The sequence below is a fragment of the Phocoena phocoena genome, chromosome 3 (assembly GCF_963924675.1).
Source record: "Phocoena phocoena chromosome 3, mPhoPho1.1, whole genome shotgun sequence".
In the NCBI taxonomy this organism is placed as follows: domain Eukaryota; kingdom Metazoa; phylum Chordata; class Mammalia; order Artiodactyla; family Phocoenidae; genus Phocoena; species Phocoena phocoena.
Window position 1 is genome coordinate 113,959,630 of NC_089221.1, and position 70,775 is coordinate 114,030,404.

Consider the following 70,775-nt stretch of genomic DNA (forward strand, 5'->3'; position numbering starts at 1 on the left):
AATTTAATGGAACATATTGGCAAGTCAGATAATCCCCAGCGGTGGTGGAGATGGTCTGTAGCGCTACAGGGGCTCTCAGGCCCTGCCTGAATTTTCCAGGCTCTGGAGTTGTCCTGGGCCTGCCCTCTGCCTGGGGAAGGAACAGGGTAGGGGACGCAGTTGTGTATGAGTAGCTCTCGTGTGCCAAGCCGAGAGCCAGGATAAACAAGGATACGTGGGACCCTAGTCTGCCCTTGAAGCCTTCAGCCTCAGGGGGCGGCTTGGAAAGGGAAAAGAAGATGCCCAGTGTGAGTCCAAAGTAGAAAACAGGAAGGGCCATGAGAAAGTCAGATAAAACATGGCGGGGAGGTCACCACCAGGTGGAGGGGATCATATTTCACATGTGCCTCAACAGATGGGTAGGATTGGGGCGAGAAATAGTACAGAAGATAGATCGAAGGGGGTGAGCGTGTGGGAAACTTTGAGGGGTGCTTGTGGAAGAGCAAGTCTTCCAGTGTGATTGGAAAGTGGGGGAGCCTTTGGAGCCAAGTTTGGGAAGAGTATGTAGGGCTAGGTTGGGAGGATCTGGCTTAGGGAAAGGGCTGGGGGCTGCCAGAGTAGCCCCAGGGAGAGGAGGTGAGTGTGCTGCTGTGAAGGGGATGCTGAAGGCATGCCGATGCGTCCGCGACAGCGGCTGTCAGCATCGGCTGCACACGGGATCACCCTGGGAGCTGAGAAACTGCTGCTGGCCCCACAGGACCGGAGCTCTGGTTTAAATGGTCTGAGGTGTGGCCCCGGGCAACAGGATTTGTGAAAAGCTCCCCGTGAGCAGTGATTCTAAGATGCTGCCAACGTTGAGAACCTCTGGTTTGTGGCAGAGTCTGGTTCAGTAGGGTGGGGCTGAATCACAGTCTTCGAGTGGCAAAGGTCTGTAGGACTTGGCCATGCCACGCCAGCAGAGCACCTGCCTGCAACTTAACCCTTCTGCGAGGAAAAAGTGAGAAAACCTTTGGCCTCTTTCATCTGGTTTGCTCTGGGATGCTGGGCCCCTGCTGAGGGAGGGCAGCCTTGTTCACTAGTGCTCACTGACCTTCAAGGGCAAATGGAGACTTTAAACTGAAACACACATACCCCTGGGGCTCTAGGAAGCCCTGCAGGGGGTGTGTGGACAAACGAGTTTTTAGCAGAATCAGTTTTCTCAGCTTCCAGGCGTGCGCTCTTCTACAGCAGACCTGCCTGAGCGACCCCTCCTCCATACCCATGCACCCATGCGGCCTCCTCGCTCCCACTGTCCCGCACGTACTCAAAATACAGCATTCTGCATCTTTGGTAGTTACTTAAAGGTATGATAGAAAAAAGTTATATATCAAGTTTAAAATTTGGCTCCGTGATTATGCGGTCTTGGACCAATCCCACCCCTTCTGAGGTTCAGCGCCTCCCCTGTAAAAACGGGGCCAACCAGCTCCACTCAGCAGGGTTGTTGAAAGATCAAACAAGGGAGCCCCAGAAGTAGCCTGGCCTGCAGCCAGCTCTGGTGACTGGCAGATGTTAATAACGGAACCGTCTTGGCATGTGGATGAGCTCCTTGAATGTGAATGCCCTTCCCCCTTATTAATGGGTCCCAGATTTTATTCCCATGGAAGCCCAGACCTCTCATGGAGGGTGGAGTGTGATGCAGTGAGGTTCTGTGGCTCTCTTGTCTTCCCTTCTCCACCTTTCTTGAGGAAGACCTTCCAATGCACCTCCTCCAACTGGCCTTCCCTGAGTAATGAAGCCTCATGACACACGACTTTTCTCTTCTCCGATCATTTCACTGGCTCACTCTAGGTATGGCATAAATGAGTTGATGCATCAATGAATGAATGCCGGGAATAGGGTAGTGAATGAGGCAGGCATTTCCCCCGCCCTTTCCAAACTTGCGGTCTAGATGTCACCAGACAGTTACAACACTGACAGATGCCACAGTAGTAAAAAAAAAAAAAAAAAAAAAGAAAAGAAAAGAGGCCAATGCAAGCCCAGTGAAAGGGCATGAAGGAAGGGAAGGCTTCCAGGAGGAAGCATTGTCTAAACTAAAATCAAATGGGCAACTGGAAGTCAAGCAGCAGGCTTGCCTCTGACCGGTGGGTTCAAGGGCCTGGAGGTAAGAAAGAGCATACTTGGCTCTGAGAACAGAAAAGACTTAGGCAATTTGGCCATGGAGATGAAGGCTTCCCAGTGTTTTTCTTTCCTTTTGTTGGCCCTCCCAGATGGTGGTATGCTCTGGAAAACACAAAGGATCTTCTACATCTTTTATGTTTATCCCCATATTTGCTCCACTATGCAAAACCCACTACTGACACTTTAATAAATGCTCACTGGGCATTGAACTTGCTAGAAAAGGAGGCCTCCTAGAGCTTCACTGGAGCTCTTCTCATACCTCCCTGGCTCTGGACAGCAGTGCATGGAACCCAGCCTAGCCAGGGAAAGGGCTAACAGAACCCCATCTGCTGGCCCCTAAGGCATGAATCCCTGGGAAGCCATGCTCTGAAATATCTTTTCATGCAATATTCCAAAATTGGGATTATGGAGGAGCATTTCATCTCCCAGGGGTGTGCACCCCAGTGGCCCTGGGGCTGAGGCCAGGGGCCTGGGGGATGGATGAAATGTGTGGCTTGTGTCAGCCTGCCTTTCATGTCGAGACCAGAGAAGGGCAGAGAGACAGCAGCAGGGACGGGAGTGTAGGATCATTCATTTACTCTCTGGCTCTATCACTGGCCCATCAGGTCCCATCACCAGCAGACAGATTCAGCCTTGCTTGCTACCCCACGGTGGCCCTGGCAAGCCACACTCTCCCCCTTCTCCCTCACACGCTTCGGGGCTTCCTGTTCAAGTGTACACAGTTTACTCCTGCAGATGACTCGGGAACAAGCTCTGGTCCCTGACAAAACCGACTGAGATCAGATATATCTTTTGAGGCACGAAAGCGGGAATTGTCTGTGATCTTTCGGCATGGTATTTTCCTGGAAATCCACAACTAAGTGCTGCTTGTGGTCTAGAAAGCAGTGAAATTCATTCTTATGCTTGGCTCCAAGCTGGTCAATGACCGCACAAGCAGCTTACTCCCTATCTGTCTGCGGGACAAGGCCACATGTATGTCAAATCAGTTTATATGCTTCAGAGCTGATTTTCCCTGTGGTTGGATGAGCGGGTTGGCAAATAAAAATCAACAGAAGAAGGAGGCTTTCCCAAAAGGCGGAGGAGGACGGAAGCAGAATGTGAGAAGCCTGGGCTCTGTTGGCCTGGCCTCACGGCCTTGGACCTCTTGGAACCTGACTGATACCTTGACCATGGTCAGAGGTCCATGGTGAAATTCCCCATGTGCGGACACTGGCCACTTGGTCTATGCCAGAACCTGCCATTTCCTAAGAGCACCTCTTTTTGCTACTGAAAGCAGGCCCAGCTGTCCTTTATGAGTCCTTTCATGGGCATGTTCTATAGGATGTCTTTCCTGACAAATCTCATCTGGCCCCATTCACTCCTGGCTTTGTTTCATGGGTGTGTGCCCTGCCTCAGGTTGTAAGTGCCCTGAAGTCAGAAGCAAGCCTGCCTTCTCACCTCTCCTCTCGGGAACTGTAGAGGAGACATTTCATCAATGGTAAGGACAGGGTCCTGGGCTAATGACTACACATGTACCATTTCCCTGGTGATGTGATGTTTGCCCCCAATTCAGCCCCCATCTTTCTCCATCATTTAGGGCTACCGTTATAAGGATACGATTCTTTCAGGAGACGCCTTGCACTGAGGTTCTTGTGTTTGACTGGAATCAGTTCCATGGCCTGTGCCCACTAAACAGTCAGCAAGGGCCGTGCTTCCAGCCGAGCAAGTCCCCTGAAATGAAAACACAGAGAGGAGGCCATTTTGCCGGGACCATTAGCCGCCTGCTGTTAGCTGGAGAGGAAGGACTTTCATCGGTTACTGTCACCAGGGTGACACTGTACCAGACCCCACATCTGGAAACAGTTATGACCCTGCAGTCTTCCTTTCTGCTCCTCCATTTGTTAATTTACTGGTTTGGAATGATCAGCTCAGGTCCCCGGTGTAAATCATAGGAACCAAAGTTAAAAAAGAGGCCATGACTGTCACAATACTCTTTGAAAACAGACCAAGGCCTTTTTATGGGGTCTTGGATGAACTTTGTATCTAAATATGTTTTTGAAGTTGCGTATTGTGTTGGACTTTAACCACCAAGCCAAGCCTTTATAAGCTCTGCCGTGAGCCTCATACCCCTCCCCGACTCAGCACAACTCGGCCCCATCTGCCTCAAGGGCCCCATAGGACTTGCACTTCGTGGATCTGGACCCACACAGTCCGCTGTTTGCATGCACATCATACAGACACACACAGAGACGTACACTTCTTGGCCTACCCCGCCCCCTTTAAAACGTAAGCAAGTAGAAGGCTTGGAAGGAGCCTGAACGTGTTTGCACGCCAGCAGCACGACATGCCATTAGTTGCTGATGGTGCCCTGAAGATGAAATAGAGCCCAAAAGGCGTAGGGGCCTGCTTCAGTGCCTGTTGCTTTTGGAGTGGAAAGTGCTCACATAGAAGACCCGGGTCTGTTTTTGAGAGGAACCAAAAATTAAGCCTTAGGATATTTAGTAGATTTCTAAACAATGGAGGAAAAAATCCCTGGATGATCTTGGGAAGATGGCGTTTTCCTTGGCCATTAAGAGTGGACGCACAGAAAAGCAATTCTTTCAGGCTCTTTTGTCTCGGGAACTGTAAAGCCCTAACGAGAACCAGAAACGCAGACCAGCAAGTATGTCTCTGGTACTAACCCTGTCTCCGGTTTCTGGTTTGATGAGTTGCAGTCTACCTTGCTGACTTGGCCTCTGTTTCAACCAGATGATGAATCACCTTTTCTGGGAAGAATCCCGGTCCCCCGTCACCCCTCCCACCCTCTGCTACACCCCCCATCCTCCCTCTTCTTCCCCGTTACCCGCCCCGACACCACCCGCGGCAGCAACCGAGTTGTTGGGTACTTCCCTTTGGAGTTCCTTTCATATCAAGCCATGTATTCGGCACTTATTTCATCGTATGTGCGCCTGGCTCCCCAACCAGACTCAGTGCCTCGTGTTTAGAGAATGCCTGACTCATCCACGCTGGGCTTATAGCATGAGCTTAAGGAGTGTTTGTATTAGAATCCGTCCAGAACCAGTCTCTGGAGCAGAGCAATTTGGTTGTCCATACGTTGTTGGCAGCATTTTTGTAAATGATGTAGACCAGCAGGACTAACTCAAACTCTCATTCAACTGTAACTTCAGAAATGTGCCAGTTAATGTAGGCAAATCTTTTCTACAGACACTGGGGGTCATTTTAATTCTTTCATCGTCCTGGGGTTTTGTTGTATTAAATGTTAATTAAAGTGCCCATGCCGGGCTTCCCTGGTGGCGCAGTGGTTGGGAATCCGCCTGCCGATGCAGGGGACACGGGTTCGTGCCCCGGTCCAGGAAGATCCCACGTGCCGCGGAGCGGCTGGGCCTGTGAGCCATGGCCACTGAGCCTGCGCGTCCGGAGCCTGTGCTCCGCAACGGGAGAGGCCACAACAGTGAGAGGTCCGCGTACTGCATAAATAAATAAATAAATAAAAAGTGTCCATGCCATTCGTTTGAAGAAATCTTGGGCACAGATACTTAATATTTGATCAGTAATTTAAAAAGGAATAAAAGGAAAGTTTTTTTAAATGCTCCTTGCCAAGGTGTTGTCGCAGGTGGGGTCGTGCCAATTACCAGGAAAAAATTACCTTTCACTTATTTTACATCCTTTCATGGTGCTTTCAGAGAAACAATGACCACCAGGTATAGATTAGTCCATCACCAACGTGAAATACATTAGGAAAGAAAGTGACCCATCTTGCCAACCAGAGTCAGACAGAGGTCACTGTGGAAGCACAGAAGGCTGTGAGAGGCTCCTAGATAGTTAAGGAGGAATGGTGGTGCCTTGCCAGCTCCTGCTGCAGTATGTTGAAGAATCCCACGTGAGCTGCGACCGTAAATTGGCCCCTGGAGCCCAGAGGAGACCTGAATGGGGTGTGGCTCGGGGGACGTTCCCTTTAGGAGGTCCCAGGCCGCAGGGAGCCCAGGGTCAGTGATGCAGATTCCTTCGGCTATCTACCCAAACCCCAGGGAAAAGACAGGGCTGTGCTTCCCACACGTTCAAGGAAACAATTCCCCTCTTGCCCAGGCTAGCTGAGGAGCAATTTTATTTGTTTAACTCAAATTCTAGAGACTTCATCAGAGGGGGATCCTGCAACTGGATGATTTGAAGGAGCCGAAAGTCGGGGCTGCCGGAGCATCAGTGGCCCTGGGCTCATCGTCCGACCCCGGACCCTTGTGCCTGGGAGGTACTGGCCCCCACGGATTCACTGAGCAGTAGATACAGAGCACTCTATTTGCAGGCTGGAAGTGGCCACGGCAAGGTTGTTAAGGATTGCTAAATAAGTCTAGCTGATCCGTTCAAGGAATACTGATTTCCTGGTGAAGATAAATTGCGGTTCCAACAGCTCAGTTCCCCTGCCTGTCTAGGGTAGGGGGGCAGTGACTGTGCCGGCTGCTTTCCTCACCAAGCCTGCCTCATTCTCCAGAGTGGCTCCTGGGGACTTGCAGGGCTTTGCTCTCCCTTGCTGTGCGAGGGAGAGAAAGTTCCAGGGCTCTCCAAAAATGTGCAGCTACACTACCTGGAGAGGGGCGTAGAGCAGTGATACAGGTAGGGCAGGCGCTGGGAGCTGGGCTGTTTGCATTCAAACCCTGGCTTTCTGGCTTCCTCACTACTCTGGCAGGTTGCTTCACCTCTCCTGGCCTTTCCTTCCTCATCTGTAAAACAGGAAAAAAAACAATACCCAACCCACAGGATGACTTTAAGGATGGAATGACTTAATGCATGCAAAGTACTTAGAATAGCACCTGCCCGTTGGTAAGCTATAGCTCTCCTTTACTAGGCTCTGACTGTGTGTGTGCGCGTGCAGGCACACATCCGCTCTCCTCCCTGATTGCTTCCCTGCATCCCTCTCAGGCTCACAGCCTTTCCTAGACACAGCCTCACCTGGGGGAACCTCAGAGGCAGAGACCTCCCTGCTTTGGCTGTCCTTAGAAGCAGCCATCCAAGTCCCTTTAAGCGCCTCCTCTTATCGCAGCATTTACCCCATTCACGTCCAGTAAAACATCAGGAGGCCTCTGAAGGAAAGAATGAGGAGGAAGATGCAGGAAGAGGCTGGGGAAGGGGTGTTGCACTAGCTGATGCTGACAGGTGTGCCCTTGGGCCTGCCTGCTGGGTAAGGGGGAGTGGAGGGTGCAGAGAAGTTGGGGTGGGTATCATGGGGCACGCGCATGGGTTTAATTTTGCCCTCTCGTTCCAGGGTAAAGGAGAATGAGTTTGTTCCACAGTGTTAAAACCAACAGGCTAAATTTTGTGGCTCTCATCTCACAAGCTCCCCAGCCTACGCAGATTGCCTTCTATACCCTGGATTCGAATGTCCAGAGCTTTTTGGTGGAGGCAGGGTGGTGTCAGGTTAGAAGCAATTTCTTGGGCACTTTTTTTTTTTTTAATAAATGTATTTATATTTGGCTGCGTTGGGTCTTCGTTGCTGCGCGCGGGCTTTCTCTAGTTGCAGAGAGCAGGGGCTACTCTTCGTTGTGGTGTGCGGGCTTCTCATTGAGGTGGCTTCTCTTGTTGCGGAGCACAGGCTCTAGGTGTGCGGGCTTCAGTAGTTGTGGCACGCGGGCTCAGTAGTTGTGGTTCACAGGCTCTAGAGCGCAGGCTCAGTAGTTGTGGCACACGGGCTTAGTTGCTCCACGGCATGTGAGATCTTCCCAGACCAGGGCTCAAAACCCGTGTCCCCTGAATTGGCAGGTGGATTCTTAACCACTGCGCCACCAGGGAAGCTGTCTTGAGCACTTTTAATGTGGCTCTTAGAATGGCTGCTACAGAGCCAGCAGCTTCCCCTTTCTGCTCTCTGATGCTGGCACAGCTCTGCAGCTGAGGAAGTGGAGCCTTTCTTTTCAGCTAACATGGGGGAACCTTCCGTGAATTGGGGAACACCGGCCCCAGAGACACTGACGCCTTCCTGCTAGGGAACTGAACACCCGGTTAGGGAAGGTGGGGAGACGAGCCAGGACCAATGTTCCTTAATGCCCATCAGAGTCTCTGCCTGACCCGGAAGACCGCACAAGTCAGTCTAGCCCAGGGTGTAGGGTGGAGCACCCACCTAAAGCAGTGCCAGTCTCTGTCTAGAATCCACTGGAAGAGGTGTGAATTGCACCAGCAGGGATTTAGGCTAGACCTTTCAAAACACAGTCAATGAATCTGTAAATGTTAACTGGGTTCCTTGCTGAGTTATGATGAGGTTATAAAAGAAGCACAGGTATAAATACATGGGCCAACTGTGATGGCAGACCCAAGGGCTAAAGGCTAGAGCTGGTGGACATGGCAAAGGAGAATCTCCATGAAGTGGGAAGGTCATGGAAGGGAGACCAGCTGAAAGAACAGTAGCCCAGAAAGGTTAAGGAATTTGCCTGAGGACACACAGCTTCTCAGTAACAAAGCTGGGTTTAAAGGGAGAGTATTATACAGGTAAGTGGAAGCAAAGAGGTAGCCCAGGGCTCTGCACAGAAGAAGCGGAAGTGGGCTGTGTGAACTGTGTGTGGGGAGGGTAGAGGAAGCACGTACCCTGCAGGAGCCAGAGCTGACCCTGGGGCACATGGGAGAGCAGGCGAGATGGATGACAAAGAGGAATTCTACGAAGGACTTAGAAGCCAGGAGCAACAGAGGGAGGGCAACACCTTGGAAGTGTTTTGGTGTAGGAACCAAATTTGGTGTAGGGTGGATAACTTTTATGCTCTAATGTAGCCTTTTCAGTGTGTTCCAAGCTTTGTTCAGTGTGCATGTATTTCTTTTTAAATCAGTGGCGAAAAAAGATGTTCATTTAAAAAAAAGAAGAAGAAGAAAATAGGCAGAGAAGTCTGGATTTTCTCTCATAAACAATAAAAGCCATTGGTAGTGTCCTAGGAAAGCAGTGCTTTGGTGAAAGTGGTGTTTGGGGAAGATAAGACCGGCAGTGGTGGGATAGATGGATGGCTGCGGGTCAGAGGAGGGGTGTGGGCTGCTGGTGGTGAGAGGTGAGGCCTTGGGGATCTGGGGTATTTGAGTGGTCGATGGGGAAACAAACATCTAGGAGCAATTTAGAAAGAACACTTGTAGGGTCTTGGTGACCAATCGCATGTGGGGGGGGTGAGGGGCAGGGAGAGAGGCAAAACTGGAAGCAGGCTTTCCAGCCTTGGGCGGTTCCATGCAAGAATACAGAAATGGAGAGGAGCTGGACAGAGGTGGTATGAGGATTAGTGGACTTGGGAAGGCGTTGTTTCTCTGAGGCGTTTGCCCTCCATGCAGGAAAACTTGACGGGAGCAGAGGAAAGGCATGAGTAAGCTTTGCTTCTCAGGCCAACAATCGTCTGGTAAGTTCCCTACAGTGGGCATCACTCCATAGGAGTATTTGAGGTCAGGCAATTGAAGCAACCTCAAAAGTGCCTCTGGATTCTTCTCTTGTAAGATATTTTATCTGAGCCAAATCAGTGCAACTCTCTTGTGAAAAATCAGTTTCCCTGGAAAATAAAGTTGGGTTCTAGCCAACAAGTAGCATTTGGCAAGCCCTGATTAAGAAAGCCAGTGTTCAGAGAAATTGTGAAAATACAAGTCATTTAGGAAGGTAAACACTGGGTACCTAATGCCATTTTAGGGCTGTGACAGCTGTTCTGTCTCCATCGATTGTACAGCCTGAAACTACAGGTTTATTTTAAGTTCTTGCTGTTACAAACCTGTAGACCACCCACGCCCCCTTTGCGGGCTTTGAAAGGGGAGACGAATTGAAGATGACTTGGACTGAACACAATTTCCTTTCCCAGTTCAGTGAGTGGAAGCCACCAAATATCCAACAGCTGGACCTAGAGAAAAAGTCACCTGCCAGTCACCCAGGCATCTTGACTGTCATTCACAGTGTGAGCTGGGCTTCCATGAGAGCAAAGATTGCCAATGTGGTCCTTGGTACAAATTTTCAGGTGGTTTTTTTTTTTTTTTTTGGTCGATGGCTGTGTTTCTCAAAAAGTTTCATTCTAAGTGCTGTGTATTGTACAAGGAATGGAAAATTTCTCCCAAATTTGATTCAAGTACTCTTAAAAATTGGATATCTCATGCCAAAACCCACCCTTCTTTTTCCCCGGCGAGTGTAGTAGGGAACTGAATTGTAAGAGCTCTCTCATTCACTACACGGTGGCAGGTTAGAAAGCCCAAGCGTCCTCTGGGAATTATTTTGACCGTGTCATGTATCTTCACTGATGCCTGACATCGCCCAGAATACCACCCAGGGAGGATGGCAAAAGGGAGGTGGGAAGTTGGTCAAGCGGCAAATGCCACGTCTCCTGCCGACAGACCCAGAACCAGTTTCTTTCTGTGTTTCCTTTGTGGAGAGCTTGTTGGAACTACTCACTCATCTTGATGTTGAAGCCCTGTTGTCAAGCACAACAGGGTTATTTTCAAAAACTAAACTGTTTTTGGTGATCTCGTAAGAGCCACAAAATAAGAAAGTGGTCACTTTTATAAAGTGTCTGAAAAAGTCTAGTAATTATTGTTCCAAACAAGCCTCTCTTTCTCTTTAGTTGGTCTAACATGGAAAGAAAAGGGAAATCTTTCCCAAATAAAAGTGAGCGGGGCCAGCCCCAGTTGGTGGCAGGATATCTGGGATGGAGGACCCCTGTTCCTTTCCCCGGCAACATCTTCTCCCGTGGAAAAGCACCCCTCCCACAAAGCAGCAATCTGTGGTGGAAGAACGTGTTTACATTCACAGGGCTCTGCATTTTCTGGTTTTGGAGGGAGGCGAGTGGTGGGACACAGAGTTGGAATTTTTTTTACATCTAAACAGTAAATGAAATATTACTGTAATCTCCTTCCTGAGCTCATGGAAAAACTCAAGTCATCGAATGTTAGTTTTACAGATCAGGGAAGTTTTTCGACGAGATTGCCTGACTTGTCCTGGAGCCTATAAATCTTGCTAGAGGGAGAGCTGGGCTGGGGAAGGCACAGCTCCCAGGCTCTTACACACACGGGGCATCTTCCCTAAAACTGTGATGCATCCTAATACTTCACCCCCAGGGGAGACATCAAGCCCAAGCTTGAATCTCTTGGAGCACTTCCCAGTGTCCTATGCCAAGCAGTCCTGTTGAAACAGAAAAATGTTTTGTTTTCAATCAATTAAATGATTATCTTCAGATGATTACGCTTCTGTACGTGCTAACCTATCATATCTTTTCAGTGATCTCTATTACATAGTGCAATCACTGGGAGAGGTGACTCGTATCTGTTGGCCACTTTACATGAATTATATCATGTAATCTACCCTAGAGTCCTGTGAGGTAGGTTTTGTTATCAACTCTATGGGAAAAGTAGCAACTGAGGCTCAGAGGGGTTGAACAACTTGCCCAAGACCACACAGCTTGTAAGTAGTAGGACTGGGATTTGAACCCAGGTCCCCTGCCTTCAGAGCCTGCACTCAGCAGCTTTGTTTTACCAATGCCATCACTCCAGCAAGGCTGGCAATCTACCTGATGGATCCTGGCTTGGGCACCCAAGCTTTAAACCTAAACCATCAAGCAAAGTTGCCAAAGGCTACTTCCTCACTTCTCAGCATGTATCCTTCCCAGAAACTTCCTTTCATTCCTTACCCTACCCCTCTGGTCGGGACCACCTTGATTTTATAAAGGAGTTATTTTACAGCAGCTTAGACTAGACAATCCATGGAGGCTGCTATGTTCTTAGACCTCAGCCCAGCTTTCCAGCTCATGATCTTAGCAGCTGTCCACTTTGACTCACCGAGTAGTCATTGTCAAAGACACCTCTTTCTTTGCACGAGCACTGTCTGAGAACAAAGCCAGCAGATAAGATTTTTGATGTGGAAATCATCAAAACAGTTCTTCCTATCCCCTGGCTTTTCTTCTTGAGGCTCCAGAAAAAAAAGAAAATGATAAACCCTACAGTGAGGAAAAAGGACTCATAGATAAAGTGGAGCTAAATCCCAGGCGCCTGAATGCTGAACTTTAAGCCACTGGAGAGGCATCCTCCTCCCTCAGAAAGTTGTTTCCAGGAAAGTCCACTCATTCCAGACTGAAGTATGTGTTTGACAGTCCTCACCAGCCAGCAGAATGAGCCCCATCTGAACAGAGACAGGCAAAGGGATCATCTCCCCCAAAGTGGCAGAAGTCCCAGCCCGGGAAGCAGCGCCCCACAGCTAGCCAGGGGAGGGACTGTCCCAACCCTCCCTCCAGGGGAGATGGGAGGAGAGGAATGAGCAAGGGGATCAGGGAGGGACCTGGCTCTCCCCAAGGTCAAAACCACCTCAGAACATCCCCTAGTCTTCAGTGAGGAAGGTACAAGCTGGGATTAGAATGTTCCAGAAGACATTCCGTAGTCTTGTGGTCTTTGGTTTCCTGAGAGCCAGCCGCAGTCTAGGAGCCGCACAGTGATAGGGTTCAGCTTGGATCCTCTGCCCCACCTGGTAGTGATGGTGGCTCTCTGAAATCCTCCTCTCCTGTGGCCTCTCAGGGTCTCCCTGGGCCTCGGTTCTGTCAGGGTTCCTGCTCTGTTTCCCCTCAATCCCTCCAGATGGGTGCTCCCCAGGGCCTGCCATCTCCTCCTCCTGTTCTCCAACACACGCGCCAGAGGGAGACTGCCCAAGTACAGGGCTTTAGCCACCACCTGCTGGTGTGATGACTCCAATCTGCATCTTCAGTGCTCACACCTCCCCTGAACTTCAGACCTTCAAAGGCAGCTCCCTCCTGCACATCTCCACCCCGAAACGTGGCTGTCTTGTCAGGCATGATACGAACGCACCTGGAGTCGTGCCTCCCTCCCCACGGGCAACCCGATGTGCACCTTCACCAGCACAGTGTGCCCATCGTGCCCGTCCTGCATCTGATCGTCCCAGCTAGAGACCCTGAGGTTGTCCCTGACTCCCCACCCCGCTCCCCTCCATGCCCTCAGGTTTCCCAGTCTAGTCCATGCTACCCCTGAAATCTCCCTGAAACCTGAACCGCCCTCTCCTCTCCCTCCGCCACACTCCCAGCTCAGGCCCTCAATGGCTTTTCCTCCCTCTGCGCTCTGCCCCTCCTCCAGCCCCAAACTGCTCTGCTCCAGCCTCTTCTTGCTTCCCTTCCCCTCACTCTGATGATCCCCTCCTCCCTCCCTCCTTTCCAGCAATGTCCTAGCATGTCCAGGCCTCTGTAGACTGTGTCCCCTGTCTTCCACACTGACTCTCCCCTTCCTTTCTCAGATAATCTTCTTGGAAGAATCGTCCACACTCTCTATGGTGCCATCACTTCATCAAACCACCATCATCTGGCTGCACCCTCCTGCTCCCATAGCCAAGTCCCCAGCGCCTGTCTGTTTCCCACAAAGCAGATAAGCTTCAGATCTGTGTGCGGCGGTACTCGCTGCTCACAGCCCCCGTCCTTCTGGGGCTGCCCATTGCCTCCTGCTCTCTGTCAGCACTGCTTCACCTCCTTGCTGGCTGCTCTCTGCCATGCCTCCTCTCCATCGTCTATCATCACCCACCTCTTGCTCCACACGCCCAACCAGAGAATCCATCTGCTCCCATGCCTTCAGCTGCCTGCAGCTAAGGCGGACTCCCATGTTTGGATCTCCATCCCAGGATCCTCGATGGAGCCCCAGATCTTTACATACAACTGCCCACAAGACAGCTGGATGAGTCGCAAGCCCTTAAAGTCAGTATGTCCAAAACCACTGACCCTCTTGCGGCAAATCTGCACCTCCCTCCATGCCCCTGCCAATAGCACCTTAGATATCCCTGGCTCCTCCCCGCCCCCCCGCCACTCTCTGGGTACAGCCTCCATGTTCTGCCGAGTCTGTTACCTCCTAGACACCCCCTGGTGTGCCACCCTTCTTCACGCCCACCTCCACTTCCACGGAGCAAGCTCTTGGTCCCCTCCTGGTCAGCTGACCTTCCTGCCTCCAGTCTTGCTTATTTTTATGTTATCCTCTCCTAGCCTGCTCCTGCCCCTGGCCTGCTTCTCCGTCATCTGCAGGACTCTTAGCTTGGGTCTGGGTCCTGTGACATGCCTTCCCTTCTCTCTCTCCTTGACTCTGCCTCCCCGTGCTTCAGCCAGCCGGACACTTTGAGGGCCCAGAACGCCCTCACTTTGCCTGGCTAACTCCTTCTCACCCTTCCAGCCTAGAGCAGGTGCCACCTCCTGTCAGGCCGGTGCTTCCTCGAGGCTCGCAAGGCCCCAGCTGCTCCTCCCCATAGCAGCTTGTTTTCTGGCCCGCGGGTCTCCGGCCTGTGAACTTATTCAGAAAGAGCCTGGATCTCACTCACGCATCCATCTTTGTCTCCCCAGGCTAGCAGCGCCAGGTAATTGGCAGGTAATTGGTGGGCGATTAATAGGTGCTTGAGTGAATACTTATCTTCCTGCCAGGTGACTATTTGTTTACTTGCTCTGAGCTCCTCCAGGGCAAAAATCTTGTCTTTGCTATCTTTTTGCAGCATCTTTCTCACACTTAGTGCTATACAGATGTTTATGAACAGAGACATTTCTCCAAAGAAGATATACAGCCTGCCAACAAACACATGAAAGGATGCTCAACATCATTAATCAGTAGAGAAATGCAAATCAAAACTACAATGAGATATCATCTCACACCAGTCAGAATGGCCATCATCAGAAAATCTACAAACAATAAATGCTGGAGAGGGTGTGGAGAAAAGGGAACACTCTTGCACTGCTGGTGGGAATGTGAATTGGTACAGCCACTATGGAGAACAGTATGGAGGTTCCTTAAAAAATTACAAATAGAACTACCATATCACCCAGCAATCCCAGTACTGGGCATATACCCTGAGAAAACCATAATTCAAAAAGTGTCATGTACCAAAATGTTCATTGCAGCTCTATTTACAATAGCCCGGAGATGGAAACAACCTAAGTGTCCATCATCAGATGAATGGATAAAGAAGATGTGGCACACATATACAATGGAATATTACTCAGTCATAAAAAGAAAGGAAATTGAGCTATTTGTAATGAGGTGGATAGACCTAGAGTCTGTCATACAGAGTGAAGTAAGTCAGAAAGAGAAAGACAAATACCGTATGCTAACACATATATATGGAATTTAAGAAAAAAAAATGTCATGAAGAACCAAGGGGTAAGACAGGAATAAAGACGCAGACCTACTAGAGAATGGACTTGAGGATATGGGGAGGGGAAGGGTAAGCTGTGACAAAGCGAGAGAGAGGCATGGACATATATACACTACCAAATATAAGGTAGATAGCTAGTGGGAAGCAGCCGCATAGCACAGGGAGATCAGCTCGGTGCTTTGTGACCGCCTGGAGGGGTGGGATAGGGAGGGTGGGAGGGAGGTAGACGCAAGAGGGAAGAGATATGAGAACATATGTATATGTATAACTGATTCACTTTGCTATAAAGCAGAAACTAACACACCATTGTAAAGCAATTATACTCTAATAAATATGTAAAAAAAAAAAAGACAATGAGCGTGTACCAAGGTGGCGGACCCCACCCTTCTCCACGGTTTCCAAGAGTAGCTTGGAGTCTAACAAAACCTGCCATATATATACATATATACATATATACATATATATATATATACACATATATACATATATATGTATATATATATATATATATATATATATATATATATATATATATATATATAGTCTTCTGTCAATCAAAAGATTTACTCCCTATCCATCTTAAAGTTAGCAAGCTGGGGGAGGAGAGGGGTGCGTGTGGAATGCAGAGGCAAGTGTGATGGGTAGAATATTGTGGGAATCAGTATGGCCTGAGACCGCTGAGGCATGTTCGGGCTCAGGACCCTGCAGACCTCGAGGAGGGAGTGAAGGAGTGAGACCCCGTAGTCCCGTTGGTGGACGCTGGGGAGCACGGGAGAGAGGGGCTAGTTGTGAACGACCTTGGGCCGCGGAGGGGGAGTGGGCGGGGCGTCCGCAGCCCGCCCTCCGCCCGCTCCCCGCCCCTCGGGCGGCTCCCTGCGCTCAGCTTACTTAACCTGCCGGCGGCTACGGCACTCGCACTCCCGCGCCGCTCGACCGCCCTCTCCGCGACGCCTCTCGCTCCATGGCGCTCCTCGGGCAGCTACTGCCCCTCGCCCTGGCACTGGCCCTAGGCCCCGCCGCCACGCCAGCGAGCCCCGCCAAATCTCCCTACCAGCTGGTGCTGCAACACAGCCGCCTCCGGGGTCGGCAGCACGGGTAAGAGGGCGCCCCCATGGGGGGCGGAGGGACTGGGCGTCGGGGCCGTCGGAGCGGGCTGGGGGCGCCCGAGACAAAGCCCGAGCCTAAAGCAGGCTGTGTGGGACGCTCGGAGGGACCAGCCCTGCAGGAGGTGGAGGGAGGGAGGCGGGGACGATGGACGAAAGTCCGCAGAAGGCACTGTGTAGAGGAAGCGGATGGGAGAGCTGACCCGTCACCCCAACTCAGGCCAAGAGCCTGAGAGGGATCCCGGGCTTTGAGCTTCTCCCAGCGGAGAGCGCTTGGCAGCTCTCTGCCCCAAATCACCGTGGGGAAGGTGGCCAGGGCAGAGAGGGAGCCCACCAAGCAGGGCACAGATTCCAGTCCAGCACCTTCAGATGTGTCGCTGGGGCCACACAAGCTGGCAGCAACCAAGGCCCCCAGGCTCCTGTTCACCTGTCCAGGCCTATACCCGCGACCTGGCCCCAGACACTGCTCTCCAGGCGCAGCAAGGGCAGTGCGGCATCTGCCCCCTGGGTAGATGAAAAGCAGGAGAGTGTGCTGAGCCTCGCACACATTGTACAGATGGGGAAACAGTCTGGAGGGGACACACCACTTCCCCACGGACCTTCAGTATGTACTGGAGCTGGGATTGGAATCGGTCTTAAAACACTGGCTGGGTTTGTAAATTTGGGACATCATCATTGCAGATATTCCTTTGAGACACTGAAGATGTGTTGGTTTTAGGGGGCCAACCCAGGCCAAAGGTCTGACCTGGTAAAGACCCTGGCCCAGACGCAGGCAGGGGTGGGCAGTGTTTCTACATCCCAAACTAGGCCCTTCCGCTTCACACATAGCCAGGCTTTGCTGCAGCTTCCAGCCTACCTGGGTGCACCGCCTCCCTTTTTCACAACTAGGTAGAACTGTATGTGGATAGTCGTGTCACAGCCCAAATACCATTGGGTCTGACATTTGCTCCCAGGTGGTTCCCAGACCACCATGTGACTGGGCAGATCTGTACTCAGATCAAAACTCACCGTTGGAAGTGATCAGAGTTGTCTCCATAGGGCTTTACAAAGCCTTGGCTCCCCGCCCTTCAAAGCGCCCCCTCCTTGGGAGCAGTCATCCTTGTACCCTCTGCCTGTGTGTGGCCTTGTGGCCTTACTTGGCCTTTCAGGTGCCCAGGGCTGTGGGGAGGGGACTGATGGGAGTGAGTCTGACCCCTCTGCAGAGTGAAAGCCATCCAGGCTATGCTGCAGCCTCAGCGCCCTGAAAGAGAGAGGAGAGCACAGGGGATGTCCCGGGGTCTTTCAGGAAGTGAAAGATGCCCCTTTGACTTAGGCCGGGTACAGAAGGGTGAGGGGACAGGGCAGAAAGACGAGGGGGAGACGAGGCATAAAGTCAAAATGTGAGCACCTGGCATTGTCATTGTCTCTGCCCAGCTCACCATTGTCCCTCTGCCTTTCTTACCAATGGAGCATGTCCTGTTTGGGTGTTGCAATCCTCCTGGGAGGTTTCTGTTCCTGCTGTATCTTCTTAGGCACTAAGGCAAGAGAAAGCCCCAATAGCATGCCCTGCAGCACTGTTACCCGGAATGGTGGCTCTGTGCGCTCCGCAGTGAAGCTTCCCCAATGGTGTTGACAGGGTTCCTGCAGGAGCCACCTCTGCAGCAGGCCTCCTTCCTGTCAAAGCCCAGGAAAGCCACAGACCAGCTGGAAAATAGGTTTTCTTTTTCTTTTTTAAAATGCAATCGCTCTTTATTATAAAGTTCAGACATTAGATCAGTTTCCTCCCTCCCCGCCCTCCCCCCACCCCTGCAGGCTAATCCTCTTGATTAGCTGCTTGCAGTACAGTTGGAAAGGCCTATAGTGATCTGTGATGGACAGGATGGTCTAAGCAGTCCCTGGTGTGCACCCTCCCCCAATAAAGTCTGGACACACAGGCAGGTGAACTGTGACAAACAGTTGCAGACACAGTTGCGTTTACTCTGATCTAACTGTCCCTGAAAACCTCACAGGGCTGCCTGACTTTGCCCTTGGGGGTGGCACCCTGTGCAAAATGGATAACCTTGTTCAAACTCCCTCCATCTTTTAAAGTGAAATCTGGTGGGAAGGGAGAGGTAAGCTCTTTTTTAAAGGAAATGTATGTGTGCTTCACAAGACGTGAAGGAAGAAATAATAAGCAGGCCCTGCTCACCCTTTATCACCGTCACCACTTTTGCTTTCATCTTTACCACAACACAGTGAGCTCTGTAGTGTGCGTTCCCATTTTACAGATGGAGAAACTGTGGCTTAGTGAGGTGGAGTGACTTAGTCCAAACACAGAAATATGTTGGGAAACTAGTGACTATGATGTGGTCTCTTGACTCCCGGCTGTTATCTGTGTTGCTATAGGGAAGGAAAAAAACAGTACTGAAAGAGAAGTAAAAATGCAGTCACACTTCCAAATATCAACAACCAAAACTGGACTGAATTTTCTGAAGCAGTTGATTTTCAAATCCAAGTTGAACAGCAGAGCTGTTGTGCTTGAGGTAGAAGGCCCAGAAATGGGGTGCACATTTTGATTAAACTTCAGCATAAATTTCCTGTGTACACAGCCCACCCCTCCCACCCCGATGTGAGAGGGAGTGCGTCACAGAGACCCCCAGCCTCCGCTCCTGTCTCAAAGGGCAGCAGCAGTGGAAACTCACTCCGCAGAGGAATGTTGGAGCCACATCCACAAGAGACACTGAAGATTTTGCCAAACGCCTACGGAAAGTTGCAGGGAATTCATCAACAGTAATTGTTTCCTGCTTGGTCAGATAGAAGAACTTCTGAAACTGTACAGCAATAAACAGCACCTATGGCTGGAGTGTGGCCAGCGGGGACTCTCTCAGGGTTATCTGGGACTGCTGTAACCTATGAATGCCGAGCAGCAAACTGAGAAGCAAGTTGGCTTCTGTAAAAATCCTCTGGAGGCTGTGGGCATTTGGTCAGACCCAGCCAGGAGCAAGGGGATAAGGGCTGTTCTCCCTGCTGGCCTGCGGTTTCCTCTCTAGCCTCAGCTTCTCTCACCCTCAGGTTCTTAACAGTAACTAACTAATATTTACTGGGCTTCCTTGGCCCACTCACCTTTGCCTGCTGAACCACGAACTGGACAAGAGGTGACATCCAGGTGGTAGAAGAGACAGGGCAGAGAGGTAAAGGGTCAGTGTGCCTTCCCACCCAATAACCTGACTCTGAGTATTTGAGAATTGACCAAGTTCCTGTAGCCACGTGACGGGGACGGCAGGTGCTGCCCTCACTGCGGTATCAGTGTCTTCCCGAAAAACACCATGCATCTCAAATGATGACAATTGATTATATTTGTAAGGTATCAGAGGAAATGATATTTAGAACTGATACCTGAGGTTCTCTGGGCATAGAGGTTTTGTGAAAGCCCGTCTCTCCGCTTTGCTTTTCTCTGGCTTGTGATTCAGCCAGGTGAACTGCCTGCGTCCGGCTCAGGAAGACTACCTCCCACTTGTCACCACAAAGCCACAGCTGCCTCCTTCCCCAGGGGCTCCCAGTAACTGTTCTGCCACCACATGGCCTGAGCATGGTTTGGGTCAGAACTTGGTACACTGGGTAAAATACGCAAAGACAAAAGCCCACGTCTCTGGGAAAGCAGACTTCTCAGCAGAACCTGGGTGTTTGCACAGGGTTGCTCAGGATGTTTCTGAGCTGGGTGCTCCTGGGAGCAGGTCTTTCCAAGCCCCTCTGCACCTGATCTGGTGCTCAGCCGCATCTAGAACATGAAAGAAAGAACAAGGCAGCACACCTGCCCTGAGGGTTCTTTGGAGGGTAATCGAAGAGAAGACATACACGCCCTGATCAGTTTTGGGTTCTGTTTGGTAGCCAGCGTCAAACAAGGGGTGTATCACCGGTCAGAGGTGGACAGAAGTGTGTCACCTGGGGCACTGGGAGAGGGCTTTCTGTGGGGAGTGGGATGCAAGCCGGGGCCTAAGTAATAAACGACTGAGTTCAGTGAGTGAGCATCTCCTTCCAGGGTCCTGACAGCAGCTGGCCATGCCCCCTAGTTTCCAGGGTGGACGCTTCAGATAGGCCGTGTTTGGGAGCCAGGCAACTGCCTAGGGACGCAGAGGATGTCTGTGTGTGGAGCTGCCTGGGAGGTGCTGGGGCCCGGACCTCATGACCACGGGACCAGCAATGCCCACAGGGAGGCCAGGTTAAAGCCTGTGGATGTTTGGGCTCAGTGTGGAGGAGAGGTACAGAGGAAGGCTGGGGGGCCTCTCTAAGCTGCTGTTCTTAGCAAGCACACCTCTTTTACTTAGCTGATATTCTCCATCTACAACACGGGGTCTAAAATTTTTAAGATGTTTGTAGTTACGCTTACCAAATGTCTGTGTCAAAGAAGAATGCTTAAATGAAATTACATCACTGTATGAGATATACTTTGACAATTTTTAAATCGGTGGTGGGGGGGGATATTTTCAGGGGGATGCTGGAAATCTAGGTCATGAGGGCCAGAATGTAACCCCCAAGCCAGCCCCTGGAACCAAGACCGAAATGACTGTATCTTTTCCAGATCTAGAACATTCTGGTGACCCAGGAGGGCCCACGTGGTGGGAAGGATGTGGAGGTGGGTGGACATGCTGACCATCTTGCTGACACGGCAGCTTCTGTTTTCAGCCCCAACGTGTGCGCTGTGCAGAAGCTCATCGGCACCAACAAGAAGTACTTCACCAACTGCAAGCAGTGGTACCAGAGAAAGATCTGCGGCAAATCCACGTGAGTATCTGGAGCTCCCCGAGACCGCCAGCCGCTGGGGAGGCTGCCCTCGATGTGCACGGGCTGCAGTTGCTGCTGGGCAGGGGCCAGCCTTCTGGAGCCATGAAGATGCGTGTGCAAACATGTCAGGGGACTGTGTGCTTGGGAGTGGTGTTTTTTGTAGGCTGGCCAATTTTGTTTTTCATTTTTAAGGCTCCTGACAATACTTGGATACATTTTTCAGGGCTGACTTGGGATTGCAAGAAACATGAAACATGGTGTGGGTATGTGTGCGTGTGTCTGTGTGTGTGTGTGTGTGTGTGTGCGCGCTTCCTAATCCTCACTAAGTGATACAAACACAAATATTCAGTGGAGAAGCCATCAGCCTCTGACTCTGGGAAAGAAAGCCCATTGGTGAACTTATACCCAGTTCCTGCTCTGCAATCCAAAAGACTTAGAGCGCCTAGAAATATGCACATAATAAGACAGCATAGCATATTAAGAACACAGGCTCAGACTCCCTGATTCAAGGGCTGGCTCTGCCACTTACCTGGGCAGGTGGCTTCACCCTTGGAATCCTCAATTGCCTCATCTGTAAAGTGGGAATAACAGTAGGACTACCTTATGTGATTGTTATGAGGATTGAATGAAATAATGCACAGAAGAGGCTAAATTAGGTACCTGGCGCATAGTAAGTGCTCAGTAAATGCGATCTGCTGTTATTTGCAAATCTCAACCCCTCAAACGGAAGTGAGACACGGGGGGTGTGGACACCTGTGGTTACAGGAGGCCTTGCTGGTGCCTCTGTCAACACAATCAGCACGGAGGGAGACGGCATTCACCCCAACTGCCCTGCTGCGGTCTGCGTGTTCTAACAGAATTCCGGGGAAAGCTAATCTATTTTGGCACCAACAGTCAAAAGATCTCAAAGCTGGCTCTCTCCTACAGACAGGAAGATGTGCCGTGCATAACTCCCTGAGCCACTTGTGAGGAACGGACCTTCTTCTCTTCTGTGTAATGAGAGGATTAAGAGATGCTAAGCCATGATCTTGAAGCCTTCCCCATGTTAGGGATTTTTAAATGTATTGCTTGTGACTTGCTTTTGAGCAGATGTCTTCTCTAACTGAAGGAAGGGAAAACGCTCTTTCCTTGAGATGTACCTGGAAATAAATACCCAACTTGTGACCCTGACTGTGTCTTAACACAGTTATCAACTCTAGTATGGATCAGGGAAATTGTAGATCAGGGCAGAGGTGGGGAGAGACCAGTAGCTCCCTGGGAGCCTGTCAAGGGCAGGGCCATGACAATTGGTTCCCCACTTGACCAAGCCCAGCCACAAAGGCAAGAGTTGAGTGAGCTAAGAGGACCCACCTCCCAGGTTTAGGGAGCAAACAAACCCCCAGCTAGAATTCTTGCTGCTGTGGACAAAAAGAGATTATGCAAATAATATACCACATGTCCTTACCTGGAACCCAAGTTAAAAAAAAAAAGAATACCTTCAGTACTCTTTGACTTTTCCCATGTGTGTATATTATCTATTAAAATAAGCAATGAATTACTTCATTAAACACAGAGCCAGGCCTCACATAATTGCTTCTTGGAAGATGACCAAAGCCCTGGTATCAAGCATCTCAGAGCCCTGGGTTTCAAGATGCCACCTTTTTGTTCTTTCTGGTTTCCCTAAAAATGGGACCCACTTAGGATGTCAAGCTGGCAACAGGGTGGCATTGGCCATGGTATTTCAGGGTGGCCCGTGTTGAAGCATTTGTCTGACTAGTTAACAGTAGCTTGGGAATATTCCCCAGCAGTTCCCAGGTTGATGCTGTTGTGGGTGATGAGCCGCCTTGACTTATTGGCTCTCGGTACCTGCACCCTTCTCCACTGATGTGCCAGGACGGGTGCAGGTGGCACAGCTGTATGTTGGCCAGATGTTCTTGATAAGGGGTCATTAAGATGTGATGGTGCAGCACCAGTGAGCACAGGGGAGCCCAGGCACTGGGGGAAGGAATAGACAGGTAGGTGTGAGTGGGGAAATGGAGGTGTAGAGCAGGGCCAAGCAGAGCCCAGGGCCCAGTCCCAGCCATTGAGCTGGTCTTACAGAGCCAGAGGGGGTGGCCTGCACTTACAACTCTGCAATGTTCTGTTGCTTTGGACAGCTTAAAAAAGAGGAAATGGGGGGCTTCCCTGGTGGCGCAGTGGTTGAGAGTCCGCCTGCCGATGCAGGGGACGCGGGTTTGTGCCCCGGTCCGGGGGGATCCCACATGCCGCGGAGCGGCTGGGCCCGTGAGCCGTGGCCACTGAGCCTGCGCGTCTGGAGCCTGTGCTCCGCAACGGGAGAGGCCACGGCAGTGAGAGGCCCATGTACCACAAAAAAAAAAAATAATAATAATTTTTAAAAAAAGAGGAAATGGGGACAGAAAATCATGAGTTGATTAAAAAAAAACTTCACGATCCAGGATAAGAAGGTCCCTTCCTGGAACATTGCATGCAGCGTCAGGAAGGTGAAGCTGACCGGGGAGAAATCCAGAGAACTCAGGGAGGGAAAGGGGAAGTGGTTGGATTCACCTCCACTGTCCCCGAGAGAGCTGAGAAGGAGCAGCCTTGTAGTTTACTCGCGCCCGGGATTAAGACCCATGAAGGGGCTGCCATCTGGGCACCGGGAATTCAGTGCCATAGCTGGTCAGGAGAGGAGAGGGTTGTGCTGGCTGGAGTTGATGTCATCCTGGTGACAGTGGGTCCCTCGGTGCATTTATTTGGGAGATGACCAGACTGGGAAACCGCAAGCATGGTTGTGGTTGGAGCAAAGAGGGCCTTCTCAGCATGGGGTCAGCCTGGGCAGTGGGAATCTTCCTAGCGTGACTCCAGGGAAGAGGCTGGAGCAGAGGTGTGCCCTGGGATGCACGGCAGCAAAGGTCACCAGGGGGCCCAGGACCCACAGGAGAATTTGAACTTGAAAGCAGATAATTGGCACTAAGTACAGGACCAAGGGATGAAGGCTTTGCCGGGTGGGGTCACACAGAGACCCAGGAGCCTGGAGCCAAATGTCTGCTGCAGTGAGGCCCCGACTCCACCTCCACAGAGGGAGGGAGGGGGATGGCCACATTCAGCACTCAGCACTCCCATCAGGCCACTGCATCCATCATCTTTAGACGATAGCTTTTCTGTATTACCGAAAAGAGTCTTGGTGCTGTTTGTCAAGCCTGATGCATGGATTTTATTATAGGAAGTAGTTACCAGTGGGCCCCTATTTAGTGACTTGAGTGAACTCTATTACTTAGAAATTCATTTAACTTCAGATCCTAAAGAGCACCAGTGTGATGATACAACAGCTAATCAAGCAAAGAGGGTCATTTTAGTCCTCAGTTATGATCAGTAACCATAACATTTTTACATACAGCAGCTGAAGCAATGGTGCAGGAAATCGTGCTCAGGAAGCCTGGCTGCCTCTGACAGGCCTTCTTTCAGAAGCCCCAGCAAGAGGGAGGCCCATTTAACAACCAAGTCAGAGCTGACATCATGGGGATGTAATGAATCACAGCAGGAGCTCAGGCATCCTCAGTGTGGCACAGGGAGGGCCAGCGCAGGAGCTAGCAGGTAGGGGTGGCAGCTGCCCATTCCAAAAGGCTTAATGTTGTTTGACAAGCAACGCAATTCACAAGCACAGTAGCCAAGATGAGCTGGCAGGACATTCCCCCTTCTCTAGTAGCAAGCATTGCTTTGCCCAAGGGCTGAAATATTAATACTTCTTCAGCACTGCCTTCAAGTTTAGACATTTCACTTCTACCAAAGCCAGCTGGTGTATGGTCGAGATTTTCCATCATTTGGCAGAGCTGTTACCTGTAGATCTCATTCGGGCAGGGCACCCAGGGACATCTGCAGTGAAGCTGAGGAAGAGCCTTCCTTTCCTCCTTCTCCTGTATCCCACAGCCTCGGTCCCAAGAGGAAAAAGAAGAGGATGGTGAGAAGCCATCTAGGGGTAACAAGCTATCCTCAGACCCACACCAGCACCTCCTTCCCTGTTTCATATTCCCTGTGCAGCCCCCTGGGTCCGCATGGCTAACCTGCTCTGAAATAACTCAGGTTTGACATATGCCAAACACCTCTGTTGTGCAGTGCTTCCTGAAGGTTCTCTCCCATTCTGTAGACTCCTAGGAGTCAGCTTAGCTGACAGGGAATCTTGTTCTGTTGAGTATTTACATGAACCCATGTACCATTTGGGGTAAGACCCTATGGTAGGCATAATAATGACCCCCTAAAGCTGTCTACATCCTCACCCCTGAACCTGTGAATATGTTACCTTACAAAGGAAAAGAGACTTTGCGGATATGGTTAAGTTAAGGATCTTGGAGGGGGTGGGGGGGGCAGATGATTATCCTGAATAATCTGATGAGTCTAATATAATCATAAGGGTCCTTGTAAGAGGAAAGCAGGAGGGTCAGAGTCAGAGAAGGAGATATGACAATGAAAACTGAAGTTGGAGTGATGTGACCACAAGCCAAGAAATGCAGGCAGCCTCTAGAACTGGAGAAGACAAGGAGTAGGTTCTCCCCTAGGACCTCTGGAAGGAATACAGCCTTTGGTTTTAGCCTCGTAAGGCCAAATTCTGACTCTAACATCCAGAATTGTAAGATAAATTTTGTGGTTTTAAGTCACTAAATTTGTGATGATTTGTTCTAACCACAATGGACCCTATCTATTAACTTCCACAGCTGTGTTATGGGGAATTTATTACATGTGATTTGATCAGTGGTCTCCTGCAGGGCACGGCTTTCAATGAAGTTATTAACCTAACTTCAATTTGAAGTTTATACCTGGAATTTTTTAGGAAGAAGCTCCACAACTGAGTGCTTAGTAACTAATATCAAGTAGCTGGTAAGTGCTTTTCATAGGTTAGCTTGTTCAGTTCTCACAATCATCCCTTAAGATCAGTGTGATCGTCAGCCCATTTACAGAGGGGAAGACTGAGAGGCTCAGAAAGCCTTAGCAACCTGCTCAAAGTCATCCGCTGGTAAGTGGGAGAGGTCCAGTTATTCTACATGCTGCCTCCGGGGGAGAACCAAGCCCAGCAGCTAGTTTTGGTGACATGGGGGGAGCCCAAGTGAGCAGCCCTGGAGCGCCTGGGTCAACTGCCCCAGATCTCTCTCTTCAGCCCTAAAACCTGTGACTCTAAGTCCCAGGGAGAAGGCCTCCTCGGGATGAAAAGAGGCCCTTTGGCCCAGAGCCACCAACCTTTTCCTGGTTGCTCACCCGCAGCCTGGTGGTCACTGAGAACCCCTGTTGCAAGGGGGCTCCCTCCCTAGTCAGATGGAGAGCGTGGGAACTGAGGAGACACAGCCAGCATCCAGGAGCCCTCCCCACCCAAATACCCTCACAAACCATGTGCAAACAGACGTCACCAAAAAACGTAAGTGTATTTTCCCAAGGTTCCGTCTCATCACTCGCCAAGCTGGGCCCTGGTGAATGGGATAGTGGTGGAGTCTTTAGTGGTAGACAGGTTAAAACAAGCCCTTTTTTTTAGCAGGGGGCTCAAGATTTTCATTTTCTCCTGGGAGGCTTAAGAGAGCTCAGCTGAGTGCGGAAAATGAACTCATCCAGGCAGGCGCCTGTCTAGACCACGTCAGTCTGTGTTTGTTCAGTGATTCCCTTGGAAATCATGACACGCTGGATGGTTTACCTTCGGTCACAGGAAGCTGGCTCTCAGGCTCCGTTCCTTACCGCACTACTTCAGAGTCGGCTTCATCCCTAGGTGTTTACAGCCGTCACAGCGGCCAACATTGTGAAGCATGCTTGGGAGAGAGTGATTGTTTTAACTTATTATATTACCTCCTTGAAAAATTATTTTGGGGAGAGAAAAACCAATGCTTCTCTCTCTATCCAGTCATGAGTAAAACTTTGGAGGGGAATGGAGGAGAGCTTTGAGACTCTATTTCAATTCTGTAGGCCTTGGATTGACACTACCTTTTGCACCCCACCCCTGCCTCTTTCAAATGCCCTTCTAAGTCAGGCACCTTCTCTGACTTTCTTCCTCAAATTGCTCTTCTGACCTGGGAAGTTGGAATAAGAAAATTCATGTCTCATTACCCTAGAGGATATACTTTTTCTGAGGTTTCTGCTTATTGGACTGTGTCAGGCCAAGGAGAAGCCAGGAGCCTTTAATCAGAGCAGCTTTTGCTGATAAGATCCGATCCAGAGACCAACAGATTGGTTCTCTCTGTGCAGGGAAGCCAGGGAACCAGGGAGGCACAGATGGGGGCTCCCTGTGTCCGTCCTTTCCTGCGTTCATCCTAGAGAGATGAACCTCTCCGTCAGAACCACGACTCTGTGATTGCCCCAGGGGCCCGTCTCCCCACAGCATGTGTGTTCTCCCCAGGGCCAGAGCCCAAGGAAGGTGGCACACGGGGCTGAGAAAAGGGCGTGTGAGTCCTGGAGGGTTTGGTCAGGATCACCTCAATGGGCTGTCTTCTTGGTCTGCAATTTACAGCTGCCCTCTGCTTCTCCAGGGCCAGACAGGCTGCTTCTGAAAAGACCTGGTATTGCTGGGATAGTTGAGCAGGGTAACAGCCAGCTGTGGAAGCGTTTCAACCCATAAGGCTACCAGGCTGAGGGTGAGAGGCGTGGGTCACCCCATGCACCTAGAGAGTGCCGGGAATGCCAGAATATGGGTAGCACAAGGGAAGAGGAGGGACAGGCCAGCAGGGCGAGAGGATTAGGAGAAGCTAACCAGGAAAAAGCCTTTGGCTAGGGGGCTGAGCCCCTGCAGGGGGTGGTGTGTCCCCCCACGTCCAGCCTCTGTGGGACCCGGGTACAGAAAGCCCACCTGGAGAGAAGGGGCAGTGAGTGCTGACAGGGGTTAGCTCTGATCACATCGGAGAGACCGCCTGCGTCCTTCTGATGTCAGACTTTCCAAATCAGTCCACTTTCCCCCAAATATGTGCACTGTCAAGAGCAACGGAAAAGGGTCTGGACTTGCTGAAATGTGGGGAGAGTCCTAGATCTGCCCCTCCCCAGCTGTGATCCTAAGAAACCCCTTTGCCCCCAGAACCCTTTCAGCTCTGATTCCATTCTGCATTTCCTTCTGCATGCGGAGACGTCCCTGCTTACGTCTGTCCCTGCTCCCCTGCCTGGCAGCCTCCATTTCTCCTGTCATTCTCCCCATCTCTCCCCACCTCCACACACACGTGGCCACAGGAACCAGTAAGTTCACACTGTGGGGGCTGACTTTCTGTTGTCCTCAGGGAAATCCTGGTGAGGCCCCCTGAGCTATTGAGCTCTCTTGTGGCTTTGTAGGATGAAACTCGGACGCTGACACCCCGGAAGAAGGGTCTTTGGCCAGAAAAGTCTTTGGCTGGGGGCTCCAAGGCATGGAGTGTCAGCACCACATGCATGGGGGATCCCAGAGATGATGAAGGCTTTGAGGAGAAGATCCCCCCCTCCAACTGTCCTTCTCCAACTCCAGGGAAGGTCACCAGGCACTTTTAGAAAGAAGCTAAGCTTTGGGGGGCTTGACCAAATCCCACTTCCTCAACCCCAGCCATAGAGCCCTGGCATTTATCAGAGAAAGCCTGAGATTCCACACATGCGTGTTCCCGGTCCTATGGGCCCAAGGCTTGCGGCTCTCCCTAGGTTTAGCTACGAGAAGCTGGCAGACACTATCCTACTTTGAAAAAGTGCTTCTCTACCCCCTAGAAATAATCCCATTGGCTGGAATTCTGAGTGTGAAATTGGACGTAACCTTAGAGGTCATCTACTTTAACTTCACCTTATTTTAAAAAAGATCAGGAAGCTGAGACCCAGAGAGAGAAATGGACTTTCGAGGCCACCCTGCTAGGTACTGATGGATGACAAGCCTAGGCTCCTGATGCTAATACTGTTTAGTTGCATCCTGTTGCCTTTGAAAGGTTGTGTGTCAGTCAGATCTCACGTTTGCTGCAGGAGATGACTGGTTTTCAAAGAGAAAACCGTGGGTTGGTCAAGATCAGTCCGGAGACCACCAGCCTGTTTAACCCTTTTAAATAGGGCTGAAAGGTTAGAAAGGAAAAGGCTGGGAGGAAGGCTGGGAGAGAAGGGGGAAGAAGAAATCAGGAGGATGGAGAGAGCAGGGCAGGGAAGAATGTGCATGGTGTCACTCCTCAGAAATGTCCTGGGGGCTCATTTCTGGCACAGTGACACCCACAGCTCCCTAGCAGCCTGAGAATCCTAACGAATCTGTCTCTGAAAGATGAGTTAAAAGCAGATGAAGCGTGGATAACAGATGAGCCAGGCTTCATCTTCACTTGACTCACCCGGGCTTCCCTGAGACAACTCCAGTGGAATTAGTAAGAGCAGAATGTCCTGGGCTCACTGAGAGCACCCTCCCCCACTCCAAAGGCCAGACTTCTGTCTGATCTGCCTGCTTCTCTTCTGGTGATGTCATTACACACCCCGTGAGTGGCCGCGGTGAGCGGTTCTGTGGTAAAGCCGCTGCAATTCAAGGCTGAGTTCTCTCCTGTCCTGAAGGGCACATCCATGTGAAAGAAAGGAAGGGGCAGGACAGGGCTGTTGGCTTCTGGTTCCAGGGCTTCCGAGGAGGGGCTGTGCTCACGCCGCTGGTGCAGGGGTGGCATTCGACGGGATAGGGGGTTTGACATGAAGCAAGTCTTTCCTAGAACGCTTCCTTCCTTGTGACGTTCTTGGATATTCTCAGTCTTCTGGGTCTCACCAGGATGTTTTAGCTGAAGCTTTGCGTTTCAGACCTCCAGGAGGTGGTGAGTGTTCCACAGTGGACCAGTCTGAGTTAGAAGAGGAGGCTTTAAGTTTTTCTGCCAAATGACTTCAAAGTTTAAAACCATAAATGGCCAGACTTGTTCATCCAAATACAAAGAATCTCACAAACTGGTAATATCAGTTGCCTCCTGGAAGGACAAGGAGATGGTTGAGGGATGAGGGTGGATGGGGAGCATTTTACTATAGAATCCTTTGTAGATTTTGAAACTATATAATGTTTTCATTGATAAAAACTTTTGTTTTTCATTTAAAGAAACAGAAGAACAAGCGTCTTGATAAAAAAAAGGGCTCTGTTTTTAAAGTGTGATCATGAAGATTGAGAGAAAACTTGATCATTTATACAATACACTACCCTTCTTGGTTAGTACGTCAGAGAACCAGAAGACCATGGGCTGTTTAATCCAATGACCATTGCACAATACATGAGAGGAGACGGGACTGGCTGGCGTGGTCTGGTTTAGTTAGTGGCAGACTCAGAGCCAGAAAGGCCCAGGGCTCCTTCGTCTCCTCCCTGCTGCCTCTCGGGAATGCTGCCCACTGGGTTCCCCATGAATTGTGTTGGAGATACATTTTTGGTGAGGATGTTTTCTAATGCCACCGTGGATATGCTGCCACCATCCTCTGACTGTATCCCGGTTGCATTGCTGTAGGTGATGGCAACTGCTGGGCACCTTGTACAAAGCTGAAGAGGCGTGACAAGCTACTTGCCAACGAAAAGCACAAAGATGACCGAGCGTGTGGTCTCTTCTGAGAGCAGGCTGTGTGCCCCATCGTGTCCCTTCCCGGAGTGAGGGCTGATGACACGGGAGCGGGAGGGAAGTCCTGCCTAACACATTTGTGTGTCTCGTTACAGAGTCATCAGCTACGAGTGCTGTCCCGGATATGAGAAGGTCCCGGGAGAGAAGGGCTGTCCAGCAGGTGAATAAGCCTTGCCTGTTGGCACGGATGGAAAGGAAGGAGGGAGAGAGGAGCACCCACGTGAAGGGCAGCAGAGTCGGAATGGGGGTCCAAGGGATGGGGCTCCATGACAGGGCCAGAGGATGGAAGCTGGGAACAGCAGGTTTCCTGCACTGCTCCTTCCTGTACAAGCCGACTGCTGAACACGCCGGGGGAACAGACTCCGATCCTGACCTGCCTGTGCCCTCTGCACCAGGCACAGGCTCCTGGCCTTGCTGTCTCTGGCTGGGAGTGATTCTAAACACATCCAGCATTTCTCATCAGCCCTGCTGGAGAGTGGATGGCGTGGGCCTGGTCTCCAGCTGGGCTGGGAACACCGGGCCACCCCACCTCACTCTGCCGGAAGCCGTCCTAGTGGAGCTCGTAGGGTCCCACGATGGCCATGCAGGTCCACAGACAACGTGGTACCTGTGAATTTCCTAGATCCTTTCCTTAGGTTCCACACACCCCTGGGGTACAGAGGAGGATTTTTTTGTTGTTTTAACTTTGAAATCTTTCGCTATTTCATTAGTTGAGAATGTGAGACTGAGACTTAAAAGGAAGGGGGTGATTTGGTTGGTGCCATGGTCACAAAGGGGGTGTGGTCGGCATGGGCTGGAGCCGCGGCCTTCCTGACTTAAGTGGCAGGACAGGTGGGAAACGTGGGATGGGGAAGGAGATGACCTGGAAGGTGGGACCCAGCCTCTGGGCCTTAGTTTCAGGCCCTTTAAAAGGAACACAAAGCTCCCTGTGTGAGGGGAAGGGCCTCCTGAGCTTCTGGCTAGTTTCAGGAAATAACATTTTATTACTTATAAATACCTAAAGTACTTCCAAGATCTGTTCCATTCTGGTGGAGGCCATTAGGGAACCAGTTTCAAAAACAGCTAGATAGATCCGTAAGGCTAGCTTGTAACTGGATATCTGTTTCCGGTGTATGTTCCCACCTGTGTTATCTAAATGTCTATGAACAAAAGCTTTGCTCTGCTTTAGTTAAAAATGATTAAGAATGACCAATCAGTTGAGTTCAAGTAGGGAGGCACTTGGCCTGTGGAGTTGTTCTAAGAAGCACGTGACCAGCCTTTTGGGCTCCCCGACAGCAGGCTCTCTGGCCTTCTCCAGCGGGTGTGCCATCCCATCTCAGACAAGGGTATGGTCTGGTTGGAGGGGCATCCTACAGGCCATTCCCGCTCTGTCCTCTGCCCCTGCAGCCCTGCCGCTCTCCAACTTGTACGAGACCCTCGGAGTCGTTGGTGCTACCACCACTCAGCTGTACACGGACCGCACGGAGAAGCTGAGGCCCGAGATGGAAGGGCCCGGCAGCTTCACCATCTTCGCCCCCAGCAACGAGGCCTGGGCTTCCTTGCCAGCTGTGAGATGACCTCCTTCTGCCCGGGGACCCATACTGGGGACGCTCTTACTGAGACTCTCTAGTGATTTCCCACTGTCTCAGGAAATGTCTTCCTTAAGCCCTCAGATAAAGCCATGGCACTTGAGCTAAAATAAGCCTCCCCAGGTGGCTTCCAATGCCCCACCCATTTAAGTGTCCAGACAGACGTTGATGCTGACGGGTGGGGGTCCTTGGCAGAATGGGGGTCCCCGGGGAACCTTTCCCAGGGTGGCAGGGACCCCTCTGTTGAACGTGGGGCCTGCAGCCCCCTCACTGCCGCGCTGACCCTCCTCCTAGGAAGTACTGGACTCACTGGTGAGCAACGTTAACATCGAGCTGCTCAACGCCCTCCGCTACCACATGGTGGACAGACGGGTCCTGACGGACGAGCTGAAACATGGCATGGCCCTCACCTCCATGTACCAGAATTCCAACATCCAAATCCACCACTATCCCAACGGGGTAAGGCATCCCGCTTCCACAGCTCTGCCCCGTGCCCCCCCTGAGCCCGCGCCCGGTCCACATGTGGGGCTGGCTTCTCGGGTGGTGTCCCGCGGGTGAGGTCAGCTGTGCATCGTCATCTGCCTCCAGCCCCTGCTTCTCCGCCGCTCGTGGAAGCCGCATTCTGTCCTGTGTTTTCCCCGCCTGGGCCTTCGAGGCCGTGCCTCCGAGGTGTTAACTGCTCACTCTTGCTCCTTCTCTGGGCAGATTGTGACTGTCAACTGTGCTCGGCTGCTGAAAGCCGACCACCACGCGACCAATGGTGTGGTGCACCTCATCGATAAGGTCATCTCCACCATCTCCAACAACATCCAGCAGATCATCGAGATCGAGGACACCTTCGAGACCCTTCGGGTGAGGGACTGTCCCGGGGGAGGCCCAGCTGGGGACCCACCACCTCCCAACAGGGCCTTCTTCTGCGGGAGGGGTGGAGGATGTCTCCATGTTCGTGGGTGCTTAGGTGACGTGGAGCAAGTTCCTTGAAATTCCCATGAACATGGCGAGTCCACTAATCAGGCTGTCACCTTGACCCCAAGGAGACATCATAATTCCCTGCTGGGAACTTCCCCCTGCTGGTCTCCTATTGACTTTCCCTTCCTTGACTCCCCTGGGAAGCTCAGAGGCGGTGGCTGCAGCAGGACGGCTGCCTGGGCATGCACTGTGGGTTCCAGCGGTGGTAGGGCCCTTCCTCCCAGTTGCTGGTTCTCTCGTGTGGGACTAGATAAATGGCCTTTCAGCCCGCATGATCTTCTGGGTCACACGACCCCACCATGGGACCCCTGATGTAGCCATACCCCTGTTTCCTTGGAGCCCTGACCATCAGAGAGGACACAAGTATAGACACAGGCACGGAGTCTGGGATTAGACTTCCGGCCTGAGTTCTGCCTGCTCTGGAGCCCCAGAATGCTGTTCCTGCCCCCCTGCCCAGCAGGCATTTATCTTACTACTGGGGTGGCAAATGGGCCTTCCTCTTGGCAACGGCCGCTCAGAGGAAGTTAGCACAGGCTGCCCTGTCAGGGTTTTTGCCCCGATTCAAGGAGAACTTCCTGACCACAAAGGATACCAAGTGGGCGTGGGATGCTTCTTCCCCTGGAGATCGCCAACACAGAGAGACAAACATCCCCGGGCTGGGCTGGCACTCAGGTGTCCTCAGGAAGTGGCTCTGGAGGGCCCTAGGGAACCTGCCCTCTAAGCTCTTCCCATGCTTTCCTTCCGGGTCACTCAAAGGTCAGGGGTCTGCAGGGGGACAATGTTCCCACAAAGTTGGTGGCACAGCTTTTGATTTATAGCAGCTGGTCCCCACTGAGTAACGTCCTCTTACTGTTTAGGTTTGGTACGTATTCCTTCCTTTCTTCTTCCCTTTGGCTCTTCCGAATGCCCATCTGTCCTTCTGCTAACACATACTCGTTAAGCACCTGCTACTTCCCAGGTGTGCTCTGTGTGCCCGAGGAACAGGGGAGAACAAGACAAAGCTCTGTCCCCACTGGCACTGGTATTCTTCCGGGGGACACAGACAAGAAACAGACAAGGCGGTCACAGGTCATGCTAAGTGCTGTGAAGTCAGGCAGTAAGTGGTGAGCAGAGGAGGCCCATGGGGACCAGCTGGTCTGGGAAGGGTCTGTCTGGAAGAGGTGACCTTTCAGCTGAGGCCTGAATATTGGAAGTGGCCAGTTACACAAGACACAGGGGCAAGAGCTGAGCTGGCAGAAGGGGGATGGAGGGTAAGGCTCCGAAGCAGGATGAGCAGGAAGGAGGCCTGCAGGGCTGAGTGAAGAGTACTAGGCAGCCAGCAGGCGAGGCGGGAGTGGCCAGGCTGGTGAGGCCCGATCCTACGGGGCCTTGCAGACCCTGCGAGGAGTGTGTCTCATCCTGGGAGCAGCCGGATGCTTTTAGAAGATCATTTTCCTGCTCTGTAAAGAAGGAGTTATGTCATCCTTATGCTCACGGAGCCCACGCAAATAATTATCGCCAGTAACGATCGAATTGCACGATGTGAGAAGGACGGCGAGCTGTGCAAGTGTGTCTAATAGACTCATTTTCATCGGGGGGCAGGGGCAGGGGCTGGGCAACGCCAAGCTGACTACCTAGAGAAATGGTGTTTTCGTCAAGGCCCAAGGAACAAATAGGAATCAGAGAAGCAAAGAAGGGGGGGAAGGGCAGAGGGAACAGCAGGACAACGGCCCCGGGGTGGAAAGGAGAAAGGCAGGGCAGCAGCTAAGAGGTGGTCAGAGTGGGCGGAGCTCAGGCTGGCAAGGCTCCTGGAGGCCGTGGGAAGATGTAAGCCTTGGTTCGGCCTATCTTTTCATCCAGGGCTTCTACAGAAGTCTGGATCCCTCCAGAGGAGCACTGGTGAGACCATGCGTGCCCAGAGCCTTCAGGGAACGCTGCATCTTCTCCCCTCCCCACAGGCTGCTGTGGCTGCATCGGGGCTCAACACCCTGCTCGAAGGTGACGGCCAGTACACACTCTTGGCTCCGACCAATGAGGCCTTCGAGAAAATCCCTGCTGAGACCTTGAACCGGATCCTGGGGGACCCAGAGGCCCTGAGAGGTGAGCACCCCTGGGCTTCTGCTGCCGCGTCATTGGAGTGGCCAGACTAAGGCCAAGGCCTGCTCTTGTCCAAGATAGACACGCTGCCTGCCGTCCTGTCCCATTGCGCCCAACTGACTGTATCTCTGCAGAGGCCACAGCAGAGCGCTGGTCAGAGGGGCGGGTGAGGAATCCAGCAGCCTTTTTCTAGGGACACAGCTGGGCTGAGGAGGGAGATGCAGCTGGAGGTCCAAAGCAAGCTGTGGCCGGAGTCTGGAAGAGTTAAAGGCCCAAATGATCAAAGCTAGAGTGAGGCTGCCGGAGTGGGCAGTAGCTTGGAGGTGTGGGGAGGGGGTGGCAGGTGCTGGCATCCTCGAAATGGAATCATCGTGTTGACCCTTGAACTCTTCCTGTGTCTGGCCGGGGGCCTCAGGTATAATCCAAAATTACAATGAAAAACCCGTAACAGTCAACTCTTGACTTCATTGCTGGGTCCTTCCTAACCTTCTCAGTGAGCTGATAAGTTAGGAGGAGTATCGATTATTGCTGGAGGATAGGGAAGGACCATGTGAGGGAGATCAGGAAGGGAGGCCAGGCTCTGCCACCCCAGCTCCCCGACTCCAGGACCACTGACATGCTGCTTGCGGGTCCCTGGGTCCCCTTCAAAGGGGAGTAGGCCCCAGGTCCCCTGTGCACTCCAACCCTCCAATCACACTTACTCCTCCCAAATATAATCCAGGGATGACTTCATTCCTTTTGAATCTATTTAAACCCACCTTCGAAATGCCTAATGCATTTCAGACACCCCATAAATGTAAAACGTTCTCCTCGCAGCTATGCAGGGCTGGGAAAGGGCACATTTCTGAAAGCACAGATGGGGATCTCTCATGTCCAGATATTGTGGTGCCAGGAACCCAGGCCGCAAAAGTGAGCATGGTACAGTCAAGGAAGTTTAAACCTCGTTGGTGTAACAGGCTTAAACACGGGTTACTGGGGATCTGATATGCTGAGCGTAGTACTGAGATACTCCCAAGGTCACGGGGATGAGGGCAGGGATGGGCGTCTGCAGCCTGAGGATCCTGAAGGTTTCCGAGGAAATGAGACTTGGGTGCGTCTCAGCATTTTAGCTTTTTAGTTAGAGCTGTTTTCCCCCTAAAACATGTTTTGTACGGGGCACATTTTTATCTTTGTAGCTATCAGAACACCTTATTATAAAGTGAAAAAAACACCCCAAGTGTATCCCTTTTGCACATCTGCCTTTTCCCACTTTAAGCTGTTTGTTCAAAGCGAGGGAGCTGTGTGTGGGGCTGCCACTGCAGGCTGGAGGGCGGGCGGCCACGGTCCACCTGACAGCCTCCTGGTTGCTAGCGGGTCGGCAGATGGACGAGAAGTGCCCGTTCGCAGACTGGCTTCCAGCCCTGGCCTGGCTCACCCTCCGAGGGGCCCTGGCAGGTCACCCACCTCCCCGCCCCCGGTCTTCAGCTTCTTTCCCTGAGAAACTAAATCCCCAAGGCCTCATTCCCACCGCGGTCTTGCCGTCCTTTGTCTTCCCCACCAGCTGAATCGGGTCAGCACTGGCCTTCAAGGCCCTCAGCACTTCTGTGGGGCCTCAGAGCTTCCTCCTGCCTGTGACAGTGCGGTTTCGGTTCCCACACTCAGGACACATTGGAACTCGCCTCCGTGGTGAGCACGCAAAACAAAGGGCCCCGGGGACCCTGGTGAGCGACAGTCCCGGAACGGCTCTGCCTGGCTGGGGCTGGGGCACGTCCCCTCCACTGCTCCTGCAGCCTCAGCGCCCCCAGCCCCTGCCCTGTCCCTAAAGCAGCACTTGGGCAAGTAATTAAACGATTCTATGATTTACGGGTGGAGTGAGTGGGGCCGCAGAGACCATGTCTTACTGATAACCGTCCCCAACCTCTAACAGGCCCTGACAACTAAGTAGACCCTTGGGGTAAAATGAACAAAAACAAATAAAATGTATAAATAATTCAGAACTTTCATTTGCTACAGTTTTCATCTTTTTCTACCACATTTTCATAAAGGTCGTAGATAAAAAAAAATCCCAAGGTAAACTCATTTGAGTTTTCCCCCTATCTGGGAAATTCAGATACAAATAAGAGAATTCACCCTGAAGTTCAGGTACTAAGAAGCTAATCACGAGCATTTGCTGGGCGTTTACTCTGTCGTCAGCCGCTGTGCTGGGTGCTCACATTCAGAGTTTCATGTCATCCTTACATCAGCCCTAGGAGGTGAATGCTGTGCTTATCTCCACTTGACCGATGAGGAAGTTGAGACTCAAAGAGGCTCAGTGACTCGCCCAGGGTCCCACAGCTGCTAAGTGGCCGAGCTGGGATTCAAACTCAGGTAGACTGCACGGAGCCCAACTAGTTTTAGAGGCTAGGAGGAGGAGAGAAAGGAGGATCCAGACCACGTGGTACCCCAGGCTCGTCTGATTATTAGCCTCGGAGAGAATGGAATCCTAGCCAGGGCAGGCGGCGAACTGGCGCCTCAGGTCAGCCCGACTGGCACTGACTTGACCTGTGTCCTGTTCGGCCCCCAGACCTACTAAACAACCACATCCTGAAGTCGGCCATGTGTGCCGAAGCCATCGTGGCGGGGCTGTCCTTGGAGACCCTGGAGGGCACCACGCTGGAGGTGGGCTGCAGCGGGGACACGCTCACCATCAACGGGAAGCCCATCATCTCCAACAAAGACGTCGTGGCCACCAACGGTGTGATCCACTTCATCGACGAGCTGCTCATTCCAGACTCAGGTGATCCAGGCCTCGGGGGCCTCGGGCCTGCCGGGTCTGCTGTCCCCTGTGCCGTCCACGGTGGCGCGGCTGGGGGAATTTGGGGATCTTGGGAGCCGCTTCCATGTCTGCACCCAGCTCACAGCCTTCCAGGAGAGACAGCCTGGGCACCTGGCAGGTTGCAGCCAGATTTTGGAGAGTCTTGAGCTGCAGGCCTGGGAGTCCAGGCGTTACCTTGTGGGCAGGGGAGAGCCATTGGAGGTGTCTGGGGAGGGAGCGACTCAATCACGGAAGCCTTCCAGAAGATCTGCCCACGCTGGTTGGGCGCAGAGGGCCATTTGCTGACTTCAGAGCGTTTGCCTTCTCAATCATGCCCAAGGATCCCAGGGTCACTGACCCAGGGAAAAATGACTGAATGGACTTTGGCTTGGGTCCCCTTCAGCATCCTTACCCCATCCTGGATTTCCAGGCAGTTCTACTGCTAACGAGTGAGGGAATGTCACAGGAAAAAACAAACCCAGAAGAACACTTTCTGTGGGTGTGGTCACTGGCATTGTCCACTCTTCAGAAGCCATGACGCAGACAAATGCTTTCTTCCTCCCTAGCATTGGACAGGACCCTGACCAAGGGCTGGGACAGAGGCCCTCTGCCCAACTGAGCCTCACCTCACTTCCCCAACCGGTGAGGTTTTCTGGGTGACCGTTCCCCTGATGACACAAACCCGCTGTGCCCCAGCAGTGTTCAGAGGGGTTGTTGACTCAAGAGATGACATGCCTGCTGATGTATGTCATGCTCTGGGTTGGACGGATGATAAATGAAAGCAGTACTTCGAGCTTTTGAGCCCACTTTCTCCTTCCTTGTAGCCAAGACGCTATTTGAGCTGGCTGCGGAGTCTGATGTTTCCACAGCCGTTGACCTTTTCAGACAAGCTGGCCTTGGCACTCATCTCTCTGGAACTGAGCGATTGACTCTCCTGGCCCCCATGAATTCTGTCTTCAAAGGTATCGTGGGGAAGGCATCCCTGTGCGTTTGTCTCTGGGGACAGCTGCCCCACCGCTGTCACCTCCACGGCACCCTCCCCAATTCACAGCTCCCCGTGGACCATTCGTGCTTCCACCCAGCTCAGCCAAAAGCAGATGTGACTTCACCAGAAAGTGAAGAGGCTCTGCCATTTCATTTGGTAGAGCAGAGGATGCAGTCTTGTCCTCAGAATTCAAGAGTGTGCATCTGTTGGGAGAGCAGAGCACTCCCTTGTCTTTTGATTTGCGGGGTCAGTTGCCAATGTGATAGTCAGGAGGTCAGAGTGAGGATACAGCTGAGCCATGGCCATGGGGAAGGCAGAGAAGGGCCAAGTTGTGTCCGTGCCTACCCCTCCCTCTGAGGGCAAAATTCCAAACACCCTTGATTATCTAGACTTTTTTTTTTTTTTTAATTCTCAGAAGATGCCAGATGTTAAGGAATATTGGCAGCCTTGCTTGATTTCTCAATTTCTATTTCCAAATGGAAGGAGGGATGGGCTTTCTGCTGCATTGTCTGGACCTGACCACACCTCCTCTTGCAGATGGAACCCCTCCAGTTGATGCCCGATTGAAGAATTTGCTTCTGAACCACATGATTAAAGATCAGCTGGCCTCTAAGTATCTGTACCACGGACAGATCCTAGAAACTCTGGGCGGCAAAAAACTGAGAGTTTTTGTTTACCGTAATGTAAGTTCTGGGTCCTCAATCGTGCTCTTTCTTTGTCTCAGCTCCAAGAAATGCAAGCTATATTCGTGTTAAAAAAAAAAAAAAGTGTTCAATAAGCAGGAGCTACACTCAGCCCTCCTTGGTCCAGAAGCTTCTCTTCCCTCTTCTCCTGTTTCTTCTCTGTCTTCAAACCCAATAGTTACCCTGGAATATCAAATAGGAAGTACAACACAACATAGCCCTGGCTCGGGACCAGCCAGCACCATTTGGCTAAAGACGGTTGTCGTTTGTTAAATAAATAAATGAAGAGACTCGATCTCTTTATTTGATCATTGTCAATGGCCCTCTCGTGTCACGTGGTAATCCCATTATGGGCCCTCTCTGTACATTCATTGGGGCCTCTATAGCTCTTCTTTCTTTAAGGAACGCCATTTTTATTTTCTTCTTTCCTGGAGGAAACACATGCTTTTATCCTAGTCTTGACGCTGCAGCCCCGTATATATTCACTGATCTCTGCGGATGAAGCCATCAGGACATGCCCTGAACAAATCGGGAGGCCCCTGCTTTGGGTTGGGGGGTAACCCGGCCTCTCTCTGCCCCTCTTTTGTACAGAGCCTGTGCATTGAGAACAGCTGCATCGCCGCCCACGACAAGAGGGGCAGGTACGGGACCCTGTTCACCATGGACCGGGTGCTGACCCCCCCAGTGGGCACCGTCATGGATGTGCTGAAGGGAGACAGTCGCTTCAGGTAACCGGCCCCATCCCAGGGCGGTGCTTCTGCAAGTGGCCGTGCTGGGGCAGGACGGTGGCCTCAGCTGTCTGTCGAGCTCCCCACTTCCTCGAGGCTCCAGTGAACACTGGCCCTGCACCCGTGTGATCTCCCAAGCCGGGGATTCGGAAAGGACGAGGGTCACCTTGAAAACTTAGGTTGAGAAGAAGGGTCGCTTCTGGGAGTGTAATCCTCACGCCCGTGGGAACAGGGAGGGGGCTGCACCTGTATTCCTGAAGGGGAAGGGAAACATCCTGCTCTCCGTTTAAAGTCCCAGGGAAGCTGAGCACACCTGGCTTTGCGCGCGTGATGAGTCTCACTCTGTGTCGTGTCTGCTTACTGCCCCTGAAGTTTCCTTCCTTCTCAGGCTCCTGGTGTCCCTTTGTTTTCTGGCCTCGCTCTCTCCATTTCTGGTTTGCTCACTCACCACTGGGTGCTGTGACATCGAGCATTTCCTGTCACTGACTTCAGCCATCTGCACAAGAGCCTAGGAGACCACCCACCCTCTGCCCCACCCCCACTCCCTGGAATCACATCCCTCGGGCACTGGGGCTCGGTCGGTCTCTGGGTCAGCCGTGGCACTGACCTCTCCCTACCTCCTTCCGCCTCTGGCCACTGACTTCTGGCTTTTAACTGAGCTTAGCATCTATGGAGAGAAGATGCAGAAAGGAATCGTTTCCTGTCTGTACGAAAACCAGTAAGGGGTGTGAATGCCAGCGCTCTGGGCTCCACCTACCCACAGCGGTGCGGTGTTTGGGCAAATGACAACCCCCCCTCACACACACAGAGGGAGGTGACCTTTTCCGTGTATGTATCCGCAGCATGCTGGTAGCCGCCATCCAGTCTGCAGGGCTGACCGAGACCCTCAACCGGGAAGGGGTCTACACGGTCTTCGCCCCTACCAATGAAGCCTTCCAAGCCTTGCCACCGGGAGAACTGAACAAACTCTTGGGTAAAGAGCAACCTAAGTACATTTTTCAGCTTCTCTAAAGTAACTGTATCGGTCAGGGTTTCAGCAGGAAACAGTTGGCACATTATGAAGGGTTTGACTGTAAGGAATGTAATGACAAGACTGTTTGCAGAGGTGTGGGCAGGGTTAAAGGAACCAGCAAAGGGTGATGGTACCCAGTGTTTACCGCTCCAGGCCTGGGGGAGCCGGGGGCAGGGGGTGGTGGGGGGAGGGCCGGTCCAGGGAGACCCTAGGAGGAGGGGTATAGCACAGTGGCTAGAGCCACAAGCAGCTGCTGTCAGAACCACGGCAAGGAGGCCACTGGGTGCCTTGGCCTCCTTCAGCGGCCGCCTGGCAGCTGATCGCAGGAGGGTGAGGGAGCCTGGATGATGCACTTCACGGTGGTCAGCTTTCCCGGGCAGTGAACAAGCCAGAGGAGAGTAGAAGGGAATTGAGGGTAGATGACCACCAGCCCAGTCAACAAGGCATGGCGTCCCCTGCGGACCTGTGAGAACCTGCTCATGAAGCCATTTATCTGCATCACGTGTACCTCGGGATGAAAGCTTTACCGAGAAGCTCCTCAAGGCCCTGAGCAATTAAGTTGAGTATGTTTGAGAGACAATCTAGTGGTGAAGAGCTTGGGCTCCCAGATTACCTGAAAGCAGACCAAACCCTGGCTCTGGCGTTTACCAGCTGAGTGACCTCTTGCAGGTTGCTTAACCTCTCTGGGCCTCGGTTTTCCCAGTAGTAAAATGGGGGTGGTAAGAAAGAGTACCTTGCTCAGAGTGTTAATAAGGATTAAATGAGCATTGCCCACAATGCTGGGCACACGTCCCCCATCGATAATGGGATAATGGCTACGATGGTGCGGAGGTAGGATGGGCCTGCGGCGTTTACTCTGACGCATGCCTGTGAACGACGCATCCACCCAGTGCAGAAGGGTGAGTCTGAGGAGGAGGAGGAAGGATCTTGGCTAAGCCTTGGGACCCAAATCGTCTACACCTCCCTTCCTGCTCTGGAGTACAGAACAAAAAGCTCGGGTAGCTGTGAACTGAATTTGTGTCCTGTTTAATTTTCCTTATTGCTAAGTGAATGCCTGTGTCTCTGGTGCTGACGTATGTTCCTGAGGAGAGGGGAGACATTCATCCTGGACATAAACTTGCCATTCTCTCTCTGTTCAGGAGGAACGGAATATTCCCCAGGTGTCCCAAGCCTGCTTGGCTTGCCTTTCATTTTCATCTGTGCGGGAGCTGAGGGAGGGATTGGGCAAAGCTCCCCCTACACGCCCTCCCTCAGCCCTGTGGGCAGGATTAGACCCCAGCACGCCTGGGGCATGGAGCCCGTCCCCCGTGTTAGAGGTCGATCCAGATGTTAGAGATCTCAGAAGAAGGAGACCTCTCCCCTCCTGGGGGCTGGCTTGCCTCAGCACCTCCAGGCCGTATTTTGGTGGAAGGGAAACTCTTGCCAGCTCCAAGCTGTGGATGTCTGGAAATCCCTTTGTACCTGGTGCCTCCATCCCGTGGCACTCATGTGGATTCGTCCATAACTAAGTGAACTCCCCAAAATACTTTAAAGCTTCCTCTGTTCTCAGTTTCAAGTTGCTGGAAATAGCCGTCCATAAGCCCTGGGGATGCCCGGCCATTTGGCTGGTAACATGAGTATCAGGGGCAGCCTCGATGCAGAGGAGAGGGCAGCTGGCAGCCTTAAGATCGCCTCCCACTCTTAATTCGGGGACTGCCTGTGCACCTTTATGAGTAATTGGCTGCTTTCCGCAGTGGGTGGAGGAGCTGATGCGGGCCGGAAGGAATGCTGAGACGTGACGAGGAGGGACGCTGTGGAGGGATCTCCCCTTCGGCCCTGACCTCATCGGCTCCATAGCTCCTCCAGACCGCAGCTGTCGACTCTTTTAAGTTCTCCCTTCAGGAAACAGCCGTCTCAAAATATGCATTTGTGGGCAGAATGTGTAAATATTTCACTGCTGTGTTATAACTATTGGGAGCCATGTTGATGATGAGATGTCTCAGATACCAGTGCTGTAAAGGCCCCTGGCTTTCCAAGCAAATATTTAGTCATGGAAACATGAGTCATACTCACAGAAGAGTATAGATTAACTCCTTCTCAGCATCACAGAAGCATGTACTTAACCTAGCAGCCCATCCAGTGCCCAGGTAGAGTCATGGCCACGGTCATATGCCTTGTTTCCCTGACCATTATGCACATGGTGGGTCGGAGGGCAGAGCACACAGTAGGTGCTCAATAAGTGCTTATTACCTGGGCAGGGGGTCCTCCATCTTGGGGGTGACTGCTTACATCTTCTCCTTTGGGCCCTCCCTGACCACACCAGTTACCAGCCTTAGGATTAACTCTGCTTTCTTTTCCCACAAACCTGCAGGCAACGCCAAGGAGCTTGCCAACATCCTGAAATACCACGTTGGCGATGAAATCCTGGTTAGCGGAGGCATCGGGGCCCTGGTGCGGCTGAAGTCTCTCCAAGGCGACAAGTTGGAAGTCAGCTCGGTGAGTACGTTGAACAATTAAAAGGCTGGCCGTGCCCTACCACTGGGATTTAGGGCACATCTCGTCCCTAGGATGGCATTAGACACACACTCTGTGTTTAAGAAGCATCTTGAATCTCTGAGTGTATTTTGAAAGAAAAGAGAAGAAAAAAGGAAAGAAAAGAAAAAAGAATGGGCTTCCTTGGTGGCGCAGTGGTTGAGAGTCCGCCTGCCGATGCAGGGGACACGGGTTCGTGCCCCGGTCCGGTAGGATCCCACATGCTGCAGAGCGGCTAGGCCCGTGAGCCATGGCCGCTGAGCCTGCGCGTCCGGAGCCTGTGCTCCACAACGGGAGAGGCCACAGCAGTGAGAGGCCCGCGTACCGCAAAAAAAAAAAAAAAAAAAAAAGGAAAGGAAAAGAAAAAGAGTCTTCAGGGAAATCAAGGGAGATTGTGGTTAGACCGGAATAAGGACTTCCAGATCTTCAGGGGAATAAAGCATCTGATTGGCATCTGGGAGAAGCTATTAAATCTCCCTTTCCTTAAGGAAATGACAGTTACTTACAAGTCTTGAAAGATCAATTCCCAGTCCCCTTCCCACTCTCTCCCCCCGCAAGTCCAGGGGTTCACTGAGCCGTACCATGAACCAGACCAACCCAGGAGGCCTTTTCTTCTGACGCTTGTTCTGTGAACCTTCCCTTACTCTGCACATTCCACTTTGGAGCTGCCTCCGAGGGTCCCTACCTTGAAGAGAGGGAACAGATAGGCAGCCCAGCTCTGCGAAGCTGCCTGTGGCCTCCCTGGCTGTACCAGCCGAGGCCACTGACACCCCGTGGAGGGACCACCCTTGCAGCATGTGGCTGGCTCAGCTTCTGCCCCCTGCGCCTCTCTCCTGGCCTCCAGCCATCCCTGTGCTCACCAGCTTCTCCCGGGAGCACGGGAAGGCAGGCAGGGATGGCATGACTTGTTTGACTTCTGCAGGTCACCTGAGAATCTCCCAGCCCCTAGTCTGGGATGTCAGGGTCCTGTCGGTCTCAGGCTCCAGTTCCCCCTTCTCCCTTGGGTCGTTCAGGAAAGCCTGAGACAGATTTACCCTGTGAGAAACTCTGAAGCCAGGCATGGAGGAAAAGTGGAAAGAGCCCTTCACCCGGAGCTGGACGCCTGGCTTCTGTTCCCAGCTGCCCCACCTGCTCAGCTTAAAGGAGGCCATAATATCGACCTCCTCACCACGCGCTGCTGTGAGGATAAGGGAATCACACAAAAGAGCATTTTGTAAATTGCAACATGCTGGGTCCACACAAGGATGAAATTGAGTCTCCCAGACCGAAGGTCTGTAGCTGACAGGGTCTGTTCCAGTCACCAGAGTATCCCCAGCACTTAGCACAGGGTCTGGCATCCAGAAGTGCTCAGTAAACATTTGCTGGGTTTAAGAATGGTTAAGGGAACCGTGCTTGGTGTTCAACAATTGCTGTCTCTTTTTCTCCCAGAAAAACAATGTGGTGAATGTCAATAAGGAGCCTGTTACTGAAGTTGACATCATGGCCACCAATGGCGTGGTCCACGCCATCTCCAGTGTCCTGCAGCCTCCGGGTAAGGCCCTAAAGAACCACGTCCCCACTCACCCTGCTGCTGGCCCTTCTCGACACGCAGCCGTTGGTGCTCGATAGAACCCTGCTGTAAGCAAAGATGAGAATGATGTGGGACGTGTGGACTGAGCATCTGTGGACGGCATTGCTGGGTCTGGTTGAAAAGTAACTTAGGAACTCTTGGTTCAAAGGCACTACACCCAGCAGCTCAAGGACAGATCTCTCTTTGCTGAATTGCCCGGCTGTCCTAGCCCTGTTCGAACAGAGCCCAGTTGTTGTTACATGTGAACGCTGTGAACACGGGTCAAAGCACCCCTCCTGCAGCATCCCGCCCTGGGTGAGCTCTCTTTACCTCCAGCAAAGCTGCACTGGAGCCTAGCCTCTCTCCTCAACCTGTGCATTCACCTTTCTTTGAGCTCTCTCCCCACGGGCCAAATTCCACCACGAGTTATGGAAAGTTATAAAGGAAGACTTCGTCTGAGAATGTGAGCCAGAAGACCCAACAGTGCCCCCTCAGTCCTGGTGGTTATGAATGACACGCTAATCATTTCTCTCTCATTGAAGCTGCCTTTCCTTTTATCTGCAGCCAACAGACCTCAGGAACGGGGGGACGAGCTTGCAGACTCTGCGCTTGAAATCTTCAGACAGGCATCCGCGTTCTCCAGGGTAAGATGCCTGCCTACGCTGGCCCCTGCCCTGAACAGCCTTGGGTCCTGTGCTTGGGCTCCTGTCTTCCTTGGCTGTCCTCCCAGGGCTCTCCCGTAATTTCTCTCCACTCCCATGGGGCATCCTTAGCCCTGGCCCGTGTGGAGTTTGGAGAAAAGAACCCAGGCAGCCCCGGCTTCCTTTGTGGGCGACAGCCGAGGCCTTCCAAGCGAGGCGTCTGAGCCTCAGTGCATGGGGAAGCCGTAGCTGGTGAGAACGGACACAGCTCTGGAATCCAGCTGACCGAGAAGGGCACTCCATCTTGAATTTTCCTTACAGCGGACTGGCCTGCCCTGAGCCTGGGCTCCGAGTCACTCATCTGTTTTCTGTGATGCAGCCCGCCATGGCCAGTGCTGGGGCCCTGCTGGGCGGAGGTGTGGGTGCCGGATCCAGGGCCCTGTCTGTGTGGGGCACCTTCCTTCCTTGCCTCAGCGCCACCTCCCTCTCAGAACCTCTCGGACTTTCTGTGCTTTTCCTCCCATTCCCCAGCTTGCCCAGGGCCCGGGGGTCCCACTCAGGCTCCCTTCAGGTCAGGTGGAGCCCCTTGGGAATACGGGTCATGTTACAGAAGGTTTGCATTCCCGCAGAAGAGCCTGCTGGAGGTAGTCTTTAACCCAGAGGTATGGAGCTGGAACACGTCCCTTTACTTTTGGACATAGGGCTCTCCTTCGCGCCCCTTGAGGAGGGTTCTTGGCCCAGAGTTCCTATTCCTGAGAGCCACCCCCTGTGTGGTCCCAGCTCCGCAAGCTCCAGCGAATAGTCTGGGGGGAAGCCCGACTTCGGGGCATCCCAGGAATGTCCGCCTCAGAGTCCCCTTGGTTGGGGCTAGCGCATCATCACTTGGGGCTACCACGACTGACTGAGCGGCTCCCCGGGGCCCAGCAGTTCCACATTCCCCTTCCTCTTCCTCATTCCCACCATTTTTTTTTTTTTTTTTTTTTAAGAAGATGTTGGGGGTAGGAGTTTATTAATTAATTAATTTATTTTTGCTGTGTTGGGTCTTCGTTTCTGTGCGAGGGCTTTCTCTAGTTGTGGCGAGCGGGGTCGCCTCTTCATCGCAGTGTGCGGGCCTCTCACTATCGTGGCCTCTCTTGTTGCGGAGCACAGGCTCCAGACGCGCAGGCTCAGCAGTTGTGGCTCACGGGCCTAGTCGCTCCGTGGCATGTGGGATCTTCCCAGACCAGGGCTCGAACCCGTGTCCCCTGCATTAGCAGGCAGATTCTCAACCACTGCGCCACCAGGGAAGCCCCCATCCCCACCATTTTTTTCTGAGCTAGGATGGCAATGGGCAAAGCCACTGCCATGAGCGGGTGTAGGTATTACATCCACTAGAAAACTTGACACCTTGTGTTTTCTTTCAGGCTACCCAGAGCTCTGTGAAACTAGGTAAGTGTGGTCTGGGTTTGAAGTCCTTGTAGACTTGTTTGGGTCTTACCCCCAGGCAGGCCCAAACCTGCCATCTGCTGTCTATAGCTAAGAACAACATGGTACAATAAAACATGGCCTTTGGGGTCAGACACAGAACACCTAGTTTCCTTCTCCCTAAGATGGAGATAATAAGAGTGCCAACCTTTTTAGGGTTGATATGAGTTTTTAGGTTTGAGAACCTGGGAATATCGCACAGGGGCTTGGCAGGAGCCCATGATGAGGTCGTGGCCCCAAGCTGGTAGACGTAGAAAATCCCGGTTCAGAACATCACTGAGTAAGATACAGAGTTTCACAAGCCAGAAAGCACCTGCTCTGTGCAGGAGAGGATGGCAGAAGAAGGCTGCTTGGCCCTCGTGCTCGTGATTCTGACAGTATCCTAGACAGACGTGGGAAGCCTGCAACTCTTTCACCTTTCACATCTCTCTCTTTCAGCCCCTGTCTACCAGCGGTTATTAGAGAGGATGAAGCATTAGTGCGAAGGACCGCAGGAGGAATGCATTTCAGCAGCTCCCCACCAGTTTCTCTCCGTTTGCCAAAGAGACTGAATGTTTTAGAAACCAAATATCACACTTCAATGTACCTGGGCCATAGTGTACACCGTAATGAGATCTGAGCCTTGGGAGGGTGGAGGGAGAGAGAGAGACTTTTAATTTTTGCCCCCTAAACGACACTGTTAGCCCATTGCATGCAGAGACCTGGATGTCACTGCCTGACATTCACTTCCAGGAAGGACCTGTCCCAAATGTGGAACTTCCTGCCTATGCTACTTACTCTGGAAAAGGGAGCCAAAGTTTCTGAAGCTCACAGAACATGAATCAAGCAATCCAGCATCATGGGGGTGTCGTGGCACTGTTTCTGTAGAGCTCTTTCACAGTTGGAGAAGTAGAAATGGCATGCTTATAAGCTATGAGTTGAACTGCTCTGTCAAACATTTCTTGTACCCACATGTGGCTTGGACCCTTCTGTGTGACCTGTCCAGGTAGAAAAGAGAGGGTAGGTAGAGCACCCAGAGCTCAGGCTTCCCCGGTTGTGGTAGAGACATGGTGTGTCTGTAATAATAAAACCAAAGAAACGTGTGCCTTTGTGGATGGGAACTGTGTACTGGCTTGGGTATCTTACAGGGTTGGGTTTCTGTTTCTTGGGGCTGTGATGTGCCTTCCACGGAAATTCCACCAGGAGCAGTTAGGCGAGAAGCCCTGAGGGATGGTCTGTAGGGACGACCATAGCATCAGCTTCATAGGTCCGTCGCGAGGATGAAGGGACATGATTCTTGTAAAGCACTCGGCACAGCATTAAGTATCCTTATTCTTATCACGCTGTCTGGAGCTGCTCAGGATCGGCGTAGCTGAGAGCCTTTTGTTAGTGTCTTTCCCACAGGCAGCCCCCTTTCCTGGAGACTGGGACGCCCCGCCTTCCCCCACATCACTGCCAAGGCTGACTGAGAACTCATTTCACTTAGGGGACCAACTACCCGAAGGTGGCGCTGCCGGGAATAGAGCAGTGGCGCAGCAGACAGCCCCTCCCTGGTGGGGCTTCCGGTCTGGGGAAAGACAGCCGTTAACACGGCATCCGATACAATCGTTCATCCATCCATTCCTCAGATGTGAGTGTTAGGCCTTGGGGAGCAGACATGGCCCTGTTCTCATGGGGAAGAGACTCGTTCGTCAGCTAATGGCAGTGCTGCCTGCCCAGCCACGTGGACTCGGAAGGACGGCACCGTGGTTCTGTGACAGGAAGGAATCTGAGCACGTGGGGGCCGGAGGAAGGGACACCCAGGAGCTCCTGGATGTGGGAGGAGGTAAGAGGAGTTGAGGGAGCTGACCTGGAGGGGTGGAGGTCAGGCTGCGGGGGGCTCGGGAGACGTCCCAAGAGGTGAGGTTTAGCCTTCTGCACGCTCCCGCCACTTTCCCACCGCTCTGCCCGGCTCCCCGCCCCCAGGGGCTCGTACAGGCTTGGGCTGCCTGGGATGCCCTGCTCCCCCTAGAGGTGCTGCTGTTTGAGCACCCAGAATTGTACACACCTGGACACTACAGGATGCCGTCAGAACCCAAAGAGGTGATTAGTATAACTTCTATAGATCCTTTCATTGAAAACAAACATCACCACGCATTTCCTTAAAAATGCCAAAGCCCCTCCATCTGTCCCTGTGACCCCAGCCCTGTCCCTACCCCAGCCTCCCCAATACGGGGGGCTCCATCCATTCTTTCAGCTGGAGAGTCCTCCTTGTGACTGAGAAGCATGCACGGTCATGGCCCTGCCTCCCCCTCCCAGCCAAAGAGGATTGAATTCCCTTTTGGGGTCCTAAACATCCCCACCCCTGTTTTTCCTGGAGACTCAGGCAAAGCATTAGGTGCTGCCATCTGAGGATGGACGCCCAGGGCCAAGGGGTCGGCCACTGGATGTCTCCAGGGAGGGGTGATCGCTGGAGGGAGGGGTGTGCTGCCCTATGTTGCCTCAGAAGGTCAGAGAGCAGCCCAAGCCAGGAGGTTGCCCAGGCCTCTCTGAGCACTGCCTGCTGAGCGCCAGCCGGGTAAAGGAAGGCGAAGGAGAAGGGAAAGGGGCTCTGCTTGGTTCCCTTCGCTCCCTGCTGTCACTCTTGGGCTCCCAGGCCTCTGGGCTAGAGAGGACCACAAAGACCCTCAGCACTGGGGCCCCAGGGCCTTCCAGGCTAGGGTGTGCGTTTCCCACACAGAGGCCAGCTCAGTGATGGCGCCAGGGCCACTGCATTGGGCTATGCTCCTAAATGCATTATCTTTTCTATTTCTTACATCCGTCCTTCTGTGAAATGAGTAGGTACTCGTAGAATCTCTATTTTACTGCTGTCGAAATGGAAGGTTAAAGGGGTAAGGTTGTTTGCCAGGTCACAGAATAGGAAGAGGCTGGCGCACAAACCCTACACTCAACCGTCCCTTGTGTCCCACCCACCCCAATGTCCATTGAGGAGGAGCCCCGGCAGCCGGAGGCCAGCAAGACATGGGTGGCCTCCTGAGAAGTCCCGGCAGGCCTGAACTCTGCTTGCACAGCCTAGACCGTAGCTTGTTTACGTGCTGCTGGGGAGCCAGGAGTGGGGTCAGCACCAGCCATGGACACCCCAGACACATGGATGTCAGCAAAGAAGGGAGAGGAGAGGGATTTCTCATGCAGGGGAAAATACCTCTGTGCTTGAAACCATAATTCAATGTCATGGTCTGAGAGGAGCTGCCCGGAATATTGTGCTCAGAAATCTTTCTAAAGCCAGGAAAGAAGGCCACGGAATGAGGGTTGGGCACGGTGCCCTGTCCTGAAAAGTCAGATGGGGCCACCTCCCTGGCCTTCCCTGCCTGGCGAGGAAAGGAACACACCCGCTCCACGGGATCCTTTGTTCAAATCCCAGATTGAACCAGTTCAGAGAAGAAGCGGAGTGGCTGTGGGAGTCTGGTACAACCCTCTACACACACACCCCCCTCCAATGGCCTGAGCAGCCCAAGACGGAGCCTCAGGCACAGATACCTTGCACTCCACACCTATTCCTGGGTTGGGGGAGGACTCTGGGTGCGGAGGAAGACAGCAGCTGAGGTCTGGTTGCCCCACAGGAAACTTCCAGCTCTGGCCTGCCGGGGGCGGGTTCCACAGAACCATCTGTACCCCAGGCAACGGAGCTCCTTGCATGACAGGGGCGGTAGAGTTGACACTGAGACCTGAAGAGTGAGGGGCTGGGGAAGAGAATTTGGGCTGAAAGAACATGAAGTGCATAAAGTCTCCAAGGCACGTGCTGGAGATACTTGTACGGCCGGAGTGGGGAGAGGAGAGAAAATTCCTCTGCTGAGATAGATATCTGGGATCCGACCATGCCTGGCCTCGTGGGCTGCGGTAAGGATCTTAGACATTACCTTTCTGACCGGAGCCACAGTGGGCTATAGCTGGGAGAGCTGCGCCATGATCAGATTTCTTTTATTGTGGTAAAATAGACGTAGCATGGAGTTTACCATTTTAACCATTTTTAAGTGGACCGTCCAATGGCATTAAGTACATTCACACTGTTGTACGACCCATCTCCAGGATTCTTTTCATCTTTCAAAACTGAAACTATATCCGTTGACACGAATTCCTCATTCTCCCTTTCCCCCGGCCCCTGGTAACCACTGTTCGACCTTTTGTCTTTATGAATTTGACTACACTAGGTACTTCATATAAACAGAATCGTACAGCGTTTTTCCTTTTGTGACCAACTATTTTCACTTAGCATAATGTCTTCAAGCTTTATCCTCATCGTAGCACGTGTCAGAGTTTCCTTCGTTTTCAGGGCTGAATAATATTCCATTGTGTATATACCACATTTTCTTTTTTCATTCATTTATCAGTGGACAGTTGGATTGCTTCTACGTTCTGGCTGTTGTGAAGAATGCTGCTATGAATGTGGGTGGACAGATATCTGAGTCCTGCTTTCAATTCTTTTGGGTGTATACCCAGAAATGAATGGGGGAGAAGCTGCCAGTAGAAGAAAAGTGAGGGTTCTGCTTTGTATATTTTACATTGGAGAAGTCGTTCAACATCCAAGTGGGATGTCAGAAAGGCCTTTAGAGCTCAGGGAAGAGGTCAGGCCTGAGATGGGGTGTTTGGGTGTCATCAAATGCTGTAGGTGCTGTTCAAAAACACTGACTGTGTGAGATCACCTAGCGAGAGAATACGGAGAGAGGACAGTGCCTCGGACAGAGCCTGGGGCTGCTCCAGCGTTTAGAGGTTTGGCGGAGGGAGAGAAAGCAGCCAAAGGGATTGAGAAGGTGTGTGAGGAGGACTGGAAGTCACCAGAGGAGAGCCTTTCAAGAAGGAGGGAGCAACAACCGTGTTAAATCACTGGTGTGCCCACTGGATTTGGCCACATGAATGTCATCAGTAACCTCGGCAAGAGGACTTGAATCTGGAGTGAGAGGGAAAGAGGGGGTGAGAAGGGTGCATTTTCTGGTTTGAGTGCTTGAAGGGATGCCGTTTTCAAGGACTGATAAGCCTGTAAGTAAATGAAAAACTGGAAATAATCTCTTTGTTCAGAAATAATCTATTTGTTCAACCTCATCCTTTATGCCTGGATCAGAAACCCCTCCCTCCATTCCCTGTGAATCCATTATCACAGCCCTAATAACTTATTTGGAGTAATTCCCTAACTTCCTTTTCGGCTTCCCCTGCTAGCGAGTGATCTGCTGTGAGGGAGGGACTCTGTCCCACCCCCAGGTCCCAGCGCCTAGCACAGGGCCTGGCACACAGTAAGTATTCAAATGGTGTCACCCCAGAGCCTGGTTTCCAGAGCACAAATGGTCCCTTCATTCAACATGGCGGGCCCTGTTGCTCTCTGAAAAGGAAGAGGAGGCTTCCTAGACAGTTGGGGTATCCTTCTGGGGGGCTCTCATGGATGTAGGTTGGAGGAAGCCTGCATCCAGCACCCTCCTCAGGTCTCTTCCAGAAAAGCAGATGGTGGCCTTGTGGGCATCCCTGTCCCCGAGGCAGCTTCAGTCCACTTTGGCTAAGAAGACTCCCTGAGAGAGCACACCCGTGGATCAGCAGGCCCCAGGTCAGGGAGAACATCTGGGTCCAGAGAACAGACATATGGCTACTTAATCACACCGCAGGCGACTCCCCGCTCCCAATGCAGGGGGCACGGGTTCGATCCCTAGTCACGGAACTGAGATCCCACACCGCGTGGTGCAGCCAAAACAAATCACACCACAGAGCAAGTAACTTCGTCTCAAGCAGGTGACCTGACCTTCTAACAACTTTGGGGAGGAAGTTTCATGCTCAGAGAGTTACTCCCCCTTTCCAGGATCCTCTTCCTCCAGTTCTGTTACAAGGAAGAAGGTCTGAGATTTGGGAGCAGAGAGAGAGAGAGAGAGAGGAGAATTAAATAGCCTTTAAATATCCTTATTTGGGTGGAAATGAGTTTTTAAATGAACAGATGGAAAACTACTCTCTCCACTGTCAGGGGGGCCAGTGAGTCCCTGTGGCTTCTTGGCAACAGCTCATACATAATTCAAGTTCAAGGAAGCCATCTGTACGCAGGGCCCTTTCCCTGATGACAGCTCTCAGTCGGGCTCCCAGACGCGAGGATGACGGAAGTGGAGGAGAAGGTCAGTCCCACCGTGGTGGGGGAGGAGAGTGAACACAGGACCAATGTGTAAGCACCCTGTGACCTCAGTTCTTCAGTCACGCAGCTCCTCCAAACGTGCCTGAGAACGAAGGAAGAACAGTCTCTGAAGTGCCAAGACGCAGCTTCCAATCCCAGCCCGACTTGGAGAAGAAACACCTGCATTCAGATCCTAGTAACTTCCAGCCTAGAGCAGGGATTCCTCATCTTCCATAAACCAGGGACTCCTGACAAAAACTGGGGAGCCTTTCCTCAGAGAAATGCACAGGGACCTACAACACAGTTTTGATGACCACTCCCCCTTGAGTCCTATTCTAAACACTTTCATACGGGCCTGAATTCCACAGCACTGCACGCTTCTTGGTGCGGCCAGCAAGTCTTCTGCCCCAAAGCATCTAGCTTAGATACACAGTAGGTCGTCAATAGATATAGAATGAGTAGGCCATCAAAGCGCAACCCGTTTATGAGCCTACAACAGGGCATCGTGGCTGTCCCTCAATGGGACAGTAGCAGCTTGACAGCAAGAGAGGAGAGAAGTCGTAACCCGGTGTGATGTGGAAAGGCCTTCAGAGAGCATTCACAGAGCAGCCCACCTGCGCAAACCTGCAAACACACACTGGTGAGAAACCCTGCGGGTGTCAGGAGCGTGGGAAGACCTTTACTCAGAATCTAAACAGTTTGCAACATGGGAGAATCCACACTGGTGGGAACCCCTGCGTACCTGAATAATGTGGAAACACCTTTATTTGTGGTTTATAGTTTACATACTTGAGACATTCATCTAGGAGGAATACCCCCTACAGAAAATAGATCTTTGAAGGTATTTATCAACCATTTTTGGAGATTATGGAATTTACACCAATGGATGATTAAAAACAAAAGCCCTTTTTCATCTTTCTAACCTTATGTTTAGCTTTAGGTCTTAGTTGTACATTTAGTTGTATTTCCTAATATGTCTATCATTTTCGTGTTAACTTTTCAATCCAATTTGAATTTGATTTAGTCTAAGATTGGGAATTTCACCTCCAAATTTTTATCTCATCCCCAGGAAGCCAGCAGTTCCTTCCTTTCCCAACATTTTGTTTTGCCTTCTTGGAGATACATTTGATTATTGGTATCAGCTTACGTCTCGACCACATTTTTCTGTTCCTTTGATCCACATATCTGTGCTTGTACCTGTATCACACCACTTAAATTTGTGTTAATTTAGTATCTTTTAACATCTAATAGAGTCAGATGTCTTTGCTTTTGAAGATAACTTTTTCCCTTTTGTAAAATTAACACTTCCTCCTTGCAAAAGGTTCAGAAAATATAGAGAAGCAGAAAGAAAAAGTAAAGATGACTTATAACTCTAACAACCAGTGATAGTCTTTGTTAAGTTATTGCCACAGCTTCTTCCAGATTTTGTCTTTGAGGAAAATGTGAGCGTACATCACATGCTGTAATCCTCCTTTATTGTGCCCAAATAATTTACTAATGAGTTTCAAGATAAAACAGGCATTGTGGTAGGCCAAATTATAAGACGGCCTACTTGACCTCCTCACTCCCTTGATGGCCAAAGGGAGATTATCCAGGTGGGTCCAATGTAATCACATGCCCCTTATTTAAAAGCAGACTTTCTCCAGCTGGTGGCAGAAGAGTCAGTCAGAAGAAGTTTGCAGCGTGAGGAGTACTCCGTGCGGGGTTACTGCTTTGAGGATGGAGGGGACCAAGTGAGAAGGCACACGGGCGGCTCTAGGAGCAGGGAGCAGACCCACGGACAGCCAGCAGGGAAATGGGGCCCTCAGACCCTCAACAGCCGCTACCTAAATGAGCATAGAACCCAATTCTTCTCCAGAGCCTCCAGGTAAGAGCCCACTGACACTGTCAGTTCAGCCCAGGGGACCCTGAGCAGAGAATCCAGGCATGCCCACCCGGAATTCTCATAGAACCGCGAAATAGTTGGTGTTGTTTTAAGCCACTAAGTTTGCAGTAATTTGTTACAGGGCAATGGAAACTAACATAGGCATTTAAACGGGTAAACGATTAAAACGAAAAACGCTTTGATCAACTTTCTAACTGTATTTTCAACATTAGAAAAATCATGTTTGGTGATAAGCCTGAGTTTCATTTTCTTTACTCAGCATCTGCGGGGGCCTCTGAATTGCCCTCGCTCCGTGAAAAGCCTGTGTCCTGGACCAAGATGGGGGTCTCTGGGGCTGGGCTTCAGGACCAGGCTCTGTGAAGCCCCACCGGGCAGGTCACGGCCCTTCCTCTGGAAGTGGGGTGATCCCCTGCCTCTAAAACTGTCCCAGACCCACAAGAGACCTGCTGAGAGCTGGGGGTATAGAACTACCTTGGGTTGGCCACACCCCCTCCTCACATGTTGTAGGGCACCCCCCCCCCCGGTGGGTTAGCTGTCAGCCCAAGGGCACCCACACACAGTGGAACTACACTTGACTGTCAAATTATGATGCCCATCAGTTGGGCCTGTGCGTGTTCATAGGGGCTTCTCGGAACAAGTGCCCACCTTTGCATTTTAACGTTCTTAACAGCCTGCAAGTGTCTATCCTGTAGTAGCCACAGGTGGCTGCAGAGCCGGCTAGTAAGAGGGAAATTGGATCACAAAGGGCCCTGGAGCTCCTCCAACCCGCGCCCCCACCCCATGCCAACCATAATAATTTGAACGCTAGGACACATTCTCTTGGATTCCGACCCAACTCTGACTCAAAGCTCTTCTAACCACTACTTCGGGTAGCCAAGGGGAACCCCTACATCCAGCAGGGACCCAAGACCAGTGGTTCTCAATTCTGCTGCCTGTTAGAATCCTGAGGGACTTTTTAAAATCCCAAAGGCTAGACCTCATTGTCAGAGATTCTGATTTTAGTTAGTTTTAAGGGAATCAGGGCCTCAGTAGTTTCAAGACCTCCCCTGGTGATTTTAATGTGCAGAGCAATGGTTCTCTACCACTGCCCTGCCTAAGAACCCCCTAGGGACCTTGTTACAGACGCAGATTTCCACACCCTACCCTGTGAGATTCTGTTTCAGCTGGTCCTGGAGAAGACCAGGAATTAGCATATTTAACACACACCCCAGGTCGGTTCTTCTCGGACTTGTTAAAATGAGGACTCTGATTTAATTGTTCTAAGATGGAAGCTCAGATTCTGCATTTCAAGTAAGTTGCCAGGTGACACTAATGCTACTTGACCGGGGGTTACACTCTGAGTGGCAAAAGTCCCATCAGATTTGGAAGAACTGCCACAGACGAAAGTTCCTAAACTCGTAGTCACGGGAAGTGTCGTCACAGCAGCAACACCTGTGAACTGGTCAGAAATGAAAATCTGGGGGACCCCACCTCAGACCTATTGGATTCGAAACTCGGGATGGAGCCAGCAATTTGAACAAGCCTCCCAGGTGATTTTGATGCAGGGCAGAGTTTGAGAACCACTGTTAGATAAATGGCCACATCTGCTGGGAAAGCAGCTCAGGGCCGGCAGAGGAGTGGTGTCTGGTTCTCTGTCTTCTCTGCTTTGGGCTCCAAAGGCAAAGGTTGTTTCCCCAGGGGGTCAGGTCAGGTTGAGCAGGAAGCAGATGAAGGTCCTGCCAGCCTCATCTGGAACCCAGCATGAATCCCCCAGTTTCCAGCCGTGTTGGTATCATCATGCAAATATGCAAAAACAACATTCTTAAAAGGAAGCCACTGACTTTATGATTTTAATGAGATCTGGCTCAGCCCTCTCTCAAGATGTCTATGTAGTGGTTCACCAACACCTGCCAGGGAGAGCAATACAGAGTTTGTTTGTTTTCTCAATTGAACGCATCAGTTTTTTGGAGCCTAAACATCCACTTCTGGAAAGCAAAGGGATTTCCCTGGCCTGAGGAAATAGGGAAAGTTAACACCTCCCTGAGAAGAGGGGGTGGGATTATCCCTCTGAACGTTCATTCTTTCAAATGATATATATCGGATGCCTGTTGCATGCCAAGAACTATGCTAGGAAACGGAGACGTGGCTCTGGTGGCGGGGAAGTGAGGAAATTCTCCTGGGTGTACGTGAACTGATTTTATGAAGTATAAGACGGGGCCGTCAGTTGGGGAGGAGGTATGAAATAATTCTCCTAGAGTTCTTTAAAAATGCAGCCTCCAGAGCACCACTGAATGACCCTGATTCGGCTGCCTGAGGTGTAGCCCAGGAATGTGAGGTTTTAACGAGATCCTCTTGTGATGACTGTTGGGGGTGAGTCCTCTGAAGCATGGCAGTAAGGGTTTGCTGGTTTGTTTTGTTTTAGTTACGTAATTTGTGTTCTTCAGGTAAATTTAGAAAATCAGGATTGAATAAGGTCCAGTTTAATCCCTCCCCCCTCCCCCGTCACAGCTAATAGCTCAGCTTCCAAGCTGGACCTAGCGCACCAGTTCCCCTCTCACTCAGTTTCTCCCCCTTGCACGGTTCAAGGTCCTGTGGTTGGTGGGTGGGTGAATGGGAGAAGAGAGGGAAGCTCCTCTTTCTGCGCCAGGACTATTTTCCCCCAGATGAGGGGTGTTTGCTTTCGGGCTGTCCGCTGTTCCCAGTCCTCTTTCAGGATCCTGCTGCCGATCTGGTGGGGAGAAGAAGGGGTTCACGAGCCTCAGCTTTCTTCGTACCCACCAGCTTGAGGGGCATCAGGGGACCACACGAGGCTTGGTCACCCATCGCCCGAGGGCGCGTGGTTCCAAGGATTCTCTCTGCCTGGGTCGCCCACAGGCTGAAGCGAGGTGCTGGGAGCCCCAGGCCTGAACCAAGCCTGCGGGCTGAGCAGTGTGAGGGGAGGGGGTGGGGCAGCGGCCCCTGAGAAGACTTGAAAGCGGGATACGTGGTGGCGTGGTCCAAGGCGCGCCAAGGCGGGTGGCAGGCAAGGTCGGCTGGTGCGCGGTCCCCATCCTTCAGAGCCGAGAGGAGAGTCGGAAATGTAGCTTGAGAGTGCCTCCAGGAGACCCTTTCCGTGCCCCTGGCCTCCTTCCCCCAGCGCGCTGTCTCCTCCTCCCCGGGGTCGCTGGGATTTCCTTCCCCAAGAACCAAGGACCCTCATACCAACCGGCCTTTCCGGAAGGTAGCACGTATCTAAAGCCCGGAAGAAAGCAACTCCACTTCCAGGCATTTCATCTCAAAAATACTTGTGCGCGTCTGTGCGCTCAATCTGGCCTACAAAGTGCTAGATGGGGCAGATACTACGAAGGTCGAAGGTCCTACCTGAGTGCGGCTCAACCCCACATTAAACCAAGTCACGTACAATGTCTGGAGATCATGATGGAAACCAGGTGGAGGAAAGATAAGGGCAGAGATCTTTTAGTTGGGAGGGAGATGTGCGGCCGATCGTTCCACGGGCATCGTTCCATGGGAGTACAACCGCGTTAGTTGCAAGGGAGGGCCGGCTGAGGTGTAAGGAACGGGAGATCTCACTATGTGGTCCACCGACCGAAGCACACACAGAGAAAATGTCGGCAAGGATAAGATAAATGGCAGTGATTGTATTAAAGTTGCAGAGGCGTTTTGTTTGTACTTGTATATGTAGGATATCCATAATCCGCACCACGGCCTCAAGGTCCGGGGACTCTGACCTTGACTGTAAATCTCTAGTGGCGTGCATTTCTTCTTCTTTTTTTTTTTTTTTGCCGGCACCTATCCGACCTTGCAGTAGATGTTGGTCAGTCGGTCATCTAGGGCCAGACTGACTTGGAACCCAAGAGTGACCCATTCCATGCACTCCATCCAGCCATCAAAGGATTTTTAATTCAGTAGACAAAAGGGTGAGAAAGCACCCACGGGTCTCAAACCCCAATATAGGAATCAGAAAGTCCAATGGAACTGAGTAACCGCTTCAGCTAAAGCCAACCCGGATAGCTAGTAGTGATCCTAACCTCTAAAGGCTTAAGGAGTGACGAGGAGGGGCTGGGCTGCATCTGCGCCACGCCCCCGAGTGGTTTGCGTCACCCTGTCCTTCCCTGCCCCCAGCTCCGTGCCTGAGAGCTTGTCCCAGGCGTAGGGAGGCCTCTCTCAGCCCGGCACACCCGCCCTTCTATTGGCACCACGGAAAGGGCCGGGAATCCGTGGCGGGAGGACGGAACCATAAAATAACCCATGAGCAGTCTCTGAGCTTGCCAAGGGCTGAGGCCAGGTTGTTTTAGCTCCGTGTCAGGCGTTGAGCTGGGCCCTGGGGACACAGAGTTTGTAGTCAGCAAGTGCTTTTTGCATGGGAAGGTGGGTGAATTAATCAGGGTTTCGAAGTCCAGGAGAAAGCCGAGATGGGGCCCACAGGCCCAAGAGTTTAAAGGCCCATAGCTCAGGAGAAAATCCATGTCTAGGATAAAGTAGCGTGACTTGTTTTTCCTTTCCCCCACCCCACCCCTTTGTCTCCACTTCTTTTCTTTTGGAGGGTTCGGAAGCTAGATGGAGACCTTACCATAAATTGCTAACACAGGGGCTGAGACCTCAAGGATAACGATGTCTCCGTTTATTGAGCGCACACCAGGTACCAAGCTCTGGCTTAAGCATTTTCCTCATTTAATGGCCAGAAAAACTCGGTGAGGTTGTTAATGATGGCCCATTTTGCACATGAATAAACTGAGACTCAGAGCTAAATAACTGAAACATTAGAAATTACAAAAAGCGACAGACTTATTCAGGAACACAACCAAAGTTTGGACTCTCAGGAAAGGGGAAGAGTTATCTGTAGAATCTGTCTTTTTAAATATTTCAAATAATTAGTAAGCTCCACTAGACAGATCTCTCATTTTGCTCTTTACTCTTTCCCTGTACCTAGCAGAGTGCCAGGTCCACAGTAGACACTCAGTAAACATGCAGTGAGTGAATGAGTGAGTGAGGCAGTAGAAACCCATTATGTAAGAAACCGTGCTGCCACCAACCTGAGTTGAACCCCAGCTCCCCCTACTTCCTAGCTATGTGACTTCAAACTCACACTTTGCACTGTTTTGTTTTGTTTTTTTTTGCTTTTGTTTTAGTTTTTTTATAAATTTATTTAGTTTTGGCTGCATTGGGTCTTTGTTGTGGTGTGCGGGCTTCTCACTGCAGTGGCTTCTCTTGTGGCAGAGCACGGGGTCTAGGCGCGTGGGCTTCAGTAGTTGTGGCACACAGGCTCAGTAGTTGTGGCTCAGGGGCTTAGTTGCTCCACGGCATGTGGGATCTTCCCGGACCAGGGCTCGAACCCGTGTCCCCTGCATTGGCAGGCGTATTTTTAACCACTGTGCCACCAGGGAAGTCCCTGCACTGTTTTTTATATTCATGCTGTATGAAACAAAAACCACATGAAAAATTAAAACCATTACAGGCAATAAAAGCTATACTTGACATATTCCCGGCTACCAATACAAACCCCTCCCCAGAGGTGACAGCTATTTTTAAAAAGTTTGTTGTGCCTCCTTCTAGTCCTCTTTCTGTAAACTTACATATAGTAGTAAATAAAAACACATAGCTTTGTTTGGGTTACGGCTCTGTTTTGCTTTATATGATAGGACTGTACTGCACCAGCTTTGTGGGAAACTTCACCGTGTGTCTGGGAGATGTTCCCACAACAGCATCTGGGGAGATCTCATTATTTATAATAGTTCCCCAAGAGAACATGAACTATGATTTATTTTGCCATTCTCCTGGTAGGACTGGACATTGAAGTTGTTTCTGTTTTCTGCACCAGTTTACAAATACTGTTCCAGTGAACATGTTTGCCCAAGCCTCTTCACGAACAGAGACAAATACATCTTGAGGATAAATTCCCAGAAGTGGAATCGCTGGGCTAAGATACACATTTAAAATTGTAATTGCCGTGTCGCCATCCGAAAATGGCTTTACTAATAGTATTTACCGGATGGAGGCCTGGAAAGATACACTGCAATAATGCGCTTCATTCAGGCCAGGCGCGCGGTAGGCTCGCCAAGCATTTACCAAAGCAATTGCCAACGTTCACTTCTATCCATGCCCAGCCCCTGATCTGAGCCAGCCCTGGCTGTGGTGCCTTGAGCCAGGTTGAGGAATGAGAACTGGCCAGCAGAAAGGGGAGGACTCAGCGGCCGCGTTCCAGGTGCTCCCCCTGGTGGGCACATGTCCCTGGACAGTAAGAAATCCCCCATCTTTGTAAACCCTGAAGCAGATGGTACTCATTCCCGCTCAGAACCCTGATACACCTCCTCTCATTCTTAGAATCCCACCCAGACTTCATTTTGCTGGCTGCTCTGGTGCCTTCGTGCCTGTCTCATAGTACCTCGTGCCACTCTCCTCTTCCCTTGTTTTGTTGTAAAACCACATTGCCTCCTCTAGTTCCTCAAGCATGCCCTTTCTACCTCCTTCATTCTTTCTCAGAGATCTCCCCACCCTACAAGCTCGTCTCTAATACTCAGCTCATACGCCACCTCTTCAGAGGGCCCTTCTGTATACACGCTGTCCAAAGAGCCATCTCTCTACTCTCCGCATCCCCGTTCCCCACCCCTTACTCTTTGTCTAATCAGCCTGTGTATTTCCTGTACTAGCAAGTTCACGCCTAAATAAACCCAGACGTTTCCAAGTGTGGCAGAGTGCAGTGTCATGACGGCAGGGACCATATCTGTCTAACATGTGATCCCCATCTCCCAATGCCTGCCAACAGCACCTGGCAGTAGCACGCACTCAACATGTGTTGACTGAGTGGATGAATGCATAACTAAATAAGACTAAGAAGCAGGAATAGAATTGACATTGGGAGCTACCAGGGGCTAAGGCAGAACACACTTCCCAGGGTTTTGGCTCCGTTTCTCTTTTAGATGCCCTTTATGATCAATAAGAAACAATTTTCCTGGGGTAGGTTTTAGCCAGAGCTATCATCCTGGGTGCTCTGCGGTAGAGTGAAGGCGCCCAAAGGCAGGGGTGGTTTTGACATCTTTGCCTCAATAATCCTTGCCTTAGACTACGAGGTAGACCATATTTTCTGGATAAGCAAACTGATGCTCAGAGAGGCAGAGTAAGATTCACAGCTGGTATCAGCTCAAAGAATGGGAGTGTCTGGTGAGAGGAGGGTTAGCAAACAATCTTTTCCTCTAGTCCAAAAGGACACATTGTCTAAAGGAAGTACAGCCCCACACTTGTGGCATGGTGGCCCTTGTCAGTGGAGAGATCTACACTGGCTGGGATTGGGTGGTGGACACACCCTTAAAATCATCTACAGTGTGCCAGGCCCCTCAGACATGATTAAGAGGTGAATTCAGCCTTCAAAAGCCTCACAGTCAAGAGATGTAATAGACCATTGTTCTGTAGGATGTCAAGTGTTATGTTTGGACCGTGGACAAGCAGGGAAGCCCCATGGCCGTGTTGTGCATACTTCAAATCTGGGCCTTGCCTTTCAGAATGACCACAATGTGAATGGGGCTCTCTGGAGCTGAGCAGTTTGCAACCTGAGCAAATGTATGTAGCTCCTGATGGGGATGGGGTAAGTCATCTGGAACTAGGTGATCAGTCTGAGAAGAGAGTCTAGATCTCAGGAGAGCACCAGTATGTAGGAGTCTGTGGAAGAAGCAAAAGCCAGAGAGGCAGGAGGAAGACCAGGCTGTTAGAGGAACCCACAGAAGAGGAATCAAGATGGAGAGGTAGCCAACAGCACCAAAGGCCCTGAAGAGTCAAGCAGAGAAGGGCTCCCAAGTGACTGGCAGCAAGGAGTTCGTTGGTGACCTTGGCAGGAGTGACGAGGATGAGAGTCAGTCATGTTTACTGAGAGGTGAATAGGCTATGCGGACAGAGTGAGGGTGTTAAGTTCTTTCTGGAAGTTGGGCTGTGAAAGGAGAGAGGAAGCAAGGGTGGTGAGGGCCTTCAGGAGTGAGGAGAGCTTTGTTTTATTGTTGGGCTTTCAGATGAGAGCCTTGTGCGTGTCTCAAGGCTGTTGGGGAGGAGGCGGTAGCAAGGAGAAGTTGAACACTCCCCAGACAGTGTCTTTACCTGCACGATTCACAGAGGACAGTGGGAGGGGGGTGAGATTCAAAGTGGGCAGAGGTTCCAGAGGATGGCTAGTCAGGGTTCCAGAAGACTTCTTGGAGGTGGTGTACCTTAGACCTGGGCAAAAACGGCCCCTGCCCTATGCCTAGGGCTTTAAAGAGCCTTGTCTGCAAGGCTCTCCACGAGGCAGGAAAGAATTGTTGAAGAACCAAGGGAAAATGCATCCCCAGGACTCTTCTAGATCATACTCTAGGTGACTGGAATACCAAAATCACCTGCCAGAAGGGCCCTGATGGTCTTCCAGGGTCTATGTGGGCCTTTTTCTCAGGATATCCTCCCAAGAACAGACCCCACCCAAGGAGAAGCCAATTTATTTTTATGTTGATAGCATCACTCTAATACTACACCAGAAAAGCTCATTATTAGAAAACAACAGACCGGCATACCCCATGAGCGTAGATAGATGTAAAAATTCTAAACAAAATCTTGGCAGAATCGAACAATCTATAAAAGGGATAAAATATCATGACCAAATAGGGTTTATCCCAGAAATGGAAGGTTTGTTTAACCTTCATATAGTTGGTTAACTAGCATATAGTTCACTATATTAACAAACTAAAAAGATATGTATACACATACATACACATGCACACACAGATACATAAACACACATGAAATCATAGCAGTGGATACAGAAAAGGCATTCAAAAATCCAATATCCATTCCTGATTTTTTAAAAAAACTCAGCAACCTAGGAACAGCAGGGAACGTCCTCAACCTGACAATGGGGATCTATAAAAGACCTATGTCCAACATCATACCTAAATGTCAAAGACTGAATGGTTTCCCCCCTCTAAGATGAAGAACCAAACAGGAATGTCCACTCTTATCACTTTTATTTACTATTACACTGAAGGATCTACTCAATGCAATAAGTCAAGAGAAATAAGTTATCCAATTCAGAAAGAAGTGAACCTGTTCTTATTGGCCAATGACACAATTGTCTACGTAGAAAACCCAATGGAATATACAAAAAGCTCCTAGAACTAATAAGTGATTTTAGCAAGGTTACAGGATACAAGATCAGCATACAAAAATCAATTGTATTTTCATCTACAGCAATAAATGACTGAAATTGAAATTTTCGAAAATACCATTTACAATAGCAACAAAATTTATGAAATACTTCGGGATGAATATAATATGTGCAAGATCCATAGACAGAAAACTGTAAAACGGTGCTGAGACAAATTAAAGAAAACCTAACTAAACGGAGAAACATACCTTGTTCATGGCTCAAAAGATTCGATGTTGCTGTCAATTCCCTCCAAATTGTTCTATAGAGTCAATACTCTCCCAGTCAAAATCCCAGCTGGATTTTTTGTTGATAATCAGATTTTTTTAAATTCATATAAAAATTAAAGGACCTAGAGTAGCCAAAACAACTTTAAAAAGGAAGAATAAAACTAGAGCACTAACACTACCTGACATTAAGATGGCAATAGTTAAAACAGCGTGATATTGGCATCAAGATGGACAAATAGGTCAATGGAACAGGACAGAGACTCCAAAAATAGACCCATGCATATAAAGACAACTGATTCTCCACGAAGTTGCAAAGTTCAGTGGAGAAAGTGGTAGTCTTCTCAATGAATGAGGCTGAAATAACTGGTTCTCCATATGCCCCCCCCAAAAAAAGTTTGAGCCATTCCTCTCACCATATACAAAATGGAATTATTTTTAAAAGCTAACTAATGATGGATCATAGTAAAATCTAAAAACCATAAAACTTTTAGGAGGAAATATTTTTGACCTTGAGTTCGGCAAAGGTTTCTTAGATATGAGAGCAAAAAGCATACTTCATAAAAGAAAAAACTCATCAATTGAACTTCATGAAGGTTTAAAACTGCTCTTTGAAAGATGCTGTTAAGAGAATAAGAAAACCATGGACTGAAAGTAAAATCTTGGCTAATCATGTACCCGATAAAGGGCTTGTGTACAGACTATAAAAGAACCCTTAAAACTCAGTAATAAGAAAACAAGGTCATTTTATTTTAAATAGGCCAAAGAGTTGGACAGCTCACCAAAGAAGATACGTGGATGGCAAACAAACACAAGGAAAAATATCCTCAACATCATGAATCTTTAGGGAAATGCAATTAAAACCACAGTAAGGGCGTCCCTGGTGGTGCAGTGGTTGAGAGTCCGCCTGCTGATGCAGGGGACACGGGTTCGTGCCCCGGTCCGGGAGGATCCCACGTGCCGCGGAGCGGCTGGGCCCGTGAGCCATGGCCGCTGAGCCTGCGCGTCTGGAGCCTGTGCTCCGCAACAGGAGAGGCCACAGCAGTGAGGGGACTGTGTACCGCAAAATAAATAATAAAAATAAATTTAAAAAAAAGGAAAATTAATCCATTTTGGCAGAAAGCAGAACAGCGGTTGCCTGAGAATGGTGGGGGGTGGAGCGGGAGGTATAGGAGGGTGGAACTATAAAGGGCGGAAATCTTTGGGGAGTATTAGATGTTTTCACTATGTGATTGTGGTTCCATGGGTGTATGCATATGTCAGAACCTATCCTGTGGAGTTTATTGTGTTAATTATACCTCAATAAAACTGTTTAATATATAGGCCCATAGTATACGGGCCTCCCTTAACACTGCCGTTTGGTCCATGAATGTTAGAAACGAGCTTAATGATAGCCCATCAAAAGATAAGGGTGAAACATTTAGAAAGATGAGGAGCATATAGCCTTTTCTAAGCATGTGTCTGTGAGTGTGCTGTGTTTGTGAGTGACAGAAAAAGACATTTTTCTCAATTGCCCAAGCAGCCAGAGATTTCAAATAGTTACCAGATAAACATAACTTAGAGCAAGTATTTCTTTACAGAAGTATAGTTGGTTTACAGTGTTAAATATTAATTTCTGCTATATAGCAAAGTGATTCAGTTATACATGCATATATTCTTTTCCATGATGGTTTAGCACAGGATATTGGATATTGTTCCCTGTGCTGTACAGTAGGTCCTCATTGTTTATCCATCCTCTATATAATAGTTTGCATCTGCTAACCCCAAACTCCCACTCCGTCCCTCTACACCCCACCACTTGGCATCCACACGTCTAACAGCAAGTATTTATTAAGCAACCACCGTAACACCAGGCTTGAGTTTGATTCTTGACAAATATGTACAGTAATCCTTTTGACCCTTCCAGCAAATGTACAATATTTTGACGGTTTAGAAAACTGAGGCTCAGAGATCTCAAGTCAACTCTCCAAAATTACCCAGCAAAGAAGCAGCAGCACCAGGACATGTGGGGCTTGAAGTGGCTGGACTGGTTCCCTCGCTCTCTTTGTGGACCCCTCCCTGCAGGCAGTTCCCAGTTGGGTGGCTGTGGCTTGTGGCTGCATGTGGGCGGGTGTTAAGACAATAGACCAAGCCTGTCCAAGGGTTCAGCCCTCCAAGGTTTGCTATTGTATGTGGAGCTATATATAGCCAACGGTGGGGAAGAAAGGGAAAATAAGATTTACTTTTTGGAGGCTCAGAGGTTTTAAGCAACTTGAAAGGTCCTGGCAGCTTTTGCAGACCGGAACTGAAAAGTCTTTGGCTAAGTACTCTAGGACTGTGGTGTTTTGGCAAGGGGGGAGATGTCCTGGCCCCGAGGTGTGACACGTCCCTCTGCTCAAAATAGAGACCAGCCATTTCCCAGATCAGAGTCAGCTGGGGGTGGGAAGACAGGCCCAGCCCTAAGGCCTCTGACCATTGGAGGGTCTGGCAGCCCTGCTGGAGAGTGGGAAATGGGGTGAACATTCAGGGCCCCTGAGGGCCTCACGCTGGGTTTAGGGGATGGCAGACAAGGGCAGTGAGAAGGCTGCTGTGTCGCAGATGAGGGAGGGGCTGGTTCTTACTCGGCCTGGTATGGGGGGCGGGGAGAGAGGGGAACATGGAGGGAGCCTTGAGGACTGGGAAGTGTTTCCAGGGAGAGGCCAGTCCCTGCCAAAGTGCGATGGTGGAGGTGTCGCTGAGGCTACAGGTCGCTGGGTGTGGAGGGAGATGATGTTTCCTATGTGGGTAGTGAACAAAGAAGGGTCCAGAGGCTGGACTGGACCCTGGAGGTATGAGTGAGTATTCAGAGGTGATTTTCTAACTGGGCGAGAGTCAGCAGTGCCTGTGGGTTGAGATCCCCTGCGAGATCTAACTCAGTCCCAGCTCCAGGGCTGACTGTGAGCTGATTTGCCACCCTGTGGGTTAAATGCAGAAATATTTCTGAACTGTTTGGTAAATAGCCACTGCCCAGATCCCCTAAAATGATCCCCCCCCCACCACAGCCATCCCTGCCCTCCCCTGACCCATGGTAGCCTGCGCCTCGCCTCCCACAAATCCAGCCACCAAAAGGTAAATGCTTAGCCTCCCTCTGATTGGCTGGTGCCAGAGTAGTTAACTATTTGAATACCACCTTTGATGAACCCCAAAGAATCACAGTAGTCAACTGCTATTTGCTATGTGCCAGTTAACCACCATTCTAGATGCTTTACCTATTTTTACAAGAACAGCAATAACAATGAGATAACAATAGCTAACCAGTATTGGGGGATCGTTAGGTGCCGGGATTATGCTAGGTGCTTTGCTTTGATTATGACGTTTTAATGCCCACTCATGAACTGTAACCCTACGTGGTAGGTTCTGATATTATTCCTGATATTATATTATTCCTTCCTCCATTTTGGAAGGAAAAAGACAAAAACCCCAAGGCCCAGAGAGGTTAAGTAACTTGCTTTGGGTCACATAGCTAGTAACTGGCAGGTCTCGATTCAAACCCACACCTTGCTGAGTCTAAATCCCTCACTCTGGCATTAGTCTATATTTGAGAAATAATTTGTAAAATGCTCACAAAATGGAAAACCTTGGTTCTGATATTAAAAGCACTCCCTTCCCTTCTGATCTGAGAGTCTAACACCTTCGTTAGGAAGTTTCTCCAACTTTGCTGCTTAGATGTTTCTAATACATCCTCAGAATTTGATGGATACCCTCTCCTGGTATGAAAACAAGTTTGTGCCAGGAATTTCCCAGTTAATCTGGTTGAACAGTAGCCCTGAAACACTCTGTACAGAGGATGCAAGTGAGTCCTGGCCAAAGTCTACAAGAGACAGATGGGAAGACGGAACCTTCCCCAGGTCCATGCCATCCATTTGCTCTCCAGACTCTAGGCTGTTCCTGGAAACACTCCTTCCTGATTCTTTTTTTATTGTTGGACTGAAGTCAGTGTAAAGGCCATCAATCTATGCAGCGTCTCATTGGCAAGCCTTATAAGAGATGCCCTGTTCCTGAAAGCAGGCCTCTTTGTGACTGTGTTCCAGGAACTGTCCAATGTATTAATGGCTGGTCATTAGCCTGCACTCATCCATTCACCAACCATCTAGGGAGGGCCAACTATGTGTCAGGCACTGTTCTAGATACTGGGGATAGAGCCCTGAATGAAACAGACCCTGCCACTGCCATCACAGGACTTGTTGTCTAGGGAAAGGAACAGATATTAGACACATGATAGCAGAAATACAGCTAACCATGTAATTATGCTTTGTGATCAATGCTGTGGAAGAAAAGTAAAAGGTAAAATGAAAGTTGATGTCAGATCTTAGATTAGATTGTCCTGGAAATAGGAAGAAGGAATATCACGAGCAATATTCAAGCTGACACATGAAGAGGCAGCCAAGTGCAGGAAGGAGAGGATCTCAGAAGAAAGAAAGTTCCAGGCAGGGGGAACAGCAAGGACGAAGGCTCTGGGGTCGGGTAAAAGTTTGGCACTTTTGAGATCATGATAGAAAAAAACCCCAAAAAACCCACATCGTATCTGGAGTTTAGTGAGCAGGGGAGAAAGTGAGAGGGGATTATGAGGTGGAACAGTGAGAGTGGGGGCAGATTTTCTATGAACAAGAGTCTCTATTTAGGAAACGCAGATGAGGATTTAGGACTTGAGGAGGGCAGTGGAACCATCCCAAAACAACACTCTTTGGCAGAACAAAGATCACGATAAGAGGAGGAGCCCCCTCAGATTTTTTAATACATAAGGAGAATGAGGATGGCCGTTGCTTTCATTAAAAAAAAAAAATTATCTTGGGCTAAAATCATATCATGCTGGCAAGGGAAAGCATTCTTGATTAAAATAAACCCAGACAGGTCAAGTTAGTAACATATCCTGAACTTTTAGGGGCTGGGACATTGCCTTAGTCAGGTTTCTTTTAGTTAACAGTGACAGAAACCAACACTAATTATCTTAAGTTAAAAAAAAAAAGTATGGATTTAAACAACTGGGGAGCCTAAGGAGTAAACTGGCAGGGTAGAGAGAGTCAAGCTTGTCATTTTCTGTCCCTTTCGGTCTTCTTAGCTCCATCTGTTCTCTCTTTCCTTCTCTCTCCTCACTGATTTACTCTGACGTGGCTTCATTCTAAACTAGGCAACGATGACATCACGCTACTTCGGATAAAAGAGCTAGATTATTATGTGCATTCTGAGTCATAAAGTCACATATTCATGGATCTTATACCCATCCCTGAACCAACTGCCAGGAGGACAGAGCCACCTGATTGCCCGGGATCAGTTGCACCCAACCATATGGATCAGGGAATAGGAGTGTGGAATGGAGAGAGGTAGTCCCCAAAAGTGTCCTGGCAAATGAAAACAGATCCCTCGTACTTAAGGGGTGCAAAACTTGTCCTGCCTCCACACATAGAATTTAATTGTTCCATTGTTTTTATAAATTAAAAAAGAAATGTTACCCATAAACCCACCATCAATTGTTAATATTTTGCTGTTTATCCCATCAATCATATACACACTTATGCACGTAGAGATACACACATTTTATTGGCTTCGTTTTCCTCTTTTTTTTTTTTTGTAGTCATTTGGTAGGAGAATTTAACTCCAATGGCATTAACTTTTAATTTTTTTCCAAAGAAACTTAAACCTCTATTCCTCTAATCAGAGATCTCCCAAATGAAACTCTTGTTGACATTCCTCTATGTAAACCTCAATCCAAAGCTTTTACTCCTTCCCATCTTTCTTAACATTTAACACTGATATCAAAAGCCCTCATCATCATTTGATTTTAGATTCAACCATAAAGGTTACAGTGCTCTTGTTCCCAAATGTTTTTGTACTTTTCATCTTACCATAGCTTACAATCTTTATTTCTGATTTAAATTTAACCTAGAGTACTTTCCGT

At 50.7% G+C, this 70,775-nt stretch overlaps 1 protein-coding gene across 1 annotated transcript; it reads left to right on the forward strand.

Annotated features, from left to right (window-relative positions):
• Window positions 1–16,142: 16,142 nt before the first annotated feature.
• On the forward strand, window positions 16,143–48,619 carry TGFBI (transforming growth factor beta induced). Its single transcript, XM_065873529.1, has 17 exons — window positions 16,143–16,312; window positions 20,962–21,060; window positions 30,656–30,720; window positions 31,947–32,107; window positions 32,423–32,587; window positions 32,834–32,980; window positions 35,035–35,176; window positions 37,716–37,928; window positions 38,771–38,908; window positions 39,469–39,614; window positions 40,206–40,342; window positions 41,185–41,315; window positions 43,705–43,829; window positions 45,294–45,396; window positions 45,979–46,058; window positions 47,459–47,483; window positions 47,958–48,619. The coding sequence occupies exons 1-17, from the start codon at window positions 16,179–16,181 to the stop codon at window positions 47,996–47,998; spliced, it is 2,052 nt and encodes a 683-aa protein (XP_065729601.1). The 5' UTR covers window positions 16,143–16,178; the 3' UTR covers window positions 47,999–48,619.
• Window positions 48,620–70,775: the final 22,156 nt, after the last annotated feature.

Bases quoted from the DNA above. Each gene is read 5' to 3' on its own strand.
- TGFBI (XM_065873529.1), top strand. From the start codon at position 16,179: ATGGCGCTCCTCGGGCAGCTACTGCCCCTCGCCCTGGCACTGGCCCTA. The intron at 32,981-35,034 runs GTGAGGGACTGT...CCCTCCCCACAG, and splicing joins ACACCTTCGAGACCCTTCGG to GCTGCTGTGGCTGCATCGGG. The intron at 40,343-41,184 runs GTAACCGGCCCC...ATGTATCCGCAG, and splicing joins AAGGGAGACAGTCGCTTCAG to CATGCTGGTAGCCGCCATCC.